Here is a 72,089-nt window from a genome sequence, read left to right as displayed (position 1 = left end):
ATTATATTTGTCTAATAACATTGTCATTAATGTGTTACCCTAATAGGATATCCTTAATCTCTTTAGGTTAAATTCATTCACATTATATATTAATATAACATTAATATATTATTAATAACATTTTCATTAATGTGTTACCCTCATAGGATATCCTTAATCTCTTTAGGTTAAATTCATTCACATTATATATTAATATTTTATCTCATGGTCACCATTGCATTTTCTACAATGAAAAAAATTATTACTAACAAATAGTAATAAAATGATTTGTTCCAGACAAATGGCTCATGGTCACATAAATCATGCAATGTCAGAGGATACTATTTACTCTTTATTGAGTTATCAATTTCACCAACTTCCGAATCTATTACCAATTGAACATAAACATAGTTAGTTACTTACTCAGAATTGAGGTAAGTTACACTATAAACGTCACAAGTGAATAAACTTATAAATGGATTTAAGATGAATTTAGCTTGGGTCATGTCCAATGTATTGCCAATCCAAATAATCATATCTTTCTCTACCCTTCTGAGAGTCATTCGCTCCGATACTCAAGACAAAATATTTCCTCAATTAGACTTGATAGATAACATAATAGTCTCTTGAATCAATTTGCTCAATTTTTTATTCTTCATTCTATGAACTATTTAGGTTACCTACAAAAATAAGTTGTCTTCTTGCATCACAATTTGACCACATGATGCAACTTGATATTAGTTAAACATTAGGTAACCAATGAACCAATATTTGCTTATACATTTTGTTTTTCATGCAAAAACCTTTGAAGACAAATATACAAAAGATAATAATTCTAACAATGTAATTTTATTAACCAATCTATTCAAAAAATTACAAGCATTAATTACAAAGCAACTATGCTAAGGGCACCAAATCTCAACAGCAACAACATCATAAGTTTGAATCAAACAATGAGTATAACAATAGCATAACTAGCATATTCATTTTCATAAAAGATCATAACCAAGTCATCCATTAATCAAATGCACATATCGATTAACATAACATAATATCAATGACTTCAAGCATATACATGATTCTAAACATTCACTTCTAACATCTCAATTCATCATAACTCATCATAATCACATTATCACATAATCAAATTATTGGTCCTATTAATCAGGCATGGATGAGTAGGAAGTTACACGGATAGCTCCAAACACACCATGATTGTACAAATGTGCCATAAAAGTAGCAATACTCCGGTGCGTGCTAATAACACAACTCCAATCCATCACACCAAAGATGTGCAAGGCACAATATTATACCCTCTAATCACATCAAGAATGTTTCAAAACACAACAAGATACTTTCCAAACACACCAAACTCTTGGGTGCATCAAACTAACCCATCATTATACAAATATTCTATAATATGCTAATTATACCCAAACACTTATCAAGTTGGTTAATAAAATTATTTAATCATTAAAACATGCATTATCCATATATTAAACATCATATATACACAATAATCATGGCAATAGACATCAAATATTCCTTAGAGCATAAACAAGTTATAATCTCAATCCAACATCGAAAAATCATTCACAATTAACACACACTCTAATTAATCATGTCATCTTAAGTAATTAAGATATCTGAACATATTAAGTAAAACTAGAAATTAAGAGTACAAACCAAATCCAATATAAAAAAAAATTGAACTTCACAACAAAATTCAATATATTACACCTGATGAAGAGCAAGGGTGGCTGGTCATGTAAGTCCTATCAACTCAAACTACTTCTTTAACAAATTTTTTTTTTATAATAAAGTATGAATGAAGTTGTTAAGATTGGACTCAAATTCTTATGCTACAAACACAATAATTTTATAGCCATACTAAAAGGTTATTGATCTTCAAACAATATCTTTAATAATTAAAGTTAACTATCATTTTTGTTTAAGTTTAATATAAAAATATTTTACCATAAAATCAATTCACAATCTCTCTATACGTAAAGTTATGAATAGGCATTTAATAACTTTTAACATTAATTGAACTGATTAATCGATTTAAGCTTAACTAACTCAATGTTTGATTGATTCAGTTGGTCAATCGATTAAATAAAAGAAGCTAATATAACCAGTATTAACTTAACCGAATACATCATTTAAGTAGATTATAACCTATTTTTGGTCAGCCCTATGTAAAGCTCTAACCTTGATTGAGAATTTCTTCTTCCCTGTAATGATTCTGTTAAACTCTGAAAATGACATTAAAACATTAAAAAGAAAAAGGGGGATTTGAAAGGAGTAATATTTAATGTTATGGATAAAGATACCTTGAGATTGTAAGTGAGAAAGGTATCAACTTGCACCAATATTTTCTTTATTAAGGATAAAAGATAAAAAGCAAACCATTTACATTATCTTTAGCCTAATAGAATGAATGTTTGGGGTTACTTGGGAGAATGGAAACCAACTTGTTTTCCATCACATCCAAATTTTAAAAATAGTTTGTGGTGGTAATTTTGGAGAGAAAATTGAAGTGTTGTTGAAAGATTCAATTATAAATTTTGAAAGTTTCGATTTAATTTTCATGGGTCTTAAGAGAACATCTTGATTAAAAAAAATTTAGAAGTGATGTTGAGAATAAACAACGATTAACAGTAACTTGTACATAATTTTGGATTAATCACCTTTTAATAAATTTTAAAATAAAGTTATGATGTTGGTTGAGCTTTAATTTAGTTGGTGTGGACATTATTGTCAGTACAAGAAGAAGCCAATTCAAGTATTCTAAAATATATTATTCTCCTATTTATAAGCTGATGAGAGACTATAATAAAATTGTTTAAAAAAACCTACAAATAGATTGGTGGGTATCTATTTAGAATTATGGCCCATTTCAAAACATCGATCCTAAATAATACATCTAGAATCACGAGGTTTTCTTTTTTTAGGGTATTTAAGCTGGTAAGTTTTTTTTAATAAACAAAACCGTTAGTATGGGGACCATTCTTAATTTTATCATATTAATTTTTTTATTAATTTGGTAACTTAAAAAAAAAAGAAATTGACCAAATTGATCAATATACTTTTAAATGGTAATGGAAGACTAACAATATATTTATACCAAAAATTTTGGGTGGCAAAAATAAGAACAACTCCTATTTAGAGCGGTTAACGAGTAGCTTATTATTATTATTTAACAGTAGAGTGATTGATTTGATTAATTTCTTTTTTAAAGTGACTAAAGGGATAGTTTACTCAAATTTTTTTAGGGTATTTAACGTGGTAAAAGCTAATATATAAAAGGTTATGCAATATTTTTGGACTATATGAGTAGCTTATTAGTTCAGATGTTTTTTTTAAATAAAATTGGCTTAATATAATATTTGGTATTTGATTTTGATTTTTTTTCTTAATTTGGTATTTAAGTTTTTTTTGTTTAATTTGGTATATGAATTTGGTACTTTTTCTTAATTTGGTATCTAAATTTTATTATTATCTAATTTAATACTTAAATTTGTCAAATATTATACAAATTACCCAAAATATTAATGGTGTTGGTATTTTTTATGAGGGGAAAAAATAGCTAATTATTTGTATATCTCTACTAATATTAAATCCTTTAAAAATAATTTTGAGGGTGTTCTTTGTATTTTATATTTTTTATATAGAAAAATAAAAAAATATACATATATAATATGAATTGAACCCAAGCCTTATTTGTTATTTGTTATGTATATATTTTTATAATTACATTTGCTGTATATTTTCTTTTTTATACACATTGTGAATATACTATAATCTACCGTAATAACTAAATTTAAAATAATTTTATATCAATAATTATATTCGTAATTTGTGTTGACGCAACTTTTGAAGGGATAGAACTGAGAATATGACTTGGTTGGTAATTTGCAAAGACAAGAAAAAAAATTGAAAGGGCACAAAAATTTGAACTTCGATGCGCCGTCGATACTTGAGTCAGAAAATGTTTAAAGAAGGCTAAAGGGAATAGAAAGTTGATAGAATCGGAGTCCCTATCTCATTCTGTGCATATATAACCATATTTATAGGCCTTTGCTTTCTACCTCGAAACAAACGAGCAAGTGCCCGGATCTAACTTCCATTGCCTTTCTCATGCGTTTTTCCTTCCTAGCTTACTGATACTGCATCTGTTAGTAAGTCGAGTGTAAGCACATGGGAAGAACCCCCCCTTTGGGGCCTAGGCGGCCTGAGCCCTTAATGTTAATTCTTGTTGGGTCTTTGGTGGACTTGTTTTGGCCTAGCTGGGCTGCTTTGAACCCAAATTAGTAGTTAACAATCTAACCAACTCTTACATTTAAAATTTCTTTTAATTTCATGCACTTGTATATTTAATTAATTTTTTTAAGCTGATCGACTCTTAGCTCGATTGGCATGAATATTATCCTCCTATTTATGAGTTGAGGAGAGATTATGGGTAATTCTATGCACTAAGTTAAAAAGAATATGTATGACCAGAACTTATAATAAAATTAATAAAAAAAATTAAATCTAAACTTTTTTTAAATATTTAATATTTAATATTTAATATTTAATAAATAAAGAAAGGCCTTAAAGATCCGTGGACTAGACATAACGCCGTCCAAAGCTCTTTAACAGAAACATAGAGAAGATGGTTATGGCATAAAGTGTAATCAACATGATTGCCAATATCAACTAAAAATCATGCTTTAGAATTGGATAATCATTTTCTAAGCATAATATAATTTTATTGTTTCGATTATAATTCAAAATCAACACCCAAAATTCAACTTTCACGAAAAAACAACATATACCCAAATTAGATTAGTCAACCATAACTTTTTTAATAATACACTTCAAATCAATAGTATGGTGATTCGAAATTATACTTTAAATTTGTAAAATGAAAAAGTGGAGAATAATAACAAAGTTTGAATCTTGACATTTGAGATGTTAATAAAAATATTAAATATTGCTCCCTTATGTTATTCGCTTCATATTGTCTTAATATCGTATTTTTAAAATTAACAAATTTAATGTCAAAATCAAGAAAGACAAAAAATAAGTTGATGAGAAAGATTTGTGTTGAATTGTCTAAAGCTACATATGGTAAACCAACAGCTTTAAATTCTTGTCTCTTCTCAAAGTTGTAGCATTGGAAGGTAAGAAGAGACAAGAATTGTATGCTAAATTGACAAGAGCCTTCCAAAAGGTAGACCAAACACATATGCTTAATGCATAAAATGGATGCATACGTAGGGCTTGCTTAAACTTTACCATTTCCAATTGCACATGCTTGTGTGGTTGTGTTGACAATGAAAACCCTCTTGTTGACTCTTCTCGCGATAGTTAATATTGGAGTAGTCTCATCTACAGATATATCATTTTTAATATAAAAGTGAAATAATATCAATATCATATCAGTACCATCGATTTTACAAATCATATTAATTTATAGTATGAATGTATACATGTGCATAATATTGAACTCTTTTTATATATATTTCGTTGTTTGATTTTTAAACAAATTTTTTTTTGAAACTATAATCAGATTGGGTTTTATTAAACAAAACAAATAGTACAAAACCTTAGCACAAAGCCTAGAAAGTCGATGACCTAAAACAAAGACCAAAGTCCTAATAAACAAAAGCCCAAATAGGAGAAAAACTAAACAAATAAAACCAATAAATAAATAAAATAAAACAGAAGACTCTAGAAACCGCATTCAATGCCATAACTCTTCCCAATCTGAAAAATGCTTTGGAGATCGTCCTATCTTATCATCTGACATTTCTTGTTTAAGACGATTCTATATTCTCAAGGAGAGCTCCTCCGTCGAGCCTCTTGATATCCATTTCAAACTCTCAAATTTTCAACTTTTACCTTTCATTTCTTCAGTCCGGTTCTCTCACACTATCCCTCTCCTTCTGTTTTTCTGCATATTCGGGGACTATTCCTATTAGGTAAACCTCCTTCTTACGCTTCATCGTTTCAATTGCAATAGAGTGTGCTAGACAATTTGCTGTTCGTGGAGTATATTCGAATCTGCATTTTCTAGATTTAAGCAAGATCTGTTGAATATCATGTATATATGCCCCTATCAGTGACTTGTCCTGACTGTTTGTTTTACACTTTTTGATTATTGATAATGAGTCACCTTCGATGATAATGTTTTTCCATTTCATGTCAATGCCAAGTTGTGTTGCTCTTCGACACGCGATTGCCTCAGCAGTAAAGGCTGAAGCAACTTGTTTGTGGATTTTCGAGCATGCAAGGAGAACCTTTACTTCACTATTTCTGGCCACAATTCCTAGTGTCGAATGAGAAGATCTTTCGTCATATGCAGCATCAAAGTTGATCTTCACAAACTGATCAGGTGGGTTCTTCCATTTACTGACAACTGGAAAAACTTTTGGCCTTCTCGTTTCAATCTCATTTAATTCTAGAATATAACAGTGGAAAAAACTCACTATTTCCTTTCCAGATTTACTAACCTTCTTATGCACTCTCGCGTTCTTGTCTCCCCAGATTGCCCATAAAATGCAGCAAAAAATCCTACACTGGACTGAGTTACTCTACTCAAAAACCCAGACTAGCCACTGTGGGAACTCCAAATGATATTCAGATAGAAAAGTCTGACATGCTAATTCTCCCCATACTGATACTGAAGTCGGACATTCCCGGAATAAGTGATTCATAGTCTCTGTTCCACTTTCACACCTCGGGCAAATTGTAATATTTGTTAACCTTCTTTGTTGCATGTTGGCCCGTAAAGGAAGATAGTTCCATGATACTTTCCAGACTGTAATTTTTATTTTTGAAGGTAGGTTAAGTAGCCATAGTTTTTTATAGAATCCCTTGTAGTCGGTTTGTAAAGCATAAGCTCTAGGATCTTCGTTCAAGCTTTGTAATAGTTTATAGGCACTACGAACTGTATACTCTCCCGAAGGCTCATCGCTCTATGCTAGAAAATCATTGTGAGGGTCAATTGCCAGCAGAATGCGTAGAATCCTACCAGCTACTTCTTCTGGAAATGTAGACTCTATCAACTCTTTTTTTCACAGTCTGCTATTGGTATTAATTAACTCAACAACTATAAAATCACTCATATTATAAACTAAAGATGATAATCTGTAAAATCTTAAATCAGGAATCCAAACGTCATTCATGACTGAAATATTCGTACCCCTGCCCACCTTCCAGTATAGTCCCTTATCTAAAATGCCCTTCGTAGCCCGTATACTTTTCCATGCATACGAACAATTGTTCCTCAAGCGCGAATCTAAAAAATTTTCACTCAGAAAATATTTTACTTTTAATACTTGCGCAACCAAAGAGTTTGGATTATTTAAAATTCTCCATCCTTGCTTAACTAATAATGAGACGTTAAATTGTGCCATGTTCCTGAATCCCATTCCCTCTTCTTCTTTAGATCGACACAGATACTTCCACTGATACCAATGGATTCCTTTTTTCCCATGTGCTTTTTGCCACCAGAATTTAGCAAACATGCTTTCAAATACCCCACAAAGAGATTTTGGTAAGAGAAAACAAGACATAGCATAGGTTGGAATAGCTTGAAGTACTGATTTTATGAATACTTCCTTGCCTCCTTGTGATAAAAATCTTGTGCTCCATCTTTCAATTCTGTAATGAATCTTCTCCTTTAGATTTTGAAAGGACTCCTTCTTCCTTCTGCCAATCATATTAGGAAGACCTAGATACTTTTCCATGTTTGTTGATCTTTTTATCCCTAGGATTGTTAAGACTTCACTTTTCTTCTCTTTTGATGTGTTCGAACTGTAAAAAATAATAGATTTATCAAAATTGACGTATTGACCTGAACACCTTTCGTACTCCTTTAGGATTCCTTTTAAAATTCTCGCTCTCCTATCTGATGCTTCCTCAAACAGTATACAATCATCTGCAAAAAGAAGATGTGATATCTCTGGGCCTCTCCTACTAACTTTTGCACCTTTCATCAAGCCTTCCTTCATTGCCAAACGCATCAAAGATGAAAGACCCTCACTGCAAAATAGAAAAAGGGATCTCCCTGACGTAAGCCCCTAGTTGATTGAAAAATTCTTCCCCTTTTCCCGTTTATATTCACTGCAAAGGACGCTGTACTGATACATTTCATGATTAGCTCCACCCATTCCTTTGCAAAACCCATCCTTAATATTACTTCTTTAAGAAAATCTCACTCAACTCTATCATAGGCTTTGCTCATATCAAGCTTGACTGCCATATATCCCTTTTTTCCTATGCGCTTATTTCGAAAAGTATGCAAAATCTCATGAGCCAAAAGCATATTATCTGAAATAAGTCTGCCTGGAACAAAAGCACTTTGGGCCTCATCAATACATTTCTCAATTACTACTTGAAGTCGATTAGCAATTGTCTTTGCCATAGTTTTATATAGGACCAAACACAAACTAATAGGTCTATAATTGGCTAGACTTGTAGGGTTCGGGGTTTTTGGGATCAACACCATATCTGTTTGGTTGATAGGATCCAAATTCTGATTACTATTTAAAATTCCCAAACAGAAATTTGTAACCTCTTTCCCTACTATATGCCAATATTTTTGAAAAATAGAAGATGGAAACCATCAGGTCCTGGTGCTTTAGTAGGCCCCATTCTCTTTAAAGCTGAATGCACTTCTTCTTCGGAATAAGCTGACAATAATGCCAAATTAATATCTGGAGAGATACAGTTTTCAATGCCTGTTAAGAGATAAGATAAATTCCCAATTCCATTAGATGTAAATAACTTTCGAAAAAATGAGGTAGCAGCTTCATTGATCTCACTTAATTCAGTAGTTTCTCCTTCTCCTTCAAGCTCCAGCCAAGAAATCGTATTAATTCACCTCCTTAAAGAGGCATACTTATGGAAAAAGGCTGAATTCTTGTCACCTGCTTTAAGCCAATTTGCCCTAGCCCTTTGCTCCCAGTAGAGTTCGTCTTTATCAATTTCCTTATTTAGGAGAATCTTTGTACCAATAATTTTTGCTAATGTATCCTTGTCCCTCTCCTCCTCCATTAAGATATCAAATTCCTTTGTGAGTTTTTTTCTTTAATCTCTGTCTCCCTTTTTTTAATTAATCTCGCCCATGCCGATAAATCAGATTGTAATATTTCAAGTTTCTCCATTATTGTGTTCGTCGATGATTCCCATGATGCCTTAATTTTTTCCTCCAACGTTTCTTCCATGATCCACCACGCTTTAAATTTAAAGTTTAAGTTCCCCACATGAATGTTTCCACTATTTGTATTTAGAAGAAGTGGACAATGATTAGACATAGAATGGGGTAAATGTTGAATGTTACCCGTTGGAAAATAGTGCCACCATTTGTCATGTCAAGTCTTTCCCTTATATTTGTTTCAGGCAAGTTTCCTCTTTCCCATGTGAACCAAGCCCCTGAATATCCCATATCTTCTAATTGACATTCTTCTAGAGTCTCACGAAATGTCGCCATTCTCCTCTCCTGCATTGATATCCCTCCCCTCTTTTCAAAGGAATACATAATTTCATTAAAATCATCGCTCACCAACCATAGTTGTGTTTTATCTTCCCCCAATTTCTTTAGCAGACTCCACGAAACATTTTTATTGTTAACGTAAGGTGAACCATAGAAACCCGTGAATCTCCATTCTTCTTTATCACTTTCGTCTTTGACCATGACATCAATGTGGTTTTTAGAGAAACTTCTTAGAGCAACTTCTATATCATCTTTCCAAGCTAAACATAGACCACCTCGCGATCCCTCTGCTTCAACATCAATCCCATTCAGGTATCCATATCTCCTTCTAACCTTTTCCATGCGTTGCTTATCAATTTTTGTCTTCATTTAGAAGACCATGTGGGGATTATACTGCTGCAAAAAATACCGCAGCCTTCTTACTGCCCTTGAACTTCCCAATCTACTAACATTCTAGCTTATGCTTTTCATTGCATTCGGCCGGCTTGCCTGCTGGCAGCCGCCAATCCTATGAATTGTGGAGCATCTTTTTGCGCCATAGTTTCCATCGTTACTTTAGGTAGAACGTCTTCACGACCCTTTTCTACTTTTTTCAATAATTTTTTCCTTTCAGCATACACAACTTCCGTACTGCAACTATTAATTTCTTCTTCAGGGGTTTCCCTCTTCCTTGTACCGTTATCACTCTTCTCTTGATTCATCATGATAATTGGAGCGATTCTTCTCCAGCTTAGCTTCTTAGTAATATTTGAAAATTTTACCTGCTTGTATTTACTTTCATCCAGCTCTTCATTTTTTTTAGATGCTTCCTCTTGCTTCTTAATGGCCTCTTCTACACTAGTCTGTTACGATATCCTTTGTGTCCTCTGAGCCTTATTATTTTCCTCCATAGATATTATAAAACTAGTTGGCAACAACTCTGTACTGCCTGTATAAGAGCACTGAACCCTCACCTTTTTTAAAAGATCATTAAATTTCATGTTCTCCTTTCCAATTAAATTCGATTCTACTTTTAAAGCCAACGTGTAATTTGGATCTTCTTTGAATTTCTCTTTTTCAACAGGGTTTAGCACTTGACATTCTTTGAGACTATGCCCTATTCTTCCACAACCAAAACAAAACAGAGGAAGTTTCTCATACTTAAAAGAAATCCACGATTTATTAAAATTATCAATTGAGACAAAAATACCTCTTCGAAGGGGTTTCTGCACATCCAAATTAATCTTCAGTTGGCATATGTCCCCATTGATTTCAGATCTGATAACCCCACCAAACGTGACACCAATGGCATGTAAAAGATCCTTCTTATCAAACTCTGGTAAGCACGAACCTATTTTTATCCAAAACGGTGATAAAGTAAGACGAATCTGTGCCCTCTTTATCGGTTTAATTAACCTGTCGAACAGTATAACACTTTTACGAAAGAGTCATGGTCTCCCTTCCATAATTACCTCTAGATCCTCTTCTAAATCAAACTCTATCAAAAATAAGTTCTGTCCTACCATCAGAATCTCAAAATTTTTCCTTGTCTTCTATATGCTTCTCATCTGCGCTTTAAAACTTTCAGGATTATAAAGCTTCTCTGTCCATATTGTACAAATCAGAGTTGGTTTTTCACTTGGCACCACCATCGATTCCTTTACCGATAGTTGAATAAGTTCTTCTACTAAAAGGGAAATCTCATCCCTTCCCTCTCTATCACCACCACCACTTTCCTCCATCCCAAGCTGCAGCATCTACTGCTCTCTCTAGGACTTTCGACAAAGCACTCTTGGCGACTTTTAGGGTTTTTAAACAAAAAAATTTAATTTTTGTAATATTTTTATTTTCCATAAATGTATTAAAATAGAATATAAATTGATTAAATTAAACAATTGAATCTAATTATTAATAATATAGGTTAAAATTTTAAGATTTTAAACTAATTTAAAATTATGTATTAATCAATGGTTTTGTTGTTGTTTTTGAAAGTTCACAAGTATAATTAAAGTAAATAAAGAATCAAATTATTGCGATACAAATGGATTAAGAGCCAAAATAAAGCATAGAATCGAATAATTATAGCACAAACAAACTAAGCTAGAACAATTCAGATTAGAACAGACTAAACCTATGCACAATAGCAACATTGGTGGGGCTCGAAGATCCCCCCGTATGTATGACTAGAACAATTCAAGCTAGAATTAACTAAATCAAAACTCATGCATAGACTCTTAAATCTTTAAATATGACTACTTGTAAACATACTTTAGGGCAGTTCTTCATTTAAAAGTTGGGATTCAAGTGTTTTTGACTTTTGCTTTTGGAAGTGAAATTATCAAATACCCTTAATCAATTATTTAAGTATATAAAATTAGATTAATTTATATATATTATATTAAATTATTTAAATATTATATATTTTTTGAATTATTAATTTTACAAATAATTTATATTAATTACTTAAAATATATTTAAAATTTATATTTCATGTATCATTACATTGTCATGTAAAAAAAAGGACATTTTAGCTATTATCCATAATTTATTTTCAATTTTTTTATATTCGTTTGATTACTTCACTTAATAATGTCGTCTTCAAATTTACATTCTCTTTTTGAGAGTGTAATATCACTTATCATTATATTAACACCGGTTAATAAGTTTCACCTCTAATTTTTAACAATACTATGAAACCCTTAAAATTCAAGTATTATACCTTTTTCACATCACCTTTAAAAAGTTTTTTTTTCCTTAAAATCACTTTAAAACCAGAATTAAGCTTATATCAATAATTTCGACAGAGAAAATGGGCAAGAAAAAGACAAGTTTCATCCTAATTATGAATCCAACCAAAAAGTGGGTCCAAGGTTTCAGGGATTTTCAACTTCTTTTATTATTGTTTATTTTTCAATGTTCGCCTTGTCTGAACCTGAAACATAGCGAGCAAGGGTGCACGATTGCAATAAGATCACACCATTAGAGAGAGAGACGTGTTTCAACAATGGCCAGCCAAACCTTTTAAGTTAATGTGTCCCCAGTCAGACAGTGTTCGCTGTTTTGTTCTTTCTGTCTCCCTTGACAAACATGTTTTCAGTCTGGTTTTTAATTTTAAAAAGGACTGGAATTTGGTTGCTCCTCTATATATACGTCCATTTTGCAATTTGGGTCTGTTTTGAACAATGTGAGAACTCCATGGTTGTCCACTGAAGGAGACAAGCTCAATATGGGAAAGTGTGAGTTCTTCTCCAAATTGCTTGATAATAAAGTTTGGATGGAGATGGATGTTTTCAAATACATTGATTTGATTGAAGGTACTTATATTTTTTGCTTTTGAGAAGTATCCTGAATTTTAATTGATATATGTAAATAAAGTGATCATAACCATTACTCCAATTAATAAAAAATCGATTGGATGGATTAATTTGGTGTATTAATAGTAGTGCACACCCTACATTATTATTTAATGCAAGTGCTTTGTAGTAATTTTGATAACTATTACTATATATATATGCATGTTCAAGCACTGGTTTATGATGTTGTCACCGAATTGAATTCCAATCAAAAGATTAGAGAAAATTTGGAAAATTGAAAAATCAACATAAGACTTTGTCTAACAAGAACGTTAATTACATAAATAAATTTGCAAATTGAAGAAGAAAAATAAACCAACTTGAGAGAAGTACTGATAATAATATACTAAAATTAGTGGTAATAGAGACTCTTTTTTCAGACACTAAAAATGGCAATGAAACCCTTACTATTCTCCCTCCAATTGTTTGGCCAGCTAGTTATTTTAGGAACCAAATCCGAGAATCTGCGCAAAAATGGTTTTGTTCTATGATCTCAATCAACCAAACCAAAAGGAAAAAGAAATCCCAGAAAAAAGAGAGAAAGAAACCAGTTTTATTCCATTTTCTCCAATTTTTTGGCTTTATATCTCGCATTTCTTCAAACAAACTAGCAACCCAGAAAGCTCAAAACTTTGATAAAAAGATTGGATTTTTGGTGTTGGTTTTATTTGTTTATTTAGATGATTCCATTTCCCTCCAATTTTCTCTCTTCAAGGTCAGTTTCAGAATTGTTGTTTTTCTTCATTTTTTTAGTGTTCCTGAAGACCCCACATTGATGCAAAGAGAAAAGACAAAAGAGACAAAGAGAGACAATTTTTTTTTCTTTTGATATTTTGATTTATTGGTTAAAGAAAGGAGGAAGAGATGCTGAATTTGAATGAAGATATAGTTTTTATTTGTTAATTTATGGAATGAGCAGAAAGCTAAGCTTTAAAAAGGAATTTGAAATTGAAGTTAAGAACTCTCAAGCACCTGCAAAGAAGAAAGCAAATTTACAGCAATGTCAGTTGCTCATGTTGATGATGAAGAGGCTGCTGAAGTTGGCGATGTCGAAAAAGCCCTTCCTAGCGGTGACTTTTATACAGGCCAATGGTGTAATGGTTGCCCTCATGGCAATGGGAAGTATTTATGGACTGATGGATGTATGTATGTTGGTGAATGGTTCAAAGGGAAAACAACGGGGAAAGGCAAGTTCTGTTGGCCTTCAGGTGCTACTTATGAAGGTGAATTCAAGCATGGTTTTATGGATGGTAAAGGGACTTACACTGGCTTTTCAGGAGAAACTTATAAAGGGACTTGGGTTATGAACTTAAAACAAGGAGAAGGGACTATTAGTTTTGTGAATGGGGATTACTATGACGGTGAATGGCGCCGTGGATTCCAGGAAGGATATGGGAGGTACCATTGGAAGAATGGGAACCAATATATTGGTCAATGGAAGAAAGGGTTGATAAATGGCAATGGAACAATGATTTGGAGTAATGGGAATAGGTATGATGGCTTTTGGGAGGATGGTTTTCCTAAAGGGAATGGGACTTATAAATGGCCAGATGGGAGCTTTTTTGTTGGTATTTGGAGTAAAGATGGTAAAGATCAAAATGGAACTTATTATCCATCTGATTCTCCAACTGAGAAATTTGATTGGGATCCTCAACAGGTGTTTTTAGAGGATCTGAAAGACTGTAAGATATGTGGTGGTGAGAAAGTATCAATTTGGCCTTCAGAAAAGATGCCAAATTGGTTTGCAATATCCAAAGAGAAAGATGGGAAACAAAGAAGAAGGTCTGATGGGAGTTTAAGTGGTTTTAGTATGAGTTCAGATTTCAATGGTGGAAGTGTTTCTTTTGGTAGTGAAGGAACCACAAGACACGGGGATGGAAGTGTGAGAAGACTTCACCTTGAAGATTCAGTTGCAAGAGGGAGTTCTCTACAGCTTAAGAAGCCACCAACGAGGAGGCAAGGGCAGACAATATCCAGAGGCCACAAGAATTTTGAGCTTATGCTTAACTTGCAACTTGGTATCAGGTACTGGTTTTTACTTGTATCTTATCAGCTTCTATGTTGTTTTTCTTCTGGTTATGAAATGTCAAATGTTATTTGTTTTCGGTATATGTTGTTTTGCCTTCTAGATTTGTTTATCGATATTGCAGCGAAGATTGAACTCATTTCCTGTTTTGAGGTATAATGATTTATGTTGTAATCATGCAAGTGCTTGGTACTGAAGGTATAGGTTATGTTTGTCGCTATATGCATTGCCTTTTAGATTATGTTTATTGATTTTGTTGTGAAGATTTATTGAAATCGAACTCGATTCCGTTTTGAGATATAATAATTTATATTCTAATCATGCATGTATTGGTTCTCTGGTTAAATTGTAGACACTCTGTTGGGAGGCCTGGTCCAGCTTTATCCCTTGATTTGAAGACATCAGCCTTTGATCCTAGGGAAAAATTTTGGACCAGATTTCCGCCTGAAGGATCGAAGCACACTCCGCCTCATCCATCTTCTGAATTCAAATGGAAGGATTACTGTCCACTTGTATTTAGGTTCGAGACTGGATCATCTGCTTGTTCAAAAAGATAATCATTCTTTGAAGAACCGTTTCTTCTTGATCGTGCTACTATAGTATGATAACATCATCATGAAAATAGCTGTATGCAAATGGAAGAATACTAAATTATTCACTTCATCCAATTCATTGCATGATAATAACTTTTGAACTATATGATATGAATATGATACCACCATTAAGAGGTTACATTACAAGTTTTTCCTAACATGTCATTGCTTTTACAATTCCAGGACCCTAAGGAAATTGTTCGATATAGATGCAGCTGATTACATGCTTTCGATATGTGGGGATGATGCCCTTCGGGAACTTTCATCCCCCGGGAAAAGTGGAAGCTTTTTTTACTTGACCAATGATGACAAATACATGATAAAGACAATGAAGAAGGCAGAAGTAAAAGTAAGTTTTTATTGCTTTTTTCTATTGTGATGAGCCTGTAAACCTGCAATTTCTAGTAGTTTTGCATTACTTTCTTGATGACTGAATAATCATCATTGCGGACTCTATTGCATTTGCAGGTTCTGATAAGAATGCTTCCGGCCTACTATAATCATGTTCGGTCCTTTAAGGACACTCTAGTCACCAAATTTTTCGGTCTTCATTGTGTGAAATTAACCGGGTCGACACAGAAAAAGGTAGTGTCAATGCAACTTCAAACACATCTTTGGGGTAATAAAATTTAGGAAATAAATCTCATACTTTCTTCACTTGTGATCTCAATGAGTCAGGTTCGATTTGTTGTAATGGGGAATCTGTTCTGTACCGACACTGCCATTCATAGGCGCTTCGACTTGAAAGGTTCTTTCCAAGGTCGCACAACTGCTAAACCTGAAGCAGAGATTGACTCGACAACAACCCTCAAAGACCTCGATCTCAATTATATATTTCGATTGCAGAAACTGTGGTTCAAAGAGTTCTGCAGGTGATTCTAGTTTCTAATAACCTCTTTATTATTAAGGTTCATGTTACCTAATATTTCTTCCATTCCTTTCGTGCAGTCAAGTCGACCGAGATTGTGACTTTCTTGAAAACGAGAGAATTATGGACTACAGTTTGTTGATCGGTTTGCACTTTCGTGAAGTTTCCACGCCTCATACTTCTGGAGTTTCCTCACCTACTGGTTTATTTCTAGTTATCTAATGGAAATTAAAATTTCCATGACTTTGAAATCAATGGTTGCTCAACAGGTTAACATATCTTTCGGACTTAATTTGCAGGAAATGGAGATTGTGAAAATGGAGAAGCTCCTCGGCTATCCGAAGATAGCAATGATCAGCTTGTTATCAACTCCACACGGTAAAATTGATTGCCATTAACATGATGATTTATGGATCTAAAACATTACATGACATGAATATTTCGATATGAAAACATGCAGGCAGTCTCCGGTTAGTTTAGGTATAGACATGGTCGCTCGAGCCGAAAAGACGGTGAGGAAAAACGATTGCCAAGTGGTTGGAGAACCAACTGGTGTAATGTATGATGTCATTCTCTTCTTTGGTATAATAGACATCCTACAAGACTATGATATTAGCAAGAAGCTTGAGCATGCATATAAATCAATGCAATATGATCCAACTTCGATTTCTGCTGTTGACCCGAAGTTGTATTCAAAACGTTTCCGGGATTTCATTTTCAAAGTTTTCATAGAAGACACTTGAAAATGCCATCATGATCTTTACAAGATTTTCAATTCGGAAGCAGTGTACACCCGATCGTTTTTCAGGGATGCGAGTGCTTAAAAGAAAAGGTTTATGACTTCCGTCATTGACACGAGGTGAAGGTTTAGGTTAACATTGCAAACACAGTTGTTAAGGCTGTTTCAAATGTAAATGAATTGTTCAAAGGGTGAAACATTAGAATTCATTCTTTTTTTTGTACCTAACTAGCTTGATATTATCATGTATAGGAAGGGTTTTGTTTGAACTAAACTAACATTTAGTTGCTTTTATATATATTGAAGATGAAAAATTTTGCTACACAGTGTTTGTATGATAACAAGCTATTGAATTTAATATGATTTTATTGATAAATTTTAAAAAATGATATTAAATCTTACTGAAGAAATGAATGCGTGGACCACTCTTATCATTTTCCAAAGATAACGTCAATCAACATTGGCATTTGCAGCAGCAAACAATGCACATCATTTAGTAGTGAGTTTCCGATGCATACAAGGCCCATTTCTAAGACCTGTCCTCCTCCCACACGAGTAAACCCCACGCTGAGCTTTCCATGAAATTTTCATATGATGAGTGGGTTTTTTTTGTTTGTTTGTTTGTTTTATATTACATTAACAGCAGTGCTAAAACAAATATATAAACTTTATTTCCTCTCATGGAGTTCTAATCTTGGTGTATGATATTAATGGATAACTCCAACCAACAGTAAGGTTGTCGGCAAAACTGTGTGATTAATGAATTAAGAAAGTAGTCAACTGCCAATGCCAAAGGACATTGTTCCCTGAGAAGGTTCCAGAAGAAAAATGAAGGCGATTGATTTGACAAGGTGGAAAATGTGGCCAACCACTTGTCCTGACCTGACATTTATGGATTTGCCCCCGCCTGTGGACTTTGTTATGCTGCCAAATGTTCATCCCAACTCTCGTGGGGATGCTGCAGCTGCTTCCCTCAATTTTATTGCTCCAATTTCCTTTACCTTCAATTCATAAACAAAAGCCCTACAACTTTGTCAAAAATGTATACACCTCATATCTTTAATACTGAAGGGATTGTGTTGCATATAACTGTAATTTTACATTATTCTTATCCCTTCTCAACAAAAGATGATAAAGCAGATTTGATAAGGATGATCTAAAATTATAATTTCATACCATCATTTCTCATGTTTAATATACGAAGTAAAAAGTTATCGAAAAATATCTTTTTCCTTTTTCTTAATCTTCTTTATTCTTTATATAAGCTATTGTACAAAAAATAATTATAATGTTTGTTTTATTTTCCTTTTCACTTCTTAATCAAATACTAGTTATCATTATTACAAGTTATTCATTTTTCAATAGTCATAATAATAAATTTATTATAATAATATTTTAATGATTTGAAGATAATATTTTACTAAAAGAATTCAGATATTTCCTTTTAGTACTTAACAATCAATTAGTTTATAAACATTTAAAAAATAATAAATTAATATAAAAAAATATTTAATGAAATAAAGACTAGAAAATTTTTAATACAAGCATACATGTATTAGATTCAATGGCAAATATTTCACCTGGTTTTTTTCTCAAGTGTTTTCTTCACTCATAATTGCAGCATTTCTAGAAGATGAGTCTTCCTTGTAGAACAAGAAATCTGCCCAAAATCATTTATATAACTACAAACATGCATACATCATTCACTTATATATTGGAAACCTTTCAATTCCTTAAATCACTGACATTAACATCTCATTCAAATAAACTCTTCAAAATCGGAAGCTTAATTCTTTCTATGGAGACTCTCTGTTATTGAGCGCAGAAAGCAACTGACCCGGATTCTAAAACAGCAAAGCGCAATTTGCATTGCTTGTGACCGGCCAAAACTAAGTCGAAGATGATTGCGAGGTTCGTAGAGCAGAGAACGGCATCTCACTTCTTATAGGGTTGAAATGGAAAGCATGGAACTTGGGATTTGATGTATTGACATCCAGCAAATCTAGAGTTTAAATCTCAGCATACACAACCTTTCTCTTATCTCGGACTGCGATCTTCTTAAAGAAAAAAGTAAAGCATGAATTTTGTAGGTAGTATAATATATGTGCATTCAACCAAAATTGGCTTGGTTGAATCCTGCTCATGTCCTGGCATATACATACAGAAAGTTAAAAGGGGGAATAAGAGAGAACCAGCTTGTCAAAAACATGTTACTCCGGATGTATGGGGTATGATTGTTTGAATGTATATCTGTGTTGAATACATATCCATATATGACTCTCATGGTTGTGCCTAAGTAATATACGCACGCTGGAAACAGGGCAATGAAACCAAGCAAAGCACACGAACAACAGGCACTAAACTTTTTGACATGTATGCTAATCATTGTGTATGGTACAAAATAAAAAGATAATGCAATCTTTATTGAGGAAATTCCGAATGTAAACCGGATGAAATTTCATGCATTGATGTAGGAATCCGATGCTGCGAGCGGACCCAGAAGTGTTTTTGAGGATGCATATCAGCAACATGATGAAGATTTATGCAAATAATGTGCTTTCCTATTTTGGAAATATGCCTAGCACTAAAGTGAAGTGCAGATCATGGCAAATACAATCTTTTGCTTTTTTACCAAAGATGGATGGTGACATTAGAACAAGAACCACTTCTCATTCACGAAGCTTCACAACGATGCCGTCTTTGATCTCATAGAAGGCATATGCAAAAGGAGAAAAAAGAAGAAAAGATAAAACTCTAAAATCCTATGATTTATGGGGTATGAAGTAACCTTCACATTGTTAGGCCTATTTGATTCATTTTTCCACTGTAATCAAGCACATAAACTATCACATTTAGAACCTACATAAACATCATTACATGTTGAGTGCTAAAGATTGTACCTTAAACCGATCCTCAGTCACCGGAGGCTGCAAAGGTGTTTGCTGGATCAACGACCGGAGAAGATGAATCTCTATCCCTTCCACTGCTGCTGCTTTCAAAAACGACTTTCGAAATGCAAGGAAACTCGTTTTTCACATCGACTCCATGGTCATATAGGAACCCCTTGAAAACATGGCCACTTATATTCACAGTAGCTTGGTATGCAATCTCTGATTCACCATCACTAATGGCTGTCACTTGAATACACCTGAAAACCGCCGGTGCTTGAACTCGAACCGGTAAGGATTCTTTAAATCCTGAATCTGGAAATTAACAAAATACCCAGTTTTATACTAACAGAGAACAGTTTATATATGGTAAAACAACAGTTCAACAAATTTAGTACATATAAATCATTCAGTTGCATAATATCTTAGCTTAGTTATATATTTAAAGTTGAAAGACTTAGATGAGAACTCAATAACCCAACAAATTCAATACATTGAAAGCAACCATTGAACACTAAAAATTCAATAAATCCTATACATTTCAATCATTCATTAATTAAAAAAAAAAAGAGAATCCCAGCATTGTTTTATCCTGAATTCAATGGTTTCTTCAGCATGGATTCAATAAATTTGATACTTAGGTGAAGAAAAATGGAAGGAAAGATTATGAAAGAAAGAAGAAGATAAAGAGAAAGCAAACCCTGGTGACAAGTGCCTGCTTCAAAATTCAAGGACTTGGAAGCAGCGTTTGAAGTCAAATTCAAAACCCTTTGTCTTTTACCACCACAAGAAGAGGAGCCGGAAGACCAACCACCATTTCCGCCGCCGTCATCATCCCCGATCACTAAAACCTTCCTGTCTTTTCTCCTAGCAGCAGGCACCCACGTGCTCTTCACGTGAGTAGCACAATCATACCCTCGACTCTTACAACAAGTCCTACACCTACTATATCCACACTCCTTCTTTGCCCTATTCCCACAATCTCTACACACCTTGAAGCAACCACCAGCAGCACCACTTTCATCATCATCATCTTCTTCAACATTATTCAAGGCTCCATCTTTCTTTTGGAAAACCGGTATTGATTCTTGGGCGGTGCTTCTCTTTAAAGTCCAAAGATTTGTGTCAGTCAAGTTGTAGTTTTGGTTAAAGGGTTGTGGTGGTGGCGGCGGCGGCGGTGGGGCTTGTTGTTGTTGGTTTTCCTGTGGTGGTGGAGCTATAAGGAAGATGTTATGGAGGCCTAACATGTTGGTGGGGTGATGATCATAGGGTGGTGGTGGCGGTGGGAGAGACCATGTTTTAGTGGTGGCGTAGTTGGTTGGGGTGGCCACAATGTTAGTACAAAACTCCGGTAAGGAAAAAACTCGAACACACGATCAGAACTCGAAAAGAAAAAGAAGAAATAGGACAGGCTCCAAGGCGTGTATCAAGCCACTATCTTTAAGGTTATATTCGCCCCCACTTATCTTCAGTGTGCAAACGAGTTCCAAGCAAATTAACCTCGAGGATACAATGAAGCCAATGACTATTTGCGTTTTGCACTGACGAGAATAGTCCACTATGCACTGAGTAATGTATAATAAAAACTCAATTTCTACAAAGGATTTCTGCAGATGAAGGAAGAGAAGAAATAATATTAGAATTTGTTGATATGATTTCCAAATGAAATCCCATTCCTATTTATAGGAATTTTCATGTCTCTTCATAGAGACATCTTTCAATAGATGTCTTTATGAATAAATAAATAATAATAATAATTATTCATTTAATTTTGTAACTATTCGAATAATATTTTTTGAATAGTTATAATTCTTTTTTAAAAAATCAAATGATATAACTTTTGACCAATGACCAAAAGTTTTATCTTTTGATTAATTACACCCATTCATTTATAGTTATTGGGATACTATAAATATTTGAAAATATTCCAACAATCTCCCCCCATTTTCAAAATATTTAGATTTTGATATTCTTGGAAATCAATTTGCATAAATAAAGGTGTCTTACGATTGAACCTTCACTTAGTGAAAACATGTTAAAGTTAATCGAAATTGTATGGTAGACTAAGCTTTGAACCAACTATTCCATTTGATTAACTGAACACATCTCACACAATGATTTCAACATCAGTCAATGCATAGTATCTAGGGACACTATTATAGCCATGTGTCTATGTCCTCTTTTCATGAGTGCTGTCAGAGCCAAGCCCTTAAGCTCCTAGAAGCGGCCACACTTCCACTCACATAAGTAGATCCCATCAAAAGTGTTCCTGTAATTATAACACTCTAACATATTTATGTTATGGGTCTATTAAGAGTACATTACTCATCCTTCCCTTATCATTACGGGTACCTAGCACTTTAATCTTAGGATGGATTTATTTATAGTGCTAACAGTCACATACTAATGATGTACTTTGTCTCATTGAACTCAAGACTTGACGTTAAACCAAGTGTTGAGTCGAGTTTCCATCATGGGTGACTCTAATTAATAGGCTTGATCCCATCCCTTTTGAGGTCCTTTTTACTGCATCTCTAGCAAGACTTTTTGTCAAAGGATCTGCCAAATTTTCACTTGACCTCACATAATTAATAGTGATCACTCCATCAGAGATTAATTGTCGGACATAACTATGTCTTAATCCAATGTGTCTAGACTTTCCATTATATACTTGGCTATATGCCTTTGCTAGAGTAGCCTCACTATCACAACGGATAGAAATAGGTGAAATTGGCTTAAGCCATAAAGGTACATCATAAAGCAAATTTCTTAACCATTCTGCTTCTTTAGATGCAGCGGCTAATGCAATAAATTCTGCTGCCATGGTGGAATCAGTAATACATGTTTGTTTCTTGGAACCCCAAGAAATGACTCCTCCACCAAGAATGAAGATCCACCCACTAGTAGATGCATAATCTTCCAAACTTGTAATCCAACTAGCATCCGAATACCCTTCTAAAACTGGAGGATATCCATTATAACACAATCCATAGTTAATAGTTTTCTTTAAGTACCTAAGTACTCTATTTAAAGCTTGCCAATGCAAACTACTTGGATTACTTGTGTATCTACTCAATTTTCCAATAGCATATGCAATATCTGGTCTTGTACAAGTCATTATGTACATAAGACAACCAATTAGACTTGCATATTTCAATTGATCAATTTTCCTACCAGCATTAGATACTAATTTTAATTGAGGATCCATGGGTGTAGATGCTGGTATACAGTTGAAAAGATCAAACTTTTTAAGCACATTTTCAATGTAATGTGATTGTGATAAAGCTATAGTGCTTTCATCTCGGGTTATTTTAATCCCAAGAATAACATCTGCTACACCCATATCCTTCATAGCAAAGTTGTTTGACAAGAATTTCTTTGTGTTTTCTATTTGTTCCAAATCCGTGCCAAAAATGAGCATGTCATCTACATATAAGCAAATTATAACACCCTTTCCATTATCAAATTTACTATATATGCACTTATCGGATTCATTTATTTTATAGCCATTAGCTAAAACAACCTTGTCAAACTTTTGGTGCCATTGTTTTGGTGCTTGTTTAAGCCCATATAAAGATTTAACAAGCTTACATACCTTATGCTCTTGTCCTGGAACAACAAATCCTTCCGGTTGCTCCATGTACACTTCCTCTTCCAATTCACCATTTAAAAATGCAGTTTTAACATCCATTTGGTGAACAACCAAATTATATATAGAGGTAAGTGATATTAATAGTCTAATTGTAGCAATTCTTGCTACTGGAGCATAGGTATCAAAGTAATCAATACCTTGTCTTTGTGTAAAACCTTTTGCTACCAACCTTGCTTTAAATTTATCAATGGTTCCATCGACCTTCATTTTCTTTTTGAAGATCCATTTACAACCTATTGGTTTGGAACCTGGTGGAAGATCAACTAAGATCCAAGTTTGATTTCCCATTATTGAATCCATTTCATCATTTATTGCTTCTTTCCAAAAAGCAGAGTCTTGAGATTTCACTGCTTCTTCAAATGTAATAGGATCAGATTCGGTATTATAACAATAAGGTATCTTATTGCATATACTTTCACCTTTTCCTTCTACAAGAAACATAATGAAATCTGGTCTAAAATCTTTAACCTTTTTAATCCTCTTACTTCTTCTTAATTCTTGATAAGATTCATCATTATTATCAATTTGTTTCAATGGAATCTCATTCTCATTTGAAGAATGAATCAATTGTTGTGGTTGTAATTGTCTTGATATAGAATTAAATCTATTTTCATCAAAAATAGCATCTCTTGATTCAATAACCGTATTAATTGAAATTGAATCATTTGGTTCAATTACTATGAACCTATATGCCTTGCTATTATGTGCATAACCTATAAATATGCATTCAATTCCTCTTTCACCTAACTTTTTATGTTTAGGTGTTGGAACTTTTACAATAGCTCTACAACCCCAAACCTTTAAATAATTAAGGTTTGGTTTCCTTTTCTTCCATTGTTCATAGGGGGTTATTTTAGTTTCCTTATTAGGAACTCTATTCAATATATGACAAGCTATTAGAACAACTTCTCCCCAAAAACCCTGTCCAAGACCTGAATATGATAACATTGAATTTACCATTTCAATCAAGACTCTATTTTTCCTTTCAGCTACACCATTTTGTTGTGGTGTGTAAGGGGCTGAAACTTGATGGACAATTCCAGTGAGTTCAAAATAACTTGGATTATAGTATTCTCCACCTCTATCCGATCTTAAGCACTTGATAAATGATTCACACTGAAGTTCAACTTCAGATTTATAAACTTTAAATTTATCAAGCGCTTCATCTTTTGAATGCAATAAATATACATAATAATATCTAGAACAATCATCAATAAAAGTAACAAAATATTTCTTTCCACCTAATGTAGGAGTATTATGCAAGTCACATAAATCACTATGTATCAAATCAAGCAATTTTGTTTTCCTTTTAACCTTAGGGAAATGATTTCTTGTAATTTTAGTCAACATACAGGTATTGCATTTTTCAATATTATTATTAAAAACAGGAATTAAATCTAATTTATACATGTCATTCAATTTTCTATAATTCAAATGACCTAATCTATAATGCCACAAACAAAATGATTCAACCATATAAGCAGAAATAGTATTTTTATTCTTATTAATAATATTAAGTTTGAACATGCTTTCATACATATACCCTTTTCCCACAAAAATTCCTCCCTTAGACAAAATAAACTTATCTGCCTCAAAAACAAGTTTGAAACCAAACTTATTCAACAGACTTCCAGACACTAAATTTTTCCTAACTTCTGGTACATAATATACATCATTTAAGGTTAAAACCTTTCCAGAAGTGAATTGTAGTTCAACAGACCCTTTGCCTTTAATTGTTGCGGTGGAAGAATTTCTCATGTACAAGACATTGTCATTTTCACATTGTGTGAACTTTGTGAACATGCTTTTGTCTTTGCACACATGTTTGGTTGCTCCGGTATCAATCCACCATGTATTATCATCTTGTGCCATATTAATTTCAGATATCATTGCAACAAACTTTTCGTTATTATCAGCCTTAGAAGATGATTTCTTCTTTAAAAATCGACATTCATTCTTGAAATGTCCCGGCTTTCCACAATGATAGCATGAGCCCTTTTGTTTCTTTTTGAACTTAGGTGCTCTATCAGTCTGATTGAACTTTCTCTTGAATGGTTTAGTAGTCTGTACTTCCTCCGTAACATGTACTTTGGTATTTTCAGAATTTAGGTTCTGATCTTGTTTTCGATACTCTTCTTCAATACGAAGATGATTTGCCAAAGCCTCAAGAGATATTTCCTCTTTCTTATGTTTTAGACTTCTTTTAAAGTCTTTCTAAGATGGAGGAAGTTTGTCTATTATGGAGGATACCACAATCATTTCATCCATTTTCATATCATATTGCTTAAATTGATTCAGCATCTTTTCAATATCACGAAATTGTTCCATAACAAAACGACCATCAACCATTTGATAATTATTGAAACGACTGACAAGAAATTTCTTACTTGTAACATCTTCGGTCATGTATCTTGCCTCCAATTTGTCCCATAATTCTTTAGCGGTGACGTCGTTTTGGTAGGTGTCGAACAAACCATCAAATAAACCATTCAATATGTGGCCCATGCACATGTAATCAGCATTGTCCCATTTTTGTCTTTCTCGGGTTGCAGCAACAGATTCATTTTCATTCTCTTCAGGTCTTGGAGTATCCAAAACATAAGCAATCTTCAAAGTTGATAACAAAAAGTGCATGTTTTTCTGCCATCGTCGAAAATTGCCACCATCAAAACGATCAAGTTTAACAAAGTTGGAAGCCAACTCCCTTAGTGTTCCACTTTCATGTGTTGTGGTAGTCATCATGAAATATAACCTTAAAATTGTTAGTACAAAAATCCGGTAAGGAAAAAACTCGAACACACGATCGGAACTCGAAAAGAAAAGAAGAAATAGGACATGCTCTAAGGCGTGTATCAAGCCACTATCTTTAAGGTTATATTCGCCCCCACTTATCTTCAGTGTGCAAACGAGTTCCAAGTAAATTAACCTCGAGGATACAATGAAGCCAATGACTATTTGCGTTTTGCACTGACGAGAATAGTCCACTATGCACTGAGTAATGTATAACAAAAACTCAATTTCTACAAAGGATTTCTGCAGCAATACTTTATAGAATAATCTAATAATATTAGAAAATGAAGGAAGAGAAGAAATAATATTAGAATTTGTTGATATGATTTCCAAATGAAATCTCATTCCTATTTATAGGAATTTTCATGTCTCTTCATAGAGACATCTTTCAATAGGTGTCTTTATGAATAAATAAATAATAATAATAATTATTCATTTAATTTTGTAACTATTCAAATAATATTTTTTGAATAGTTATAATTCTTTTTTAAAAAATCAAATGATATAACTTTTGACCAATGACCAAAAGTTTTATCTTTTGATTAATTACACACATTTATTTATAATTATTGGAATACTATAAATATTTAAAAATATTCCAACACACAATTGAAAGTTTAGGAGTGGAAATGGTAAAAGTTAAAAAGGAGAAAGAAAAGGAAAGAGATGCGAAAAGCTGAAGCAGAAGCAAACTGAAAGTCGGTGAAGAAACAGTTAAAGATGTTTTGGGAGAAAGAGGCTTTTCACTGCTAACTAATCAAATCTGACACAACCCGTCATTCCTACTTCTACGCTCTATACTTGTCTTATCTAACCTTCTCTCTTCATTTTCTCCATGTTTTTTAATTTTCGAATAAATTAATTTGTAAATGCCTCTAGTATTACAAATAAAAATTAGAAAAGTTTAAGGAAACATCAAGATACAACTTCCAAGTTAAATGGTAATAGTAATTAATTAAAAATAATATTATTTTAGAAACACCCATTAATCGAATTGATTACAAGTAATAATGAATAAAGACGACTCATTATTTTGGGCATTGCTTTGAGTGGAATATTGATGCATAACCACACTTCCATTAATCTCAACATCATTACATAACCAAATGCCTTTCATTATAACAAATAGTAGATCTTGAGGGAAAAAAGGGAGTAAATTGAGAATTAGGTGAACAAATTGGACATCACTAGGGTTTTGTTAGGTTGATTAGGGAGACCACAAATTTAATATTGGTTATGGACCAATCTAAAGAATTTTAGCCAAAATTCTACATCCCTATATCCCCTATAGACCCCCTAGGGGTAGGCATATTAGTGGACCAAGTTACCTTTCTTTTTCTTTGATGGTGACAATATTTTGCAGTTTATTTCACACTCTTTCCTTTCTCAACTAATGGTCCCACTTATTTCTTTTATGTTTTCTTATTTTGTGCTCTTAGGAAAATTATAAATTTTATTTATCTCTTAAATATTCATTATTATACATTAGAAACAATAATTATATAAAAAAAATGGACTTTCTTTTTCATTTATACATGTTATAGTTTAATTTCAACTATGTATGTATCTTATAACCATATAATGTTCAAAATTATCAAGATTTAATTAAATATTTTATTGAATTACCCAAAAAAAAAATAAAAGTGAATGTTTCATTGTATGATGGATTAAAGTACTTAACACCCAAAATAAAAATTGTTACTAATTAACTGTAATTTACTTAGTAATCATGTAATAAAAAATAAACTTGAAATGTTAAAGTGAATTTTTTTCTTAAAAATACCATTCAAATTTTTTTTTTGGGGATTAGTGCTCTTAAGAAAAATTAACATTAGCATTTGGATTGAAAATAGTTAACAATATTAACTATTTAGATTAACTGATAACATTATGAAAATAGAAGAACCAAATTATGCCAAAAATTGAAGTATATAAATTAAATCTTAAATTCAATATAATATATGGGTTAACCTGAAATTTGACCATTGTCTTATAATGTGAAAAAAAAAGACAAACACAAAAAAAATGAGAAGCTGCGTGTCAATATCTAAGAACCTTACAACATTTAAGTTATATATAATTTAGCAACATTTTAATTGAAAAGTTATTGATGTTAACTATTTAGACTAACTAATAATATTATAAAATTATAAAGACCAAATTATATTAGAAACTAAAGTTTAGATAATAAAATATCAAATTTATGCATAATAGAAGGATCAAAATTGAAATCTAACCATTTTTATAATGTAAAAAATGTGCACAATTGGTGGTACACATGTCAACAAAAGAAGACCATTAGGGCTTTCCTTTTATATGTAGTTATATATATGATTTTATTATATGAAAAACAATTAAAATATGATTTATAATATAATATGAAGGAACTATTAATAAGTTTTGAGTGTATTGGTAAGAGACATTGTATTTATAGAGAGAGAATAAATCTTTGAACTTTAGAGAAGACACTGTTGGAAAGGGAAGCCATGAACCCTAAAAGAAATAATCTTTATGGATTGTGTTGATACAAGGATGGGTAGGTGGTGGAGATGGGTGGTTCACCCTGTTTGGGACAGGGCGGAGAGTTGCCAAATAATATGGTCAAAGTAGGAGGGAAGGAGGAGAGGAAGAGACTTGAGGTAGGTTGGGAGAAAATGAGATGGAGATAGCTTGTCTCTCATCCTTAGGCCCTAGGCCTTGTATACTTGGCGTCTCTTGTCTCAAGGTGTCAGGTGTTAGGTTTTTATTGGTGAGTCAAGGGAGAGAAGCTTGGGGCTATAAACTTAGGTAGAATGGTACTATGATGTGCCTTGGGTCATTTCATATGAGATGTGGTAGTTGAGATATAATGTGGCAATTAATAAGTGGTTTCACTTGTCAAGCAAGTTATAAGCTAAGGGGCTCTTACGAGGGGTCCCCTCATACTGTTTATAGACTTAGTTGTTTGGGCGATCACAGCGAGGTGTAACAATTGCTCCCGCCTAATTGAAGGGGAGGTTATACAGTGACATTTCATCATAGTTTTGGTTTAATTCAGTTTTCACAATTACTAATATAATTATCGATACAACACAATTTTGGCTTACAGATTTTGTATGCATAAATAATTTTATTTATCCAATATAAAACAAATAGATGTTTTTATTTCTTATGTATACAATTGAAAAAAAAATAGAAGTTTCATATATATGAATACATTATTTTAAAATTCGCACACTAAATTACATGTTAAATCAAAATTTATCTATAATTTTATGATTTAACATGAAATAAAATCATTAAATTAATAAGAACAAATATTGGTAAAAAAATATAACAAAAAAGTCAACTTAAAAAAAACGATAGACCCATTTTTAAAATGAGCCTAACCTTGGTTTATTATTGGAGGTTCAAGGTATTCACTTAAGCGAGTTCAATGATTAATCCTTCTATTTTGTGAATTCGTCAAACCCTCGATTTTTGTCATTTTACTTCACTCCCATGATTCAAGGTCAATATTTTTTAATTTTATAATACATTACTTCAATTTTTATTTTTACACATCATTAATTTATATCGGATAAGAATTCTATCTATAAATATAAAAAAAATATTTTAATTCCTTTCATCAAAAGAAATGAATTAACTTAAAACGGATTTCGTCTAAGTATTTACAAACAAAATTCAAGATCCTCATCTCAAATACTTGTTGATTAAGCCTGAAGCCTGATTACCGGTAGGAATGCCATTAAAATACTTTTAAAATGTAATTAAACTCTTACTTGAAATAAGTATTTCATATTAATTAACTAAATAATTACATCATATATTGATCATTAATTTGATTAAATCAATTTTACTGACATTTACCCTGCAGATATTAAAGAGAGATTATAAATAGATTTAGAAAATGGTATAAAATTATTTTGAGATAAAATATCATAAGCTTTTTAGTAAGATAAATATTCTAATTGGAGGAATGATTCACCTTCAATAATTAATTCCAAAAAATTGAAACTTTTCAATTGTTCTGTGATATTTTGAAATTAAAAAAGAAATCGCTTGGTAACAATGTCACTACAAAAAATGACATGTTAAACCTGAATTTAACAAAATAATTTTATTATTGTTAACCCTTAGACCTGAATTTTAAAATCTGAAAAATAAAAAATTATTTGTGCTTTGATTCTTACATTGAGAATTTACAATTGTAATAAAAGAATACAAAATATAAATTTGAAAATAAAAGTTATTTGAGTGAAGCATTAGAATACTCAAATTCCTTAAACTCAACTCTACAATGGCTAAGCAAACCAAAATAGCTTGTGGTGTATTCATATTTTCTATTTTTATACTCTCTTCAATACACAACAGGTTCAAATAACAATCATTTACAACCATTTAAGGTAAACCCAAAACCAAATCTTTGTTGCTGTACAGGGATAAGATAATACTACTAAGGCAGCCTAAAAAACTCGTATACTAAATTAACCATATGTTAAAAAGCTAGGCCAAATGCAATTATCTATTACCTAATTTCATCATTTTGCAAAATGCCTAGGTCGAATCCTAAGGACGGATCAATCTGTCTTATGCTACGTGCAGGCTCGTGTTATGATCCTAAACTGCACAGTTAATGGACATGAGAACTCATTTTCTGTAAACTTGCTCTTAAGTTGACTATCCATCTCGGAGAAGGAAATGTTGAAATTTAAAACGCCACAGGAAAATGTATGAAGGTCTTACCATGGCTCAGAGTTATTGCCAAGATAATTTCTGACATACCATGGCCGGGTCCAACCTTCCTCCATTGCAATGAGATTGAGACGTACAATCAATTTCTTCACAGCATCTTCTTCTAGGTTGCTAACTGGATCTGTTGACGGATTTTGTGCGGAAGAACTCTGAAAATAGTTCACTAAACATGTTTGTCCCAATTCTTAAAAACAGAGTTCGAAGTTGCATATTAAGGTGTACCATGAAACTTACCTTCATGTCTTGATACAATTTGAGAAATTTCAGAGCCTGCTCATACAATCCACAATGATAGAGGAGAATGCTATAATCTCTCATTTCCTTCGGATCGGTCCTTAGAAGAATAAGGCGTTCACATGCTGGAAATATGGTAACAATTTCATCATAATAGAAGCACATAAACCTTGACATTACATCAGAAATGCATTGGGCCATACAACTTCATGAGCAAAAAGAAGACGAAATTTTACCTAAAGCAGGTTTGAGAAAGGAAATTCAAAAGCGGAGAAAAAGGTTAATGAGCTTGATTGCTGAAAGAAAAAGCTTTGAACTGACAAGAAAAAGAAGGAAGACCGAATGCTAAAACTGGAAATAGTGCAAATAATTTTCTGAACCCTTTCTGTTGCAAGGAATGAGAACGAGAGAAGGAACGCACGATAATAAGTTTCAATTATCTTTACATTTATTGATCTTGATGTGTGATAGCTAAAATAAAAAAGAATTTACTCATGCAACACCATCTAATCATACCAGATAAAGCACGCCTCATATCCCCAAAATGAACACTGGTCCAGACACCCCAATCTAGCCTACGTTGAGCAGCCTTTGTAGATGCAAGCTGATAGCCACTGTATGAAATAAATGTGAAATCATAACCTAGAACTCCAAAATAACATCTAAATACAGATTGAATTGAAATATAGATAAAATACCTATCTTCAAAGCCATTAAATTTATCTATACAGTTAGCAGCATTTGCTGCCCTTAAGAATAAACTATCAGCAGCACCACGTTGAAATGGCCAGAAAGCATCCTTTAAATTTCTTAAAATCTGCAATCATGAAACTATCTGAGAAGAAAACAGATAACAAAAACCAAAGGTAAAAGATTACAAAATGAGGAGAAAATGGAATATCCATACCAGAAATAGATTAAATAAAAAGGTCAAAGTTTGAATGTATTGAAGATAAATCTCCCACAAATACCCAAAAAAAGAAAAAGATTACCTTACCCATACAAGGGATGTCATGTTGGAACTTTTCATATAGATTAAAAACAAAGTGTATACCAAATTTGCATGCCAGTTAAGACCTTAGTTAAATAGATGTTGAAATCTCAAAATCCCACCTTTAGCTTCACATGAAACACAGGGGAAGAGACTTGCAAAAGGGAAAGGGGAGAATTAATTAAATTGTTTGCAATCATTTAACATTTTGGATTCTTTGGTTCTTTGTACTGTAGGAAGCTGATATACATTTTTTCTACTCACGTTCCTTCTGTCTGTGTCTGATTATTTGATATCAAATAAGAAAACTAAAAAAGCACAAGACAAAGATGCAATAAAAACTTATTGGAAAAATAAATAACTAGAATTTGTTTTATTTTCTCATTTCAGCCAGGATTTAATATTAAAATAGTAAGAAGTAAAGAACATAAAAAAGTTCACGAGTATAAAAGTCACCTCCTCCAATAGCATTTGTACGGTCATTATGTGTGGCTGATCAGACTCTTTGCTCTTTTGCTTATCATAGGCTCTAGGAAGACCATGAGGATCATGTGGAAAAAAAATCTCAACATCGAAATCCAGAAGGCCCCACAAGCGAAGCATTTTCAGAATCTCTGAATGTATCAGTGAAAGCATTACAGCAGAACCCGAACGATGTGTCAAAACCTGCTCAAACATAAGATTATTTAACAAAACAAACACTACAAAATGGTACACCCTTCTGAAAAGAGTATAGAGTCATACACTAGAAGGCAAATTTCATACCGAGTGAAGATCAAGGGCTTGTGGCTCTGCTTGATTATTGGCAGTAGATCTTCGGAAGCCCTTAGAAGAAGTGAATGGATTGACCAATTAGAAAAAGAAAAAAGATTAAGTAAATAGTTAAGCAACCAAGTTACTGAAGTTCAAAGAATTTGATCAATTAGTAACTAAAGGAGACAAAATGTAACATCTCATATATACAACCAGTGAAGCACAGAGAGGCTACACCGTTCCAATGGTCATTATGACACATTCTGCAAATCTGAGATTTACTGAAGAAGAAAATTCATTACATAAATGTTGCATAATTCCTTGAACTCAAAAGAGTAAAAACTAGATAGTACCTTTTTGACATATAGATATTTTTCTAAGCTCTCCAAAAAATTCTCCCTTGACGACCTACATGCTGAGTTATAGTGGGAGCAGTAGCCCATTGAGAGATCATCCAATCTTTCGAGGAATGCATCCACCGGCAGAGGAACGGAAGAGTGTGAAATGAGAGAATCATCCTCTGCTGCTATAAAAAGAGATGTTCTCCCCAGATCAACACATCTATTTATGCAAATACTTGTTTCTCTCTCGATATCAGATAATTTTTTAATCTGCGAAACAAAACTCTTCCTCGCCTCCTGTTCAAAAAATCAATTTAAAAAAAAAACAATGTTAGATTAACATATGACTAAAATTCTCATTGCACTTAAGCTCTCAATTATTATTTGATTTTTTTGGTAACAAAATCCCATTGGACTCGAATATAAAACCAGGACATACTTTCGAAGTACCATCCTCCCCAAGATAAAAAATTAATTTGAATCGAAAGTGTTGTAGTGCACCTTTCAGACCTGTATTTAAAACCACTACAAACTTTCCAAAACGATTTTATTTTATTTTGCACGCTTTTTTCACTTCACTTGAACAAAATTAAATTGAACAAACTAAAACTTGAGTAATTGAATTTTAAACCAAGCATATTGAGGTCACCAAGCACAAAATCGCCATAAGTACATCAATTCCTGACAGATAACATAATTATTTATAACTAAAAAAAATGGTATCATACCAATATAATCCATAAAAAAGGATCAAATTGCCATAATTGAAATTCTTCAATCGTACTAAGGAGGCTCAATTCACATCAAAACCTCTCCAAATTTAGAATTATAGAACACAATTCGATTAAGATTTGTCAGGAAAAAAGAGAGAGGAAATTTCCATCATAGTCATGGACACTAACTCGAATCATATCATGTTTCCAAACTGAAAGTAAAAGATTCGAGCAAAATTGCTATAATTAGACAATCTTTACAATTAAGTCATATCCTAAAACTGAAAAAAAAAATCAAAGATTATGTAAGAACAGAGAGAGAGAGAGAGAGAGAGTAGTAGTAGTTACTCTAGCATGAGAGGTATCGATTCCAGTAGATTCGAGAGCATCATGCAAGGCGAAGCTGAGATCGGGGAACGATGCCGGTTGAGGGGACCCACCACGGCACACCACACGGTAACACTTCGGAGACGACGGAGTAACGGGAGGAGTTGAAGGGAATTTGGAGAATTTAAAAGGGGAAGGCTTACGAATCCAATATAGAAACGATGAAGAAGCGACAAGTACTGAAGAAGCTGAACTCATCGCTGCTTCACTTTCAATGTTCCTTTTTTTGTTCCCCTTCTATTAGCCTTTTTCAACTACAAAGCTATGAGACAGTGCGTATCTGAATGACCGACTGATCCAATGGCCAAAATATCTAATGCTTTAATTTTGATTACGACATTTCGATTTTTAAATGACTTGGTGAGGGGGCGAAAATGAAAAAAGAAAAGAAAAAGAAAGAACATATTTTTTGAGCCATTATTAGAGATAAAAAAAAAAGTCATTTAAGTTTTGGGGTCTGTTTGATTGGTTGTAAAATGTTTTCTGGAAAATGATTTCTGGAAAATGTTTTACTTTTCTGTAAAATGATTTACTGGAAAATATTTTCTGGTGTTTGATTGAATCTGTGTAAAATGTTTTCTGCTGTTTGACAGATTTCCTGAAAATATTTTCCGGAAAAGTTATTTTTACATATATTAAATTGTTTTTACATATATATTAATAAATTTTTATATTTTAAATTATTTTTACATATATTGCAATGATTTATTTATAAATAAATAAATCAAATTAAATATATCAATCAAATGGTTTAATTGTTCAAGATTGACAATAATCCTATAAGATTCATTCACATCACATGTAAATGGTAAAAACTAATCAACATATTTGTAATTAAATAACTAAGTAGCAGCAGCTTGTCTAGTAATGTATTGAAGCCGAACAATATATAGAACATATAGAAAAATATCTAATCTGAAATGAAAATGCACTTTCATCCACAAAAGTGGATCATATCTGATTGTATCTAATGAAAAATCCCAATACAAAATGAAAGATAAGGTTGGTGTTTGCAGTGTTAGCCATGTCCTTAGGCATTTCAGTGCCATTGTAGATCCAACAAATGCCAAAAAGTTACAAGTTTAGTACATGAGCCGCTCCTTTCAAAACAGAGATTTAAGGATCAAACAATACCTACTAAATGAATCATACAAAGATGGCTCTACCCGCAAATGACAAACGCTTATCTCTATCCTCATTGCTCATCATTTCACTTTCCCTTTTTCTTACCCTTTTCAAATAACAAAATTGTTACAATGGCAGAAAGGAATTAGAGAAAAAAATTCATGATGTAACGAGATCAGGTGTTTCAGCCTCAATTGATAACCAAGCATATTATGTACTTTTCCCGTCCAGTTATCCAATCAGTCACGTAAGGATTTGATCTGTGGAATCCCCAAAACTCGTGGCTGCACCTAAGAGACATGAATTGTTCCCTCAACTTGATCAATTATTCCCTCAATCAGACGAACCTGTAGTCATTATTCGCAAAAAGGTTATACAAGTTATCTTTAGAATTTTGAACTCGCTGAAGTATAGCTAGTTGCTACATGCAGGCCATGGATCAAATGTATACAATGGTGCATCATGAATTTTTTCATGCAGGCCATTAACACTAATCAAAATAAGTGGTTCAAAATAAGTCCTTCCATAAACAATTTTTTCATAAATTGAACATATTAATTCAGCCAAAGAAGCAGAAGACTGCTAAAGAGGGACCAACATTAAATTGTAACAAGTATATATTTATGCCAATAATCTTCCAAACCAAACTCGAATTCAGGTAAACTTATCTCTATGCAACATAGCACTACAATCTAAACAGAATCATTTCATTATACATACAATGCCAATCATTATAAACCAAATAACATAGCTGACATACAAACCTCAATGTATTAAATCGATCCTTTCCAGAATTGATACAAGCAGTTTGCACAGTCTTGTAGTCCTTAAAATCAATTCCAGCATCATCCTTGACTTCCTCAACAACATTAGTCATATCAAATCCCAAGTCTTCCACCATTTTCTCATCATCTCTTCTTTTATGGTCAAAGTAATTTTGCTGCACTAATCTCTCCATCAATTCTATCCACTCAGGCCATGGGTGCACCATCTCCACCTCCACCTTCTGCCCCTTCTTCTGCATTTCTGACTCCCCCAACTTAGTCATTGAATCAGTACTCAAAACACCAACTTCAGCCCCACTTTTAGCATCCTCAGCACTTTCCTTATTCTCCCCATACTTGAATTCCCTCCAAGCATGAATCCTCTGGAAAGCACCTCCGTTGGGTAAGTCAGTTAACTCGGGTGAATCAGACAAAGCGGCATCGTTTTTGGCACTAACAGAATCAGAATCTGTCGTCTGTAAGACTCTTTATCTGTAAATGATTCCAACAGTCATCATCTCAAACATAACAAAATAAAAACATCAAAGCAAAGAAATTCAGAAGGGAAAAAGAAAAAAAAAACTACAACACACAAACTCCCTTTTAAATCAATCCAACACAATGAAAAATAAGAATGTATAATAAACTTAAACACTTGAAAGATGAAATTAAGTTAAAAAAACTACAACACACAAACTCCCTTTTACCTAGCTCTCTGATTCTCCTTTTGGTTTCTTTAGATGCGGCGACAAAAACTGTCATCGATCATGGGTTGTTACTAGGCTAAGAATTTGTTTTCTGGAACCAGACCCGATCCACCAATCAAATCAGTGAAAATTAAACAGAAAAAATGTTTTCTGGAATATTCAACAATGGAAGCTTCAACAAACAATTTGGATTTTTAAAAGAATTAAACAGAAAAAATACCTGTTGATGACAGAGAGAGAACCACTGCTTCTGGGTCTTCTTTTCTTGACTGTGGCTGCTAATTTTTTAAGGTTTCTTTAAAATACAAGTAAGGCCGACGGTTGACGGAGATGACGGACGGAGATGGTGAGGTGAGGTGACGAACGGAGATGAGAAGGCAGAGGATGTGGAAGAAGATTTGCTTAGAAGAGAAAGAAGATTGCTTAGAAGAGAAAGGAGAAAGGGAAAATGTCTTACGGATTAGAAATCGGTAAGACAATTTCCAAAATTTTGCTTTGGATTTTACCCGTGTTTGTAAAATGTTTTCCTATGGAAATCATTTTACACAAAACAAACACCGGAAATGAATGAAAATGTTTTCTAGAAAACATTTTCCTCCAAACAAACACACTTTTGGTTTACAATTTGCGACATTTAAGGCTATTTTATAAAAAGAGAAGATAAATGAAAGTTTTTGATTGTGAACAAAAAGGACCATAAACTAATCATTTCAACATCTCAATAATTTAAATAAAAAAATTCGAATAATTTAATAATTATTTTATAATTTTTTAAAGTTGAATGACTAAAATATAAAATTTTTAATAATTTGATGACTTTAGGTATAGTTTAACCAAAGAATTATGTTTTGTTTTTCGCACGTTGGTTTACCCGGATTTCTTTTGAAAGATTCATTCAAATTAGCTTTTCCACTGTGGCCATGTGAAAAATAGATAGCGGACAATCATGAATTTACTGTTAAAGTGATAATAATTTAGTGTCTTATAATGTATTAAAAATAAATATTTGACTCGGTTTTATCTTTATCTTGGATATTGAGTAATCTTTTAAATGAGCTTTATAAATTACGAAAAATTAATCAAACCCATATATATAATTAAACACATAATAATTTTTTAATTTGTGAAATTAAAAAATACATTAGTAATGTAATAAATATTAAAAATATATTATTAATATTTATTAATGTTTAAATCTGCTGTTTTTTTATATAAATATAAAATTTATTTATTTATATTTATTCGCTAATTTATTTTGTCCAATAATCTTGTCATTTGATGATAGTCTGTATTTGCTCAGCATAAGTCAGGAGCAAGGGACTTTAAGTTGCTTTGGAAATAGTGAGAAAAAGGAATGGTTTTCCTTTGACTGCCAAAACCCTTGGTGGTCTATTGCGCACAAGTCTTGATCTTTTTGCTGGGAAAGATATAGCAGAGAGTGAGATATGGAAGCTGTCAGAATTCATTGTCGTATTTTCGAAACCACTTTTAAATTTTGAAAAAAATAGTGATCAACTTTAAAAATAAAGATGAGAGTCGCTACCGATTTTTTATTAAGGTATGATCGGTTCACTATTAAAAATAGATTTTAGGTCTGCGAGATTTGAGAAAATAGGTCTGGGAGTCGGTTACGCACGAGGAAAGGTTAGCACTCTCGTAACTCCCAAAATTAATACCAAATCGATTGTTTAATGTCTTAGTGTCGAATTTTTGAAAAGATTTTAAGATACGATCCCTTGAAAATAAAATTTGAGTAAAATGAATTGGACGATGAGATTCACTTATTTTAAAGAAATAAACCGTCACACTCAGTAAGTTAGAATGCAACATTTTAAATTCTCAAAATTAAATTTATCTCTTGACTTTAAAAAACCTATGCATTTTGAGAAGGATATCCGATTATTTGGGTCAAATGAGGAAATCAAAACCCAGTAAGTTAGGGCTCAATTTCACAAAATTCCTAAATATCGAATATTGCCTTTATTATTATTTTAAAAATTCTCATCTCGAGGAATCAACATGTCATGTCCAATACATTAGGACACGACGTATCGAATTCCCGAGAATGAGCTTTTATTTAAGTTTTGATTTAAAAAAAAATCTCGATTATTTAGATTCTACAAGGAAAATTAGAACACAATACGTTAAGACTCAATCCTCTCGAAGATCCCAAATACCGAGTATTACATTTTCTTGAAAACCTTTGAATAAAACGATTTTAATATTTGATTAGAAGGTAATCTTTTTGACAAATAAAACACAAGAGGATTACAATGTAGATTGTGAAAAGAAAAAAAATCGTAAGCTAAATACAAGCTAATGAGCAACAAAGAATCAATAAAATACAAATAAACAAGACAACATACATAAGGGCAACAAACCTATATTATACATTATACAACTACTATCATCCATATTTAAAAACTAGTAAAACCTAAAAAGCAAGAGAATTGACACAAACACAAATCTCATGTATAAGTTTTGAAATAACTAAAAGATGGCATGAAAGAAAAGAAATTGAAAATTATTGATATATTAACAATATAAAATATTTAAAACAAATAATAAGTAAGAAAATTTGAAATAATCGAAAATTAAGAAAATTAAGAATAAATGATATAAAATAATATATATTTATTTAGATAAATATCATATATAAAACGGAGAATTTAATGTATATAATAGTATAATAATATATGCATATAGTTGCAATAAAAAAAATGAACTAGAGTCTAAAACAAGATATGGAAAATGATTTAAATAGGTAAAAATAAATAAATAAATATTATATGAAAATGAGCTTTAAATAGCTAATATAAATTGATTTAAGGTAAATAGTATAGGATGATTTTAAAATAATTATTATATAAAACAATTTGGAATAAAACTATATAAAAATAATTTTAAAATAATATGTAGTAAAATAATATATATACATTTGAAGAATAAATGAATATATAAATAAATATGATAGCAATCTATAATACTAAAAATAATAGTAATATATAATAAAATAACAGTAATAACGAAAAATAGTAAAAAAAAACTAATGTTAAATTTACTTAGTAAAAAAATACAAAGGATTAAATTATAATCTAAAACAGAATTAAAAAAACAAAAAATAAATTAAAATAGAGGACAATCTTGCAAGATGCGCGTAACCTGGAGGGCTAATGAGGAAATTATCCAAAACTTTCAAACACTGCGTTTTAAAGGGATTAAAACAATAAAATTGAAAACAAACGGGGCAAATTCGAAAAATAAAAGAACCAAATTAAAACAATGAAACAAATCAGGAGGACCAAAGGCGAAATATTCCCTCCTAGACCAAAATGCGCGGATCTTGCCATGCTTGGGTTGGGTCAGGTCATCGGGTTGCAACCTAAGACGGCACCGTTTCAAAGCCATTAAAGCGGGCCATAAACGGTGACGTTTTCAAAACTCTCCTTAAACCAATATCAAGTCTTATAATGCTTAACCTTAATAGAAATAAACCCTAAAAAAACTTAACCCCTTCCCTTAGAAGTTGCGCCGTTTCAGACACAGCCACTCAAAGGCCCCCCGATCCCACACCCGATCTCTGATTACGACGAAGAGGACGAGGATTCGGCTTCACAACAAAGGTAAGATCTTTTACCCTCATTTCATTTCCCTTTCGCAAGCAATAGATAAAAAGAAAAGAAGAAAAGAATCTGAAAATAATAAAACAACCAGAGAAAAGAAGGAAAAAACTCGAAATCACCTCCAAAGTCTGATTTCTTTCTTTTTCTTAATTCTTTTTTTATATTTCAATGTGCGTACCTCATACAATATGCGTGTTTGGCTTTTATATAGCCAGAAAAAAAATAAAAAACTTAAAATCCCTTATTTTTTACTGCTATTTGTTCTTTTCTGTTATTTTCTTCGCTGCTCTTGTGTGTGTGTATTTGCAGGTACGGGTACAAAGGTGCGCGGGTGCGTGGCAGATGCAGAGGGTACAGAGGCTCACGTGAGGGGAGCGGCTCGAAGGTGCGGTTCGTGCGAGGGTAGAGCCTGCGGTGCCTAGATCTTCTGGAAACCCTAGGAGTTTTCCGTTTCTGATTTGGGTTTTCTGGTGTTGGGCCATTTGGGCCGATTTGGTTTTAGGTTTTTATTTTTTTTACTGGTTTATTTTTGGTTTACAGGCCCGGGAAAATATTGGGCCTTACAGGTATAATTCCAGTTCCTCAATTGAGTTACCATCATGTTCCTCTGCATTTGAAGCGATGTTTTGCGTACTACCCCATTCTTCTTAAGGGCTATTCAATGAGGAAGACTTAATCTTGTTATGGAGGGCACAAGGCTTTCTAGTAAGAAGCACAAGATAAACAAGGCATTGAAGAAGTAGGTCACAAGTACTTTAGAGATTTAGTGTCAAGGTCCCTTTTGCAAATAATGATTTGGCTCAATCAGTTGCTGGATAACTATGCTTCAAGATCGAGGGTAATCAACAAATTTCAAAGCACGCTGGCTACTGATCTTATTTTGCTAATTGTTATGATGGCATCACAAGGTTTGTGGGCCTTTCTAAAGGGCAACGTTTAAGGAGCTTTTTGCCATTGAGACTATGAAATGATCATAAGATATGCTTTGTTGTGACATTTGAGATGGTTAAGGATGTTTTCTTTAAGAGGGTATCATATCACAGTGTTGCTTGATTTTATCGGGGATTTAAAACATTTACGATACTTCTATTTTTCTCAAACCGTGATTAAAAAATTGCTCGAGTAAATAAATACCCTTTATAGCTTTTATTAAAAAAGTGTCACAGCCTTGAGAAGCTACCTTCAAATATGGAAAATCTACTCAACCTATGTTATCTTGATGTCACTGGTGCAATAAATGGAGAAACTATCCAATTTTGTGTTGGGTAAAAACTGGGGATATCAAATAAAGGAGCTAAAGGATTTGTGAGATATCAAATAAAGAACAACTTTGTATTTCAGGCTTACAGAATGTTGTTGAATGTCAAGATGCGTGGATGGCTAAGTTACATGATAAGCAAGGCTTGGGAAACTAGAAAATGGAGTGCAAACTTTGAGAATAGAATACAAGAAGTCGAGAAAAAGGTATTGGATTGACTTCAACCTTCTAAAAAAGCTTAAGGACCTTACAATTACCTTTTATTGTGGTACAATGTTGGCCAATTGGGTAGGAATAGAGTGCATTTCCTTCATTGGAGAGTTTACAGTTTGAGGACCTGCCTAAGTGAGATAACTGGAACATTTGTGAAGTTGATGAGCATGCTAGGAATGTAATTGGCCAAATTTGCCCGGCCTACATGAAGTAAAACAGTCCAAATACAACAGTATTTTGAGCCCAAAACCCAAACCAAAAATACAATAACAATGGCCCAAACTACAGTGGCCCAAACTACAGTGGCCCAAATTACAGTCAGAAACCCTAGGGTTTCAATAGCGCCGCAAGCCAAGCATCGCATCTCTGCGATCTTCACTGCAAGGAAACAAACAGAAAAAGGAAAGAAAATCAAAGATTTGCAGATCAAATAAGATCAAACAGATTTTCTTTTTTTATTTCTTTTTATTCTTATTTCGGCTATAAAAAGCCATTGAATATACTGTAATAAGGATCGGATTCGAAATCAATAAAAAGACAAGCATTCTTTACAAACGCAAGAGCAAGAGAATAAAATCACAGATTCAATCGAAGAATAAAAGGTTGATATCAACAATTTTTTTATTATCTACTGTTAGTTTTACATTTTTTTATATACATACGAATGAAATAAAAAGGGGAAAGAAACGACCTGAGTGGTGCCCAGAACCACCGTGAACGGTCGAAAATCGAAAGGTTTCTCGAAGATTTGAGGCTCTTGCAGCAGTGTTTCGTGGGTTTCGGGTCCAGATCTGGGTTTAGGGACTTCAAAGGGACCGAATAAGAGATTTTCTCCTTTTTCGGCCACCGCAGACGATGGTGCCGGTGCCGGATATCGGTGGCCTGCGCTGTGGCCGATGACCGGACCTCTGGCCGGACGAGCTGGGAAGGGAAAGTTTTTTTGAAAGTTTTTTTTGTTTTTTTTTAAAAGAATGAAAAATGAAAATTTTTTGAAGTATTTTTGGCTTAAATAGCCTATCGAAACGGCGTCGTTTCACTAGGCCTCCCCAGGAGCTAAAACGACGTCGTTTTGGGGAGGCCGACCCGAATCCAACCCGACCTGGCCTAGGATCCGCGTGTTTTTGAGCGGAGGGGTAAATTGTGCTTTTAGCCCCTCCGCCTTTTAATATTTTTGCAATCAAGTTTATTTTGTTTTTTAAAATTCGCTTTTAATTTATTTTAAAATTCAATTTGGTCCCTATCGAATGACGCCGTTTAGAGGGAAAGGGAAATTTGCCCTTCCAGTCCCTCCATGATTATACGCGCATTCAATACAGTCCTTTGGGCTTTATTTATTTGTGGATTTACCCCAAATTTTTTTACTTGCAGTTCAATTTAGTCTTTTTTTAATATTTTTCTTAAAATTAGTTAATTTTAATAATGTAATTATTATTATTTTTATAATTTTCATATGTAATTATTATTATTTTATCTATATATATATATGTATATTTATTGTTATGTACGTATTTATACTTTTTTTCTAACTAATATTTTTCGCATATTTATATATGTACACATATTTTTTAATTAGTTTTGATAATGTAGATATTATTTAATTATTTTAAACCTATATATATTTTTTATATGTACATGTGTACATTTTTTTATGAATATTCTTTTATATTTATATATATATGCGTATACATCTATGTTTTTTATTTATTTTCAAAAAACGTTTAACTACCTATTTATATTTTTAACACATATTTTATAATTTATGTATATATGTATATTTATATACTTTTCTTTATTTTCATAAATGCATTATATATTTATATAAATTTTATAATTCAAAATTTTATATGTAAATCATGTGTTTGTTTTTTTCTCCATAATTTCAATGTATATGTTATGTGTCTCTTATTCTTTATGTTTTTTTTGTTTATTTCAATCGTTTGTTTATCAATTTATGTTTTCATATTATTATTATTATTTTGCTCATTTATTTGATATTTTGCGTATCATTATTTTTATTTATTTATTCATATTATTTCTATGCAATTGTTATATTTATTATTGATATTTGTTTAAGAGGCATCTATTCATACATTCAACATAACATTACGTCATCTTTTTACTCGAATTTAAAAATAGAAATTTTCAAAATAGAGATAATGCTCATTTTTAGGATTTTCGAGAAGATTGAGCCCTAACGTATTGGGTTCCGATTTTCTTCGTTAAATCTAACAATCGAGAATTGCTCTTTAATCAAACAAAATAAAACTTGTCATCGGGAATTCAATATGTTGTGTCCTAACGTATTGGATGTGACACGTTGATTTCTCGAGACAAGGATATTTTAAGAAAAATAAAGGAAATATTGAATGTTTGGGATTTTAGGAAATTGTGCCCTAACGTATTGGGCTGCAATTTCTTCATAAATTTTAAACAATTAGATATTTTCTTAAATTTTATTACACGAGTTTTCTGGACTAACTCATCTTGAAGAGAATAAAATGTTATGCCCTAACGCATTGGGTGTGATATTTTTTTTTTCAAAATGAGAAAGTCTTAATAAATAATTTAATTAAGGATCGCATTTTTTTTAACTCTCGACTTGAAGACATTAATTAATCAATTTGATACCAATTTTTGGGCGTTATGAGGGCGTCAATCCTTTCACGTACGTAACTGACTCCCGAATCTGATTTTCTAAAACTCGTAGACCAAAGCTATTTTTTTAGGTGATCCAATCACACCTCAATAAAAGATTGGTGGCGACTCCCAATTTTTGTTTTTTTTTAAAGTCGACAACTAAATTTTTGTTTTCATAAGAATGGTTTCGACAGCTTGGTGACTCTGCTGGGGACTTTTTCAAAAAACTAAGAGAGTGGAGCCACAAAGTTGATTAATTTTTATCTTATGGTTGAGAAAATATTTTTAAAAAAATTCATAAGATCCTTTTGCATTCATTATTTTCTTGCTTGATTGATTTAAATATTGTTTGCATTACGAATTACATGACTCGAATGATTTTACTCTTCTAAGTGGGAGTGAGAAACTATTCCTTCGTGAGATTTTCACCTCCGCATAGGATAGTGGATCACTTTCGGAGTACATCGATACCTATGCCTTCGTGAGATTTTCATCTCCGTATAGTCATAGGGAAAATGTATTCCCCTGAACCGAACTTGATCTATATGAGCCTATAATGGGTGAAAATCGAAGAATCTGATGGTTCGGGTACCTTTGCCCTAGAAGCCGAACTTCATATAGTGAACCTTAGGAATCCACCTTAGGTAAAACTATATTGAACCCTAATAGATATCCGATTAGGTGTTTTACTATTTCTTGATTATATTTTATGTTGTTATATGGCACTAACTTTTTATGTTTTATTTTGATTACATGACATGACATTTCATTTCCTCATAAAAGGCATCGATTCATATTCAGTTACTAGATAGAAAGCTTATCATGGAAAAAGGGTTTCTTGATAAAGTGGAGGATAATGCGGCTGTCCGAACTTGGTCTGAAACAACGCAACAAGAAAAGGGTGATAGTTTGGCTGACGGGTATGTATCGGAATTGTGGGACTTTACTCGCATTAGTGTAATTCAAAATAGTTTGCAAGAGTTAAAGGAAATCTGGGAGTAGTGTAATAACGAGGTTAGACAACTATTTTATGATAATTATGGGGATTTGCCTTATTTGCTTGACGTGAAGGTAGACAAACATTTGTTTCGAGCCCTCGCCCAGTTTTGGAATCCTGCTTACAGTTGCTTCACATTTGGGAAGGTCGATTTGGTGCCTACGATAGAAGAATATGTGGCTTTACTTCGATGTTCAAAGTTTCAAGTGGAAAGGGTCTACTCGAGAACGATAAATGTGCCAACCTTTTCGAATAAGCTGATGAGTATAACAGGGATGAGTGAGCAGTGGGTTGCTACATGGATTAAGCAAAAGGGGGATAGTAAGTGCGTTCCTTGAAGGAGTTTGAAAGATGCAATTTTAACACACCTAGATGTGAGGAAGAGGTTAGATGTCTTTGCACTAAATATATATGGCTTGGTTGTTTTCCCCAAAGCCTTGGGGCATGTTGATGAAGCAGTCACCGACTTATTCGACCGGCTTGATAAGAGGGTTACACCAATTCTGGCGATTTTGGCAAAAACTTTCAGGTCATTGAGTGCATGCCGAAAAGCGGGAGAAGGAAGATTCATTGGGTGTGCACAACTTCTACTCGCATGGTTTCACAGTCACTTTTGGAAGGTGGATAAGGTTTCGTATTAGGTTTTCTCTGAAAATTATTAACCACTGATACGACCCTGCCCTGAAAACATCATTGGTTCAGTTCATCAGGCGCCATTCGTAAACTCTTACAAGCTGAACTAGCTTGTTCCGACTCAATGGAGCTCAATCGAGCTGATTCTAGCTCATTGAGCTTGAACTTCAATTTATTTAATTTTAAGCCCATTTGCGTTTATATTTATTTTGTTGGAATAATTATTTAAGTTGTCATTAGTTAAATTAGTTAAGCTAATTAATTAAGTTTAATTCTGATCAAATAATAATTAAGTGTTATTAAGTATGTCTTAATTATTTTAGTGTCTTAAATATGTCCTAAACTCATTTAATTAGTTCACCGAATTTTATGTGCAGGTTTTTAGATTCATCTTGTTGCCGAATTTAATGTGATTGATGCATGATTAATTTGCTGATTTATTTTGGTGTAGGAATTTTCCTTGGACGGCATGGGTGCATGCACCTTAGGTTCAATGCATTTGGGCGGTACATGCATGGCACCCCAAATGAATGTTCAGCCGAATTTGCCATCTTTAAACATATACATGCAACTCATTTTTAGCATTCACACTAAGGACTAATCAGCTGATGATGTTCACACATAATTGACCCTCCAAAACTGACTTTTCACACTTGTGTGGCTGTTCAAAGACTCTCTTCAATGCTCCTATCTTTCCAGCCAACAAGTGCTAATTCAAGGAGTCATTTAAAGGCCTGGCCGAATCTAGACATGGCCATTTGACTACCGGTGCATTCATCTCTACAAGGTTCATTTGCTTAATGTTTAAGCTGCCCATTGGAGCTCCCATTCAGCAGAATCTTTCAAGGGAATTATTTCTAGAATTTTCTTGATTTTTCTTAGCTTTTAAGTATGTCTATTCAGCTAGCTTATGCTGCAATATAAATATTTGCTTGTTCATTTGTAAAAGGACTTTTTGCCAATTTTATAATTAATCTGAATATTTTGGTGAGATTTCTTCTCTCAATTTTGTCCAAAGACTCCGTTGGCTTATCTACTAGTTAGTGGCATCAACCCTGCTCTTTGCAAACCGAACTTATCACTTTCTACCAAAGTGTGGCGTTCAACTATACCAAGGTTCTTATCTTTGATAGATAGTGGGTCGAGGTCCTTTTACATCATTCATCTTCCATCTTAAGAACATATAAGATTCGGGTCAACACTCACCCTTTGTGTTGGTTCTTTCTTGTTTTTAAGCCAATCCATCCATTTTCCATTAAACCGAAATCCCATACCTTTTCAACATAATACTTTCTTTCTTAGCCGAAATACATTACACACCATTTCCTTTAAACCTTAATTGAACCATAAACATCTTCATTAAACGAATATATTTCTTTTGACTCAAGACGAACGAAACTTCTTCGTTAGATGATCGGGCAACAAAAGCGACTCAACTCAATCAACCGAGGCTGGTTCGCATCATTTGGTATCAGAGCTAGCTGAATCAGACCTACCATTTTTAACATCATTACCCACCAAGCCAAATCAATTTTGTAAGCCGACCCCAAACGGTATTTATTTGTCGACCTAGTTTGTGGAGAACTTCGAGAGGCGAAAATCGAGTGGAAAAAGGCAAGAGCGATTGGTAAGACCATTCGAGAGCAGTAAAAGTCAAATTGTGTGAATTTTCTTTGTGAGAGAAGTGTGAGTTTTGTTGTGTGATTAAATAAGATGTCAAGAAGTTTTGAAGGGATTGATGGTGAAGAATATGACGATGTTCTGATCGACCCAACATATCAAACAATTATTCACGAGATGGGTCAAATGCTTCAAAGAAAATTGGAACGAATTAAAGAACGATTGAAAAAGTTGGATGAACGATTCCACCGGGAGCGAATCTCTTCAAGTCAAGAGACGAAAATAAGATCACCGTGGAGAAAAACATCCAATAACTTGGTGAGAAGAGATTTTCATGATTCCTACTCAAGAAGAGATCCATACCAAGATTACTACTCATCAAAGAATTTGAGTAGAAAAAAAGAAAGTGTTGAGAATGAGGTTTTTCAAGATGATAACCGAGAAAGAAGATATCTCTCTTCAAGTGCATCTAGGCATTCATCCACGAAGGATTATTTACGAAGGAGTGAATGTGAATCATATTTAAATCATTCCAATCATACTCGACGAAAAATATCTCATTCTGATTCTTTTATTTTATCTTCATCTTGTAAAGAAAAATCGAGAAGAAAGATGAAAGAAAAGGAACAAGAAATTGAAAGAGAAGAAAAAGAAAGAGTGGAAAAAGAAATTGAAAAAAAAACAACAAGAAAACGAAAGTGAAAAAGGAAAAGAAATTGCAAAAGAAAAAGAGGTCGAAAAAGTGAGAGAAAAAGAAAATGAAGAAAAGAAAATTGAAAAAGAAATTGAGATTGAGAAAAAAATTAAAAAAGAGAAAGATGTTGAAGGATAAACGAGAGAAAATGAAGATAGTGAGCGAGAACAAGAAAAGGAGAACGAAATTTTAACAAACCCCCGTGAAGTTTGCTATTGTTCTGTTTCTTCTTTTTAGATTCCTGAGATTCGTGTGACGATTTTCAATTACTATATTTTCCTGATGAGAAGCGATTCAAGTTGATTCAGAAAGGTAAGAACATAGAAGACCTTTGTCCACTGGCACATAAAGGTAAGAGAGATGAGGGTCCTATGCCGTGTAAGTCCCCATTATCCCACTTGAACGTTTGTGATAATATTGCTGATGACTTAGTCTTTGAAATGGTTTCATGTCTTGACATGGCCAATTGTCATTCTTTGTTTGATGTTGTTGAGAAAGTTTCTGGTGCCATAGTTTTCAAAATACCTCCTTACTTTGCTTTGGTTAATTGTATTACATTGATCTTTGATGATAATTTTATTTTAAATGGAGGCATGAAGAGTTGTTTATTTGATGTGTTTCACGTTGAAAAATCTGTTGATGGCATTGGGTTAATCCAGATTGTGCAAACTTTGGACATACGTGATCGGAGGTATTCACATAAAACGTTTGATTTATTCGTTTTTCATGGTTATGTGAATCGTTTATATTTGTACACGAAACCCTTTGGTATAAGCATTGCTGTGAGAATGAAATTTTTACTACACTATGGAATAAGTGATCAAACTCGTGAGTTCAAACCTGGAATTTGTTATGTTAATTCATTTTGTGGGAAATTTGAGCATCCCAAATTTGGTGCGAACAATTTGATTGATGCTTTGACCTTTGAAAATTATTTGTATACTGATGCAATTACTTGTTTTTCTTTGATTAGCCATGAAGTGTATGTTTTGAGCGATGAATGCAAGAATAAAGTTAGTACAAATTGAGATGCTGATCTGCAAACAAATGAAATTGTAGTCCATCGTCCATGGTACTTTTTGACTACGTAATATGAAAACTCATATAAATCTTTCTTTGAGATTGATCGTGTTGAAAATGCATGGAAAGGGACTGTTGAGTTTGATTATGTGCGAACATGCATGATTATTTGTCATTTGAACCGATTGAATTCACTTGTTTGCAATACTGACATATCAAGATTGTTTGATAATTTGAGATATGCAAGTTCTGATCAAATAAGACTTTGGATGCATGACCGATTGAATGATTTTTTCATTTATTTTGGATGTAATTTGAGCTTGATTCCTTTGTTCTCTCAACCGCCAAAGATGGAGAGTCAAATTGAAAAGCTTCGACTACAATATACCCCCGAGGAGCGAAGGTTTGTGTTGACTGAATGAGGTAAAACTAATATTTGTTTTTCTATTTTTAAAGGTAAGGCTCATGAATTTTTTGAAACATCGTTGTTCTCTTTAGGTGGTGACAAAGATAGTGTTGTTGAATTGATTCTTGAAAAACACTTAAATCGCGATTTGTTTGACTGTGTTATCTTGTTTATTGATCATCTACCTGTTTTGGTTCTTGATAAAAAGATTCTTATGTTTGATTTTCGTGACTTTGTTGGTGACTATATGAATAAATTTGGCACAAGCATTCATAAGACAGCACAGTCATGTAACCGACATGGTACCTGATAGAATTACTCTACAAAACATGAAGAAGAAACTCGGTGAGAGTTTTAGGCAATATGTACAGAGGTGGAGGGAGGTTTCTGTCCAGGTTTAGCCATCTCTTCTAGAAAGAGAAATGACAATACTTTTCGTTAACACATTGAAGGCCCCATTTATTACGCACATGTTAGGAAGTGCTACTAAAAGCTTTTCTGACATAATTATGAATGGTGAAATGATAGAAAATGCTATCAGAAGCCGGAAGACAGATGCTGGAGAAAGTAGCAGAAGGTCAGCCTCAAAGAAAAAGGAAAACGAGGTCAATAACACCAGTTATTCAAAGACGATTACGGTGAATCAGCCGAGAAATGTGGTTATTGACAAACAAGGAGCCGACACAAGGCAAAACAAGGAAAAGCCCCAATTTACGCCCGTTCCAATGTCGTATAGGGAGTTATATCAAAAGTTATTTAATGCACATGTAGTTTCTCCTTTTTATTTAGAACCTCTACAGCCTCCGTATCCCAAGTGGTACGATGTAAACGCACAATGCGATTATCATGTGGGAATCGTAGGGCATTCCATAGAACATTGTACGACGTTCAAAAAGCTGGTTGAAAGACTTATAAGTATGGGCGTTGTTAAATTGGATGATTCACCTAAGACAGAGAATCCATTACCTAATCATAATGGAGTAAACATGATAGGTGGGAGCATGGGAGGGAAAATCAAGGAAGATATTGCAGAAGTGAAAATTCCTTTGAGATGGGTCTGGAGGAAGATGGTAGAAAGTGGATTATTTGTTTCAGAGAGAAGCTTTGAAGGGGTGGAAAACTACTGTGAGTTCCATCATGAGGAGGGACATGAGATTCAAGAATGTACAGAACTCAGAGCTTTGGTTCAAGGCATGATGGATAACAAGGAAATGGAGTTTTACGAAGAAGTTAAGGAGGAAGGGAGTATTTGCACATCCAAATCCACGAAGGTTCCAAGAGTAGCGCAGCCGGTGGTCATCATTTCGCGACCAAAGAATAATGAAGTGAGAATGCCAGTAACACCAAGGATTATAATAAAGAAACCTACAACCTTTTCTTAGCAAGATAGTAAGAGGGTTTTGTGGAACTATGAGTGCAATACAACTGTCCCTGAAAAGGAGACTGCAAAGGACCAATGTGTGAGTACCGATCCAGAACCTGTGAAAGGAAAGGCCATAGCAGTGGAACAAAAAATGAAAGTAGTTAAGCCTGTACTATCTATCAATAAGCCAGTGAAGGAGGAAGAAGCTGTGGAGTTCCTCAAATTTTTGAAGCATAGTAAGTATAATGTGGTCGAACAGTTGCACAAACAGCCGACTCGCACATCCGTACTAGCCTTGCTCTTGAATTTTGAAGTACACCGTAGTGCGTTGATGAAGGTGTTGAATGAAACCTATGTAGCCAATGATATTTCTGTCAATAAATTGAATCGTTTGGTCAATAATATCAGTGCTGATAACTTCATATTCTTCACTGATGATGAGATACCACCTAGGGGCATGGGGTCTACCAAGGCTTTGCATATCACTACACAATGCAAGGGGTATACTTTGCCAGAAGTGTTGATTGACAATGGATCAGCTTTGAATGTGTTGCCATTATTCACACTTAACAGGCTTCCCAAAGACAGCTCGCACATGAAAACATGCCAAAAAATAGTGAAGGCGTTTGATGGTACAGAAACAAAAGTTATGAGAAGAATTGAGATACCTTTATTGATTGGCCCAACGATTTATGAGGTGGATTTTCTTGTGATGGACATTGAACCATCCTACAATTGCTTACTACGGAGACCATGGATACATTCGGCGGGGGCTGTACCTTCATTGTTACATCAGAAATTAAAGATGGTGTCAGAAGGTCGGTTGGTGATGATAAATGTTGAAGAGGATATTATAGCGGCCGTATCCAATGAGGTGCTGTATGTGGAGACCAATGGCGAATCGGTAGAATGCTCTTTTCGATCTCTGGAGTTTGTAAATGCAACATTTGTTCCTGAAGGGAGCAAAATTCTGGTACCTAAAATATCCAGAACTACAGAGATGAGTTTGCAATTGTTGTTGGGGAAATGAGCTTTACCCAGAAGATGATTAGGGAAATAACTTCAAGGGAAGGTTGGGGTTTCGGTGCTAAATGAAAAACAAGACAACTTTGGTTTAGGGTACAAGCCAGATAGAGGACAGAGAAGAAATGAGCTAGAAAGAAGGCAAGAAAGAAGAAGAGCGCGTTTAAATGGGGAGGAAGTCAAATGGGAGCCAATGATAATTCCCCACATATCCAAAACCTTCGTGTCTGGGGGTATTATTCATTTTGAGAGAAGGATATCAACTGAGGAAAGCATCGAGGAGACACTGAAAAATGTGCACATTAATGCCATTTGTGAGGGTACAAAAGAAGAAGGAAGTTTGTCAGACATTTGTCCTTTTGAACCTGGGAGTGTTCTAGATAATTGGACTGTGGAATAAATACCTGAAGTCTTTAGAACTCTCTCAGAGTAATGTTCAGAACAAACTTGTTATTTTAGCCTTGAAATAATAAGAACTCCTTTGTGAAAAAGGCTTATGTTCAGATATCATTATTTTAATAAAATACATCTTTGCAATTGTTTCAAGCAAATATTCTTTTATTCTTTCCATATAAGTAAATAGATTAATTATTCTTTCATAATCATATTGCACAAATAATGGTACATAAATTCATACATTCTTTTGTAACCATATTAGGTCATTGTATATCAATGACGTGAATGACGCCGCTACAAACCTAGAGTTTCCTTTTGAACGAAACATGTGTTTAGATGGATCGCATGACTTTGAAGGTGATGTAGATTGTGGTTTATCCTTGGACTTGTTGAGGATGGTAGAACAGGAAGAGAAATAGATCTTGCCTCACAAAGAAACAATAGAAACTATGAGCTTAGAAGAAGGGAAAGAGGTGAAAATTGGAATAGAGATTTCCGCAAAGGCAAGACGAGACCTTGTCGAATTACTCCAGGAATTCAAAGATGTCTTTGCATGGTCATACCAAGATATGCCTGGATTAAGCACGGACATTGTAGTGCATTGTTTACCTATAAGTGAGGATTGTAAGCCAGTTCAGGAAAGGCTCAGAAGAATGAGACCTGATATTGTGCTTAAGATAAAAGAGGAGGTCAAAAAGCAGTTTGAAGTTGGGTTTTTTACAGGAAGTCAAATATTCTAAATGGGTAGCCAACATCGTTCCAGTCTCGAAAAAAGATGGAAAAGTACGAATGTGCGTAGATTACAGAGATTTAAACAAGGCTAGCCCAAAAGACAATTTTCCATTACCGCATATTGACACGTTGGTAGATAATACGGAGGGATATTCACTGGTTTCTTTCATGGATGGGTTCTCAGGATATAATCAGATAAAGATGCATTCTGAAGATATGAGAAAGACCACGTTCATTACTTTGTGGGGAACATTCTGCTATAAAGTGATGCCCTTTGGGTTAAAGAATGCGGGAGCAACATATTAAAAAGCCATGGTAGCCTTATCTCATGACGTGATGCACAAGGAGATTGAGGTTTATGTTGATGATATGATTGCCAAATCCAGAACAGAGGAGAAACATGTGCAGGTCTTGAGGAAGTTGTTCCTAAGACTAAGAAAGTTTCAGCTCAAACTCAATCTAACAAAATGCACTTTTGGAGCCAGGTCAGGAAAGTTGTTGGGCTTCGTAGTCAGTGAGAAAGAAATTGAGATTGACCCAGACAAAGTTGGGGCAATACGAAATTTATCGCCACCACGTACTCAGAAAGAATTACGAGGTTTCTTAGGAAGACTAAATTAAATTGTTCTGTTCATTTCACAGTTGACCGAGAAATGTGATCCTATATTTCGTCTTTTGAAGAAACATAATCCAGGGGTTTGGAATAAAGAATGCTAGGAAGCTTTTGAAAATATAAAGTAGTACCTATCCAATACTCCAGTTTTATCACCACCTAGCCCAGATAGACCATTGATTTTATATTTAATGGTGTTCGACAATTCCATGAGATATGTGTTGGGTCAACATGATGCGACTGGAAAGAAGGAAAATGCGATATACTATTTCAGTTAGAAATTCACTGACTGCGAGATGAGATATTTGTCTATCAAAAAATTATATTGTTGCTTGATTTGGGCGACAAAGAGGTTGAGGCAATACTTACTCTATCATACGACTTGGTTAATTTCAAAATTAGACCCTTTAAAGTATATGATGGAGTCCACAGCGCTGAATGGGAGAATGACTAGATGACAAATCTTACTCTCCGAATTTGATATAGTATATGTAAGTCAGAAGGCCATCAAAGGGAGTGCAATAGCAGATTTCTTGGCTAGTAGAGCTTTAGAAGACTATGAGCCTCTGGACTTTGACTTCCCGAATGAAGACTTGATGGATATAGGAAATTCTGAGGAGGATTCTCAAGAAAATCATTCTTGGAGGATGAACTTTGACGGAGCTTCAAATGCGTTGGGCAATGGGATTGGGGCAATCTTGGTATCTCCAAATGGGGATCATCATCCTTTCACCAGTAAGTTAGACTTTGATTGCTCTAATAACATGGCTGAATATGAAGCTTGCATTATGGGTATCCGGGCAGCCATAGAGCGGAAAATTAAGACACTAGAAGTATATGGGGACTCGGTATTGGTAATATACCAGCTAAAAGGATAATGGGAAATGAGAGACCCAAAGTTAATCCGTTATCGAAGATTGGTTCTGAATTTGATTGAAGAGTTTGACAATATCACTTTCTGGTATCTCCCACGTGAAGAAAATCAGATAGCTGATGCTCTGGCTACACTAGCCTCCATAATTAAAGTGAATAAATTAGAAGACATGAAGTCCATTCAAATCAGTATTTATGAGATCCCGACCCATTGCTACAGCATTGAAGAGGTGGAGAATGATAATTTCCCTTGGTACCAAGATATATTGCAATACGTGAAGGATCGCAAATATCCTAATCAAGCAACGGAGAATGATAAGAGGACATTGAGGAGACTAGCTATTGACTATGTCTTAGATGGAGAGATTCTATACAAGAGGGGAAAGGATCGAGTACTGTTGAGATGCATGGATGCTGTAGAGGCTAAGGAAATCTTAGAAGAAGTCCATGAGGATGTTTGTGGAACACACGCCAATGAATTCACCATGGCTAGACAGATCATGAGATTCAGATATTATTGGTCCATTATGGAAAGAGATTGCATCAATTATGCCAATAAGTGTCATAAATGCCAAATTTATGAGGATAAAATGCATGCACCTCCTGCACCTTTTCATGTTATGACCTCTCCATGGCCTCTCTCCATGTGGGGTATGGATGTCATTGGGCCAATATCACCGAAGGCTTGTAATGGGCATCGTTTCATTTTTGTAGTTATTGATTATTTCACTAAGTGGGCAGAAGTAGCCTCGTACGCAAATGTCACGAAGTCAACAGTCAGAAAGTTTTTGAAAAAAGAGATTATATGTCGATATGAAATGCCTGAAAGGATCATATTTGACAATGCGCTGAATTTGAACAACAACACAATAGCGGAAGTCTGCAATCAGTTCAATATTAGACACCATAATTCATCACCATATCGCCCAAAAATGAACGGTGCAGTGGAGGCGGCCAACAAAAACATCAAGAAGATTGTGGGGAAAATGACTGAAACTTATAAGGACTGTCATGAGAAGTTGCCATTCGCTCTTCTTACTTATCGAACATTTATCAGAACTTCTACTAGAGCAACGCCTTTTTCTTTGGTTTATGGAATGGAGGCAGTTTTACCTATTGAGGTTGAAATTCCTTCTCTCTGGGTATTGGCTGAACTAAAACTAGATGAGGCCGAATGGATCCAATCTCGATATGATCAGTTGAATCTGATAGAAGAGAAAAGACTAAAAGCTATTCGTCACGGTCAAATGTATCAGAAGCGAATGATGCAAGCTTATAATAAGAAGGTTTGTCCTAGAGAATTTCATGAGGGAGACTTGGTGCTGAAAAAGATTCTCCCTTTGCAGAAAGATTTCAGAGGGAAATGGATGCCGAATTGGGAAGAACCTTATGTTGTAAAAAAAGCTTTTTCCGGAGGAGCTTTGATTTTGAGTGAGATGGATGGTAAAAATTTACCGAATCCTATAAACTCAGATTCTGTCAAGAAATATTTCACCTTAAGAGTGGGGTGGGATCAAAGTGAAAACCCGCAAAGGGCGTTTTAAAAAAAATGGAGAGGCCAATGTGAAAACCTACAAAGGGTGCCTTGAGACCAAAGGGGATTTGAGTTGAAAACCTGAAAAGGGCAGCCCAAACATTGATCAGATTGGGGCATGTGGTGATCTTACTATACCCAAATCGACAGGAAAAGGATATGCGACATCTTGGGGTATCGACAAAGTACTGTGGATCTCCTAAACACATGTTAAATTCAAAACGATTCTTAGTTTGCACAGAAAAGTTCAAGCTGTGATATCCAAGGCACCTAGCCGTCATATTACTTATACAGAATTTGTTTGTTATTGTAATAATTTATTCTTCATTGTTCTTGAATATCTTTTTCTTTTCAAGACACTTGCTATCAATAAATTCCTTTTCTATTTTTCGAGTTATGCCCTAGTCATTATTTTTGAAAACATGTCGCATTAAAATAATGATTGATGGACTAATAAACTTTCACAAAAGAAGTTTTGCATATTACTCCGGGAATTTCTAAATAATTTAGTAACTTGAAACATGACTATTGTCTAGAACACACCGAGTTTAAAAGTTCAAAAGCCTAATAAGGGAAAAGTCTAAATTAAGGCTACTTTTTCGGATTTGGTTGTCTAAATATCAAATGAGATGGCAAGAAGTCTTGATTAGTGACAAAGCTTCAATCACCAAGGAGTAGGTAGAAGTCCCCTATGGAAAGAGAACTCTTCATTTGTGCATGAGCATTTGGTATGACACCCTGGGAATGATGTAAAATAGTTTCATGATCTGCATCTTTGAATTGTGATAGGATAAGATTGAGGAAAAGCCATATATTTCTACCATTGGATTACAGTGGGAGAAAATGACAACGAATTTTATGTCCTAGTGGATTGAATCTAGAGGATTACAGTGGGGGCAATATGTGGGTATTTCTTTAGAAATACCAGTCGAATAAAATGGCGTTCTGATGTGTTGACGTTAAAGTCTTAATGAACAGCGAGCAATGAAAACCTAAGCATTAAAAATGATCATTCTTAAAAAAAAAACTCGGCATTCATGCAAACATCAGGCATACATGTCTAGTTAGGAGTCTTTGATTCATTCTGATCATGGCATCCTAATCTCTAGGCATAATTAGGTTCATAAAATGCATTATACAGGTCATGTTCCCTAGAGAACTGATCAGTGAAAATAGCAGATTTTGTCTTCCTGTACCGGTAGTGAAACAGATCAAAGACACCAGCCTTATCTCCCTAAGCAGCAGTGGAGTAGGTTAAAAATAGCAGATCTTATCTTCATGTATTGGCGTGAAGTAGATTGAAGATAGCAGGTCCTGTCTTCCTATATTGGTAGGAAGTAGATTGAAGGTGCAGATCTTGTCTTCCCATACTGGTGGCGAAGTAGATCAAAAAAATAGATCTTGTCTTCATGTATTGGCTTGAAGTAAATCGAAGATAACAGATCCTGTCTTCCTATATTGGTAGGAAGTGGATCGAAGATCTTGTCTTCCCATATTGGTGGCGAAGTAGATTAAAGAAAGCAGATCTTGTCTTCATGTATTGGCGTGAAGTAGATCGAAGAAAGCAAATCCTATCTTCCTATATTGGTAGTGAAGTGGATTGAAGATAGCAGATCTTGTCTTCCCATACTGGTGGCGAAGTAGATCGAAGAAAGCTGATATTGTCTTCATGTATCGGCGTGAAGTAGATCAAAGGTAGTAGATCTTGTCTTCATGTATTAGCGTGAAGTAGATCGAAGAAAACGAATCTTATCTTCATGTATCGACATGAAGTAGATCAAAGGCAGAAGATCTTTTCTTCATGTATTGGCGTGAAGTAGATCGAAGAAAACGGATCTTGTCTTCATGTATCGGCATGAAGTAGATCAAGGGTAGAAGATCTTGTCTTCATGTATCGGCATGAAGTAGATCAAAGGTAGCAGATCTTGTCTTCATGTATTGGCGTGAAGTAGATCAAAGATGACAGATATTGTCTTCATGTATTGGCATGAAGTAGATCGAATATATAAATCTTGTCTCCCTGAAGTTGCAGTGGAGCAGATTAAAGCCTATAATCCTATCTTCCTGAAGTTGCAGTGGAGCGGATTAAAATCACAGATCTTATCTCTCTGAAGTTGCAGTAGAGTAGATCGCATCGGGTCTTATCTCATTGAAATTGCAGTGGAGCAGATTCAAGAAAGCAAGTATTATCCCCTTGAAATTGCAGTGGGGCAGACTAAATAAACAAATCCTATCTCCTTGGCATTGCAGTAGAGTAGATTGAAGCACTAGTTCCTATACCTCTGAAGATGCAGTAGGAAGGAATAAGGCTACCTAAAGAAGAAGAGTACCAAGTTCCAACACGACTGGGTAAAAATTGGCCATTTCTAAAGTCTTTGCTCCGTTCCCGTTACACGATAATGAGCAAAGAGGGGCAACTATAATTGGCCAAATTTGCCCGGCCTACATGAAGCAAAACAGTCCAAATACAACAGTATTTTGGGCCCAAAACCCAAACCAAAAATACAATAACAATGGTCCAAACTACAGTGGCCCAAATTACTGTTAGAAACCCTAGGGTTTCAACAGCGCCGCAAGCCAAGCATCGCATCTCCGCGATCTTCACCTGCAAGGAAACAAACAGCAAAAGGAAAGAAAATCAAAGATTTGCATATCAAATAAGATCAAACAAATTTTCTTTTTTGATTTCTTTTTATTCTTATTTCGGTTATAAAAAGCCATTGAATGTACTGTAATAAGGATCAGATTCGAAATCAATAAAAAGATCAACATTCTTTACAAACGCAAGAGCAAGAGAATAAAATCACAGATTTAATCGAAGAATAAAAGGTTGATATCAACAATTTTTTATCTACTGTTAGTTTTACATTTTTTATATACATACGAATGAAATAAAAAGGGGAAAGAAACGACCTGAGTGGTGCCCAGAACCACCGTGAACGGTCAGAAACCGAAAGGTTTCTCGGAGATTTGAGGCTCTTGCAGTAGTGTTTCATGGGTTTCGGGTCCAGATCTGGGTTTAAGGGCTTCAAAGGGACCGAATAGGATATTTTCTCCTTTTTCGGCCACCGCAGACGGCGGTGTCGGCGCCGGAGATCGATGGTCGGCGCGGTGGCTGATGACTGGACCTCTGGCCGGATGAGCTGGGAAGGGAGAGTTTTTTGGAAGTTTTTTTTGTTTTGTTTTAAAAAAAGAATGAAAAATGAAAAATTTTTGAAGTATTTTTGGCTTAAATAGCCTATCGAAACGGCGTCGTTTCACTAGGCCTCCCCAGGCGCTAAAACGACGTCGTTTTGGAGAGGCCAACCCGAATCCGACCCGACCCGGCCTAGGATCCGCGTGTTTTTGAGCGGAGGGGTAAATTGTGCTTTTAGCCCTTCCGCCTTTTAATATTTTTGCAATCAAGTTTATTTTGTTTTTTAAAATTCGCTTTTAATTTATTTTAAAATTCAATTTGGTCCCTATCGAACGACGCCATTTAGAGGGAAAGGGAAATTTGCCCTTCCAGTCCCTCCATGATTATACGCGCGTTCAGTACCGTCCTTTAGGCTTTATTTATTTGCGAATTTTTTTTACTTGCAGTTCAATTTAGTCCTTTTTTTATATTTTTCTTAAAATTAGTTAATTTTAATAATGTAATTATTATTTTTATTTTTATAATTTTCATATGTAATTATTATTATTTTATCTATATATATGTATATTTATTTTTATGTATGTATTTATACTTTTTTTCAAACTAATATTTTTCGCATATTTATATATATACACATATTTTTTAATTAGTTTTGATAATGTAGATATTATTTAATTATTTTAAACCTATATATATATATTTTATATGTACATGTATACATTTTTTATGAATATTCTTTTATATTTATATATATGTGTATACATCTATGTTTTTATTTATTTTCAAAAAATGTTTAACTACCTATTTATATTTTTAACACATATTTTATAATTTATGTATATATGTATAGTCGACAACTAAAATTGAACCGTCGAAACTGTTTTTTGAAAACAAAAATTTTAGTTGTCGACTTAGAAACAAAAACTGGAGTTGCCACCGATCCTTTATTAAGGTGTGATCGGCTCACCTTAAAATGATTTTGGTCTACGAAATTTGAGAAAATGAGTCCAGGAGTCAGTTACGCACGAGGAAGGATTAGCACCCTCGCAACGCCCAAAATCGGTACCAAATTGATTCTTTAATGCCTTGGTGTCAAAAATTTGAAAAGATTTTAAAAGAAGACTTTTTATTTCATGAATGAATCAAAATAACAGGACATTCTTATTTCAAATAAATAAAACACCACACCCAGTAAGTTAGGGCACAATATTTTTAAATCTTCAAAATATTCGAATATTGCCTTTTGCTTTTGAAAATTCTTATTTCGAGAAGCCAAAATATCAGGACCAGTAAGTTAGGACCAACATTTTTGAACTCCCAAGAATAAGCTTTTATTTAAAATTTGCGAATTTAATGCAAAATGAATACTTGGTTTTCTAAATTCATCGAAAAATAATCACAATCCAGTAAGTTAGGATACGATCTTTCTCGAGAATCATGAGTACCAAATATTTTAAAAATTTATAAAATGTGATGATTTTAACACTTTGACAAAACCAAAATATACATTTTTTGAAAAGATATGCTAAAAAGGGTTAATGTATAACATGAAACCAATATTCTAATTTCAAGCATATATAAATAAACATCTGCCAATATATATACAAGTATAATATACAAGTAAATTTGCAAACAAAAAGAAGGAATGAAATACATCGAATAAAAACAAATAGAAATACATGTATATATGTATATGAAAATTGTGAAAACAAAATAAGAGTATAAAAAGTATGCATATGTGTATATATTTACAAAACATGTATAAGTACATAAGTAAATCATGAAAATATGTATGTATTTAAATACTCATATATGTACAATATGTATAGAATAGTGAAACGTATAAAACAATAAAAGCTTGTAATGAGTTAAGAATATACAAAAAAAAGATATATATTATAGAAAATGAATGTATTTTATTTATTATAAAATATGGAAAATGCATGTGTATTTCAAAATGTGCATGTATATATATACATTTGTAAAATAAAGAAAAATAATATACATAAAAATATATAGAAATATACATATATATATTTACAAAAGTAAAACGTTTTTTGATATATATTTACAAAAGCAAAACGTTTTTGAAATTAAAATGTACACGTGCCATATAAAAAATGCATGTATGTTCATGAAAAAAAAGTGTAATATTAATAATAATAATAAATAATAATGGTATAATATAATAATAATAACAAAAAAAAAGTAAAATAGCTCAAAAAAATGGACTACATTGAATTAAAGACGAAAAAATTGGGTAGATCCAAAAATAAATAAAAAAGAACCAACTTGAACGCGCGAACGACAATGGGGGACTAAAAGGGAAATTAATCCCACCCTCCAAAACGCTGCGCAGCGGGGCACCAAATTGAAACGAAAATAAAATATGCGGCCCATTTTTTAAAAAAGGTAAAATAGGTTTGATTGAAGTGCATTGCAAAAGGGAGGGACCCATTGCGCAATTTCCCCCATTCAGGGCAGAACGCACGGATCTGGCCATTAAAACGGTGCCGTTTTTTGTTCCTTCTTTAAGATACAAAACTAAAAAAAATTAAAACAATTCAGCTTCTTTTTTTTTTTAAAAAACAATGGTCTGCTAGGGTTTTTATTGACCTATTCTCTGCGCCGCCATTCAGCCCTATGCCTTCACCAAAGCTCTGATTTGCGACGGGGATGGTGGTGGCACGGCGACTCCGACGAAAAGTAAGTTTTCCTTCCTTCTTTTCTTTGTTGTTTAAATGAAAAATAAATAAATAAAAAAAAAGAATAGAGAAAAAAATAAAAAAATAAACACGATTCACCTTCAAAAACAAAATTCTTTTGTAATCTCAGTATTTCTCTCTATTTTCGTCTTTCTTTACACTCCCCCTTTTTACATATTGAAAGTGGCCTTTTATAGGCCGAAAAAGAAAAAGAAATCAAATTTATTTTCTGCTTGTTTTTCTCCTTCGGGCTCCTTGAGTCCGTTTTTGCAGGTATCGTGGTGTGTACAGCGCGCGTGGAAAGGGCCATCTCCTAGTCTTGCGGTGACTGGGCACTCGCTAGAGGCATAGAGGCTGCGGCGGCTAAAGCGTATGGAGGTTCTTAGGGTTTCAGCAAATGATTTTGTTGAGCTAGGGTTAAAATTGGCTGTTGGGCTTAGTTTTAGTTTGGCAGGCCTGTTTATTTATTTTGTTCGGACCCAGGCCGATTGGACCTTATTACGTGTATATTTATATACTTTTCTTTATTTTCATAAATTCATTATATATTTATATAAATTTTATAATTCAAAATTTTATATGTAAATCATGTGTTTGTTTTTTTTCTCCATAATTTCAATGTATATGTTATGTGTCTCTTATTCTTTATGTTTTTTTTGTTTATTTCAATCGTTTGTTTATCAATTTATATTTTCATATTTTATTATTATTATTATTATTTTACTCATTTATTTGATATTTTGCATGTCATTATTTTTATTTATTTATTTATTCATATTATTTCTATGCAATTGTTGTATTTATTATTGATATTTGTTTAAGAGGCATCAATTCATACATTCAACATAACATTACGTCATCTTTTTACTCGAATTTAAAAATGAAAATTTTCAAAATAGAGATAATACTCGTATTTAGGATTTTCGAGAAGATTGAGCCCTAACGTATTGGGTTCCGATTTTCTTCGTTAAATCTAACAATCGAGAATTGCTCTTTAATCAAACAAAATAAAACTTGTCATCGGGAATTCAATATGTTGTGTCCTGACGTATTGGATGTGACACGTTGATTTCTCGAGACAAGGATATTTTAAGAAAAATAAAGGAAATATTGAATGTTTGAGATTTTAGGAAATTGTGCCCTAACGTATTGGACTGCGATTTCTTCATAAATTTTAAACAATTAGATATTTTCTTAAATTTTATTACACGAGTTTTCTGGACTAACTCATCTTGAAGAGAATAAAATGTTGTGCCCTAACGCATTGGGTGTGATATTTTTCTTTTTTTTCAAAATGAGAAAGTCTTAATAAATAATTTAATTAAGGATCGCATTTTTTAACTCTCGACTTGAAGACATTAATTAATCAATTTGGTACCAATTTTTGGGCGTTATGAGGGTGCTAATCCTTCCTCGTACGTAACTGACTCCCGAATCCGATTTTCTATAACTCGTAGGCCAAAGCTATTTTTTTAGATGATCCAATCACACCTCAATAAAAGATTGGTGGCGACTCTCAATTTTTGTTTTTTTTAAAAGTCGACAACTAAATTTTTATTTTCATAAGAATGGTTTCGACAAGGAAATTCCCAAGACTTGGTGAGCTCCTTACTGAGAATTGCCCTGTGATGTTGGGTCGTATACCAGAATATCTTCATTCTCCGGAGAAACTCTGAGAAAATGATTATTTCAATTCAAAGCTTTCCAAATGCTGAAATTAAAAGGTGCGAAAAAGTAGAGTATAAAGGTTTTGCAGATGATTGCTTATTAAAAAGAGTCGCTTTTTCAGGTATTTCCAAATTTACTTGTACAACAAAATGCCTAATGTTAAGGTCAATAGATTTACAATTACAATCTGCTTATGGAAATACAAGCATGTTGAATCTCTATGTGGATTTTGCTTTCTTCTGGCCTACAAAATAAAGGACTAAATGCGTTACGAAGAGGGTTAGTTAACTTGTTTCTCCAAGAGTTCTAAATGTGACCATATATCTTAAAACATAATTTGGTTGGTTGAATTAGTAAATTCTGATTCCCACATGAAAGCTCAGTTTATTGAAAGAAAAGAGTAAGAATCAATCTCCCTACTGATTCAACAATTACTAGTCTTCACTATTATCTAATTACATCAAGATATAAGAACCCCTCCACCCCCCCCCTCGTGCTGATGTTATATATTTTTCTTGTCTTTCATATCATGTCTTTACTGTTTGCAGAGAGGGCTCGTGGATGTTATTTTTGCATGGTTAGATTTGTTATCTAGTATCGTAGCTTGCGGATCTTTGGCTTGAAAGTCGGTCTCTATTGGTCGAAATTCTCAACTTTCTCGTGTTTTGCAATCAGTTGTTGATGATAGGTAAGTAGAATTATAAGCTCATTGTGATCAATAGTGAAGCTTCTTCATGAACTTTGAGTTTTACCCATAAAGGAGTTTCCACGTAAAAATTATGCCGTAAACAGATACTTTGTAATTACTCTTGATTGATTTAGTGTTTTTGGAGAAAATTTAGTGTTATGGCATCATAATTACCAACTAACTAAAAGGCATGAAAATAAAACACCATCTTGAGTTGTCAAACCAGGTTAGCCTGGTCGTTCAATAGTTGCTTCAACTCCAAATAACAAGCATCATCAGTTGTTTCAGCCTCTTCTATTGAAACTAGTGCAGCATTCTATGAAAATCAAAAGAAAAAAGAAATATAAAACACCATCGGAAGCGATAAACTGCAATTATTTATGCACTAACTGCAATTATTTTAATCCTTTAACTCAAACAAGTGAACCATTCTTGGGATCACTTTATGCGACCTTAGGAATGAGCTCTTAAGTTTGAAACTTTAAAGTTAAGTTACTGCAGTCAGTAAAGTAGGTTGGAGAAATTGTAATTTTTGAAAGCGTTGAGGTATATTCTTGATTGGTAAAGGTGGAGAGTTGAATCATAAAATTATAGTTTTATATTTTACTCCACGAGATCTTTACAACTGTATATCATATGCTCAAAATAGTTAAATGATGAATGAGAAGTTGATGCACAAAATAAGCCATTTGTGAATATTTGTTGAGGAAAAGAAAAGCTTAGATCCCACATTGATAAAATACCAAGTGTGAGATATGTGTATATATGAAAACTCACTTAAAGGTTATTAGATGACCAAACTTGAAATCTTATTTTGCATGTGGGCGAGATGCAAAATGTTTAGACGATTGGGCTCAAATATGGATATTTTAGTTCAATATGAATTTTTTTCTCTCAACATTCCAATCAAATTGATTCAAAGACTCTTTTAATGCAGATTTAAATCTTTATTCATGAAAATTTCCAAAATTCCTCCACATTGAATACTTATAAAAGCCTAAAGAATATTGTAGAATTCCTGAGAGATACAACGAATTTATTTCTCTCAAAAATTCTTTTCTTTTTCTCTCCAATTTTTCAAACGTTTCGACGATAGAAGAATGCAACGTTTGTTCGTTGATCACTGCAGAGGTATTACTGCTGCGATCATTTTATTGTTGTATCTTAAGAGACAGACGATCAATATTTCTCTAAGTATCATAGGAGTGGCTGAATCTGTCTTAAGAAACTGTGAAAACAGGCCTCAACATCTAGTAAAACTCGATTCCCTTATTGAATTTCTGATTTTTCAAAATCTTGTTTATTTAATTGTTTTCAAATCTAATATTTTAATTAAATATAAATATTTATTTAATTTGTATGTTTAAATATGATGTTTTACATAAATATAACCATTTGTTTATATTATTTGTTCAGATTTTCTATTTAATATAAATTTATATATTTATATTTATTCGTTAACATGTTATCTAACAAGATAAACAATATATATCATACTCTTATAAGATGCGATCCATTATTGATTGAACTTCTCGACCCATAATTTCCTGTACATTTTTAGAAGGATAAACCGTCTAAGGTTCAAACCAAACATCCCACACTTCAAGCACAGCAACCTTTGTCACATTTTTGGTAATTAATGCATCTCATTTAGTTGAATATCGTAGTAGTGGGAGCATTTCGCCTACACTTTTCGATTCTTAAAAAAGGTAAGGATTGAAGTATTTACAAACAATTGCTCTTAAATATAATTTAAATTTAAAAAGTTATATTTTATACAATAATTATTTTAGAGCATATGAAATGATAAAAATATCTTTTAGTAAAAAATTGAAAAATCAATTAAGCTATTATAGAAAAAGTGCACTTAATTAAACTTTTAGAAAATCAATAAAATCCTTTTATTAACGGAAATCATTATTAATTGGTTTGATCGTTAACGAATATTAATGAAAACAATGAAAAGTTGGCATGTGGCATGCCACATATTTAAAAAAAATAAAAAAATAAAAAATCTTAAAACTTAATATATTTTTTTAAAAATAAATGTTCAAATTAACCTAGACAAATACATGTCTATATTCATTTGAATATGGCAAAATTCATTTTGAACACGATTGTTAAAAAATAATGAAATATTATCTAAAAATTATAAATTTTTATAAGAGTGATTCAAAATATATAAAAATTATAACAAATATAAAAATATAAGAACATACAAAATCATAAAAAATAAAATAATCCCAAGAAAAATTGTTGAAGGAGATCTACATATTAATTATTCATATGAACTGTGATTACATGGAAAAAAACAATACAATGACAACTGTAGTGACCTACCTATCATTGCTTTGCTCTCTTATGGCTTCTTCAACGTTGGATTTGTCTCAAACTCCTTTCTTTTTTTGTTAATAATAAAATGTATGTGTTAAATATTAGAAAACACTTGACAAATATGGAATGGTAGAGTAATTAGATAAAATTGGTTCAAATATATTAAGGGTTTCTATACTCTTTTAAAATCAATACTAACCATAAAAACTAGCCGTTATAAAAAGCTAAGTATCGATATTATGTCTCTCTAGTTTGTTCTTTGGCTACTGACTTGCAATGTGCTGATACCTAAACCTTTAATATCAATACTTAAACTCCAATTTTCTTTAAAAACATTTTAAACACTTTGAAACAATTTGGAAATGGCTTAAAAGCATTTGAAACATGTTTTTGAATATTTTAAAAGCTTTGAAAATGTTTGACAATATTTTAACTAAATAACTTAATAATAAAATTTATCTTAAATATTTTTATATAAAAAGCTTGTGACATCAAAGAAAACTAGCGTGTAACAAAATAAATTAATAGTTTTAAAGCTCATTACAAAGTAACAAATTACAACAAAATAAATCTAATGAATTAAAAGTATTTTGAGGATTGATATAATTAAACTAAATGCAACTTAAATAATTAAAAAAATACTAATTACTAATATGAAATTATCTAAGGTAGCTATAGGAAGATTGAGTTTAATGAAGTAAAATCAAACAATAAAATAAACAAAACGAATTACAAAGTAATCGAGTTGCGATGCTGGCGGTGAAGTTAATCTTCAGTTAGTTAAGATGGTCATTGATGATACTTGAGTTGTTGTACAAAACTCCTAAGTTGGTGTATAGTTTTTAGGAATTAGTTAAATTCATCGACACTCGCTACTTAAGTTGGTGTATATATTATAGGTGGCTTCACAATTGATGTTTATCTTGGTAAGTTGGGTAACTATTCAATTAGATCACTAAGGTTAAGCTAACTTCTTATCTTACTTTCTCTCGATTTATTCCTTATCTATACCAATCATTCATATATTTATACCAATCTTTAACCTACACATTCACCTACAATTACTTCACCACCGCTTAGGTGATTAGTTCATATCCAAATTTAAATCAAACATTAGTTAATAATATAAACTAATAAGAACAATAATAGAAAAGATTAAAGGGATAAAGAGAAAAAAAAATTATTGAATAAAAAACACATTCCTTAATCAAATTTGAGAGTTGATTAAATTCGATGGTTAATAACTACAATTACTCATGCGAACTATATATCGTGAATGGCTAAATTGTAAATATTTCATTTTAGGTTTGCAACTATGGCAGTTTTGAAGTTTACTCTTATATATATATGCATATATATTGCTTGGCTATTATATATTCATTCAACTATTAAGCAAGTGGCTTCTGTTGCAAGTTCTAGAATCAAACTTTAGACGGTAAAATATTATTGAGTTTTTTGCATTCTTAATTTTTATTTGAGGTCCAAAAACCCAAATTCCAACTGCATCTGGAATGTCGTAATTTCTCTCTCTTGCTAAGCCCCTATTAAGCTAAGGGTGCAAAGGCTACACTTTCAATCAGAAGTACGTATCTGCATTATAAACCAGAAGTTTATGATCTGGTGGGCCTCAGTATAGAGACAGTGGGTACGAGAAGAGTAACGAAGTGCTCGAATATTCAATGAAATGGCAACATTAAGCAAAATGCTGAAACCCCTTTAAACTCCATTCACCAAAGCTTTGCATTGTCTTAGTGGGTCTTTACAAACGTTGTTTCTGCAAATAAAGGAGAGGTCTCTTGATTTAATGGCCACAATTCTAATCATTTTTGTTTCTGAAAATACAAATATTATTCTCTTCTAGATCTACTTAACCTTTGATTGTGTAGGCATATACTATATCTTAGGAAATATGCTATCTGTGTCATCCAATATGTCTAAATCCTTATGTAGTTAGAGTCTAACAATGAATGGTAAGGGCCCAACCTGTGTCAAAAGCCTTACATTGTAAGCCTTTTATAGTTGAGTGTGACTTGCATTATTGTTAGATTTTCAATCTTACAAATATAACTATTTATGGTTCATTCTATCCTTTGGACTTAATTCCATCTTGGATTTGGATAAATTAATTTTTACTTTATATCAGTATGCTTGATTTAAAATCAAATTTATTTTGTTTAAATTTAATTATAAATTTTTTAATATTTTATAATATATAAAAAATAAACACTAGCTAATGGGCATAGCCATAAGCCAAATTTGCTTTTAAAATAGAATTCAGTTTTGCCAATTTGAGCAACCAATAATGGTTATGATTAAATTTTTTCTGTCTTCTAAGTTAGTATTTTTGTCTATTCTATTCAACAATCTTTTCTATTCCTTTTCATCATATATAAATTAAGAAAGAGTATCAAAACTCTTACGATGTCTCACAGTTCCACAACAAAAAAAATTAATCATTGCTATTAACGATGAATATCTTAACTTCGACTCCAAAAACCTCTCAGGTGTTTATCTCGTTTATCTTAATGTACCTTATACACTTATTAGACTCCCCATCTTACAAACTAACTTCTGAAATACAAGATGTTTATAATCAATATTGGTTTCCATATGCAAGAAATGATTTGATGTAGGATGAGAAGAATGTATATCAAGTTTGATGATTCCCAAGATTGCGTTCTTTTTCTTTCTCGATTTGTTAAAATGTTATCACTATTTTTTCTTTAGTTTTTTTAACAAAATTTTATTGATATTGTTAGAGTTGTGTGATCCAAATTCTAAGAGATTATTTGCAAGTTAAGTTAAGCAAAGTATATTTTCTTTCTAGAAGATTTAGTATATAGTAATATAATATATTTAACATTTATTAGCATAGTTTATTTGACCTACTAATTTAGCCTATAAATAAGTTCTTTTACAACCTTAGAAAACACACCTACTAGAGATTAGAACTCATAACACATTTAGAGAATTTTGTATTTACGTTTTGAGGGTACTTTGTTTTTGGGTTTTTCGGGGTTTAGTTTTTTATCTCCATCTTTTGAACTTTTCGTTCTTTTGCCATTATAGTAAAATTATCTTTTCCCGTGGTTTTTTATCATCTTTGGAAGGATCTTTCCACGATAAAATTGTGTGTTCAAAATTTCAATTTATTCCACTATTTTCTTTACTTGTTGTTTAATCGGGTCAATCCTGACAGATATATTTATCTTGGTTAAAAAGAATAGTATTTAACATACTATTAATGTACGAATTTTATATATTATCAATGAATAAGGTTAATACATCTCATCACTGTATAAAATAAAAACTAATAATATTATTTTACACAGTAATAAGGTGTCTGCATAAAATTCAGACAATACATTAAATATTATCCCGATTAAGAATACTTCATTTCTAACTCGATTTCAAAAACCTTAAAATCTAACCTCAAACCCAACCCTAACTTTGACATGAATTCAAGACTCAAAAATCAAAACAAGATCTTAGGTAGGATACTTCCATCCTCAATACCTTTACAGATTCCAGTAATTGGTTCCCAAAAGGTAATGCTCTTCATATGTGCAAAGCAAAAGCAACTGATATCTCACCTTGTGATAAGGACAACACAATCCCCAGCAAAGCTTAAACCAGGCAGCAAGTATGAAAGGGGGAAAGCTTAGGCCAAAAACGCCTCTGTGAACCAAACCCGCTGGGAAAGATGACGCCTTAGAGGTTTTTGAAGACCATTTCCTGACGTTCAATAATTATGAGTGATAAAAGAGGTACCAATTATGTAAGGTTCTGGTAGAACTTAAGGCCTTAACGCCTTCTTTTAATTATAAAAAAATTGTATTAATATAATATAATGAATGATTTTAATTATATTTCTATAAAATAATAATTAATTATCATATTATAATTTTATAATATCACCTAGAAAGCACCTGCCATTAAAACTAATTAATGTACACATCTATGCCATGATTCCATTTGACGTATGATTTTTTAGTGGTCGGCCATCTAATTATTCCGATATTAATCATGATTTTGGCTTTCTTTTTCCGGTAATCCAAGTATGTAATAATTATGCCACTCAAAATATCCTGTAATCCTAGTGAATACGTCTTTAATTACTGGTTGAGATCCTTAATGGCTTTAGCCTTGCTATTATTCTCATGGTTGAGCCCTTTTCCTGTGGGTGCAAACTTTTCTATGTCACTCAAATCCTGCTATCGAACACGTATCTACATTAGTATCAAATCGCACTAGTTTTTGTTATCCAAAATTCAAACGTATCTTTATTAGAAAAATCAAATGTATTTGATTTTTTTTTCAAATTTTTAAATATTTAAATTTAATATTATGCAATTGCATATAAAATTATTTAATGTAAAATTGGAGTTAGATATTGGATTTGATGAAGAACAACATTACAATAAATTAATTTCTCTGATCTTTTCCTTTTGTTACACAAACCCTAACTATAGAGACAATAATTTTTTTATTAGTCTTTTTTTTCAGTGTAATCTATTAAAAGAGAATTAATTTATAATAATCAACTTTTAATTTAATACATCCTTCAAGTAACCAAATGAAGGATAGACTTTAGTTTCTATTAAAGTAAACAATTTAATCATTTTAAAATGGGCCACTTGATTTTTAATTTAATTGGGTCAATAAATTTGAGCTAAAATCTTATGTTCTCTAATTTGACCCAATGTGATAAAACATAAACTTTAATAGCACAAACATTAAGTGTGCATAGTAAAACATAATATTCTTCATTATTACCATATTATAGTTAATTGCAATTGTGAGTTATGATGATTGTATAT

At 33.0% G+C, this 72,089-nt stretch overlaps 2 protein-coding genes, 2 long non-coding RNA genes and 1 pseudogene across 6 annotated transcripts; 3 read left to right on the top strand and 2 right to left on the bottom strand.

The window, feature by feature from the left end:
* Positions 1 to 5,694: 5,694 nt before the first annotated feature.
* LOC121222482 (uncharacterized) lies at positions 5,695 to 7,046 on the top strand. Its single transcript, XR_005919785.1, has 3 exons — positions 5,695 to 5,948; positions 6,183 to 6,361; positions 6,514 to 7,046. It is a non-coding gene; the product is annotated as an uncharacterized lncRNA (long non-coding RNA).
* A 6,150-nt stretch (positions 7,047 to 13,196) lies between these two features.
* Positions 13,197 to 17,346, top strand: LOC107915151 (phosphatidylinositol 4-phosphate 5-kinase 6-like; annotated as a pseudogene).
* A 176-nt stretch (positions 17,347 to 17,522) lies between these two features.
* On the bottom strand, positions 17,523 to 21,334 carry LOC107915152 (protein SHI RELATED SEQUENCE 6). 3 transcript variants are annotated; one of them, XR_005919784.1, is made up of 5 exons: positions 20,613 to 21,334; positions 19,925 to 20,227; positions 18,862 to 19,171; positions 18,605 to 18,684; positions 17,528 to 18,025 (listed from the first exon to the last, which is right to left on the bottom strand). XR_005919784.1 is itself a non-coding variant. In XM_016844304.2 (3 exons), exons 1-2 carry the CDS (start codon positions 21,157 to 21,159, stop codon positions 19,938 to 19,940), a joined length of 837 nt encoding a protein of 278 aa, XP_016699793.1. In that variant the 5' UTR covers positions 21,160 to 21,334; the 3' UTR covers positions 18,523 to 19,171; positions 19,925 to 19,937. The 3 variants fall into 3 exon arrangements, 1 of the variants encoding a protein (XP_016699793.1); XR_005919783.1 differs by having other exon boundaries at positions 17,523 to 18,025; positions 18,605 to 19,171; XM_016844304.2 differs by lacking the exon at positions 17,528 to 18,025 and having other exon boundaries at positions 18,523 to 19,171.
* Positions 21,335 to 30,638: 9,304 nt separating this feature from the next.
* LOC107915149 (uncharacterized) lies at positions 30,639 to 34,904 on the bottom strand. Its single transcript, XM_016844303.2, has 8 exons — positions 34,469 to 34,904; positions 33,420 to 33,704; positions 33,079 to 33,138; positions 32,770 to 32,979; positions 32,021 to 32,139; positions 31,839 to 31,936; positions 31,323 to 31,447; positions 30,639 to 31,237 (listed from the first exon to the last, which is right to left on the bottom strand). Exons 1-8 carry the CDS (start codon positions 34,703 to 34,705, stop codon positions 31,076 to 31,078), a joined length of 1,296 nt encoding a protein of 431 aa, XP_016699792.1. The 5' UTR covers positions 34,706 to 34,904; the 3' UTR covers positions 30,639 to 31,075.
* A 5,231-nt stretch (positions 34,905 to 40,135) lies between these two features.
* LOC107915148 (uncharacterized) lies at positions 40,136 to 41,761 on the top strand. The gene is made up of 2 exons (XR_001689206.2): positions 40,136 to 40,726; positions 41,036 to 41,761. It is a non-coding gene; the product is annotated as an uncharacterized lncRNA (long non-coding RNA).
* The last annotated feature ends 30,328 nt before the right edge of the window (positions 41,762 to 72,089 follow it).

Source organism: Gossypium hirsutum, chromosome D10 (assembly GCF_007990345.1).
Source record: "Gossypium hirsutum isolate 1008001.06 chromosome D10, Gossypium_hirsutum_v2.1, whole genome shotgun sequence".
Lineage (NCBI taxonomy): Eukaryota > Viridiplantae > Streptophyta > Magnoliopsida > Malvales > Malvaceae > Gossypium > Gossypium hirsutum.
The sequence above is the reverse complement of the archived record's forward strand: the minus strand, read 5'-3'. Positions and strand labels throughout refer to the sequence as shown.

Coding starts and splice junctions, on each gene's coding strand:
- LOC107915152 (XM_016844304.2), bottom strand. CDS start 21,159: ATGTTAGGCCTCCATAACATCTTCCTTATAGCTCCACCACCACAGGAA. Junction 20,228..20,612: donor AGCAGGCACTTGTCACCAGG/GTTTGCTTTCTC, acceptor GTTAATTTCCAG/ATTCAGGATTTAAAGAATCC.
- LOC107915149 (XM_016844303.2), bottom strand. CDS start 34,705: ATGAGTTCAGCTTCTTCAGTACTTGTCGCTTCTTCATCGTTTCTATAT. Junction 33,139..33,419: donor AATATCTATATGTCAAAAAG/GTACTATCTAGT, acceptor ACTTCTTCTAAG/GGCTTCCGAAGATCTACTGC. Junction 32,140..32,769: donor TACAAATGCTATTGGAGGAG/GTGACTTTTATA, acceptor TCATGATTGCAG/ATTTTAAGAAATTTAAAGGA.